The 56,442-nt window shown below is 41.9% G+C and overlaps 4 protein-coding genes across 5 annotated transcripts; 1 reads left to right on the top strand and 3 right to left on the bottom strand.

Moving 5' to 3' along the window:
* The first annotated feature begins 5,281 nt into the window (after positions 1-5,281).
* On the top strand, positions 5,282-10,919 carry syt5a (synaptotagmin Va). Its single transcript, XM_070923821.1, has 9 exons — positions 5,282-5,447; positions 5,863-5,877; positions 6,907-7,088; positions 8,503-8,580; positions 8,770-8,937; positions 9,048-9,215; positions 9,331-9,448; positions 9,560-9,693; positions 10,710-10,919. Exons 1-9 carry the CDS (start codon positions 5,282-5,284, stop codon positions 10,917-10,919), a joined length of 1,239 nt encoding a protein of 412 aa, XP_070779922.1.
* Positions 10,920-14,397: 3,478 nt separating this feature from the next.
* tnnt1 (troponin T type 1 (skeletal, slow)) lies at positions 14,398-27,662 on the bottom strand. Its single transcript, XM_070923822.1, has 15 exons — positions 27,523-27,662; positions 22,403-22,430; positions 22,251-22,264; positions 22,064-22,135; positions 21,238-21,255; positions 19,088-19,108; positions 18,603-18,624; positions 18,411-18,471; positions 17,313-17,429; positions 16,753-16,830; positions 16,334-16,447; positions 16,130-16,239; positions 14,898-14,988; positions 14,767-14,807; positions 14,398-14,649 (listed from the first exon to the last, which is right to left on the bottom strand). The coding sequence occupies exons 2-15, from the start codon at positions 22,426-22,428 to the stop codon at positions 14,604-14,606; spliced, it is 831 nt and encodes a 276-aa protein (XP_070779923.1). The 5' UTR covers positions 22,429-22,430; positions 27,523-27,662; the 3' UTR covers positions 14,398-14,603.
* A 1,500-nt stretch (positions 27,663-29,162) lies between these two features.
* pih1d1 (PIH1 domain containing 1) lies at positions 29,163-36,884 on the bottom strand. The gene is made up of 11 exons (XM_070923442.1): positions 36,826-36,884; positions 34,769-34,851; positions 33,468-33,525; positions 33,189-33,377; positions 32,769-32,830; positions 31,861-31,942; positions 31,667-31,763; positions 31,086-31,112; positions 30,808-30,886; positions 29,438-29,581; positions 29,163-29,277 (listed from the first exon to the last, which is right to left on the bottom strand). Exons 2-11 carry the CDS (start codon positions 34,847-34,849, stop codon positions 29,242-29,244), a joined length of 855 nt encoding a protein of 284 aa, XP_070779543.1. The 5' UTR covers positions 34,850-34,851; positions 36,826-36,884; the 3' UTR covers positions 29,163-29,241.
* Positions 36,885-41,125: 4,241 nt separating this feature from the next.
* Positions 41,126-52,877, bottom strand: LOC139300456 (uncharacterized). 2 transcript variants are annotated; one of them, XM_070923567.1, is made up of 13 exons: positions 52,753-52,877; positions 49,733-49,792; positions 49,416-49,481; positions 48,944-48,994; positions 48,743-48,826; positions 48,507-48,618; positions 48,347-48,358; positions 48,089-48,127; positions 45,988-46,143; positions 45,168-45,197; positions 44,591-44,703; positions 43,349-43,393; positions 41,126-42,137 (listed from the first exon to the last, which is right to left on the bottom strand). In XM_070923567.1, exons 2-13 carry the CDS (start codon positions 49,766-49,768, stop codon positions 42,021-42,023), a joined length of 861 nt encoding a protein of 286 aa, XP_070779668.1. In that variant the 5' UTR covers positions 49,769-49,792; positions 52,753-52,877; the 3' UTR covers positions 41,126-42,020. The 2 variants fall into 2 exon arrangements, with proteins under 2 accessions (XP_070779668.1, XP_070779669.1); XM_070923568.1 differs by lacking the exon at positions 45,988-46,143.
* Between the last annotated feature and the right edge of the window lie 3,565 nt (positions 52,878-56,442).

Below are 56,442 nucleotides of genomic sequence, written 5' to 3'. Positions count from 1 at the left end.
AAGATAAAGAGAAATCACAACTTCCCTGAGCTTAGTTTGCCCAATTAATGTCTTTTTTGTCCAAGGATCTGTCCAAAACCCAGATATCATTCAGATTAATGTCATAAGAGCAGAAAAGCAGCAAATATTCACATCTGAGAACTTTTGGCCTTTTGCTTCAAAAATGACCTACATGATTAATTGATTATCAAAATGGTTGCCAAGTAGTTTTTATGTTGTTGATTGATAGACTCATGGAAGAATAAATTACAATTCAAACATTTCATGTTTTATTAATTGCCATGCCATTAACATACAACTCAGATCATGTTTATTTAGGCACAGACAGTGGTCACAGTAAAGCTTATTTTCCACTATTTGGCTTCTATACAATGTGGGACTCCTTTAGAGCGAGAGTCTACAGCCATGCTAGCGGCTCTGTGAGGCTGTTCTCAGGCACAGCGGTGCTTTGAGCTAAATGCTAATGCTAGTATGGCAATATGCGTAATATTATTACATGCTGATTTTTTAGCAGGTTATAATGTTTATTACGTTCTCCATCTTAGTTTAGCATGTTAGCATGCAAACATTTGCTAATTAGTACTAAACAAAAAGCACAGCTGAGGCAGATGGGAACGCTATGCAGTGTATGCTAACGCTATGTAATGCATTACTTTTGCAGGTATTTGGTCAAAAACTAAAGTATGGGACAAACTGAATTTTTGACCCGAATCTCTGAACCCATCAGCTATTGTCTATTAACATTTTGGTTTTGCACTCTACAGGAGATAAGTGATACACTAGATAAAGACCGTGAGATGCTTTGACCTTTGACCTATCACTCTATTGTAAGTTGTTCCCAAAGGTCAAGTGTGAAGATCCATGCACAGCAGCCATGGGCATAATTTATGGATATGTCCCCACCACTTTTTCTGATTACCTGAAATTGTCCCCACCACTAATTTGATATTGCATAATTGCATGTGCATTCAAACCAAATGGGCCCTTCAAAGGCTTCACCCCGTCATGTTCCCACTGGATGAGAAACAGAGTGTCTGTTGGAGTGCACTTTGAATCAGAAACAGCTCAGTCAGAGGAGAGAGCTCGAGACAGTCCAGGCTGTGCGTGATCATAACGTTATGGGGCTGATACCAGATGAAACGCGTTGATTATTCAGGGATAGGAAAACACACAGCTGCCCTGGGCTGGCCAACTCACTGTAGACCAGAAACTGTAATAGTCCTGCTAAGGTTAGTACTGTGCAAACAGAAGCTAGTATACTTGGCTAACATGAATGTTGTCACAGGGTGCGCTGCAGGCTGATTTTGTGCCGTTGCTTTTGACTTGGCTAACATTAACTGTCCTTGTTCTTCTCATGTCGGCATTACACCAAACAAGAGGAGCATCAGTCATTCTTCCAGGATTGCTAGTTTGCTACTCTGTCTTCCCCAGTTTGAAATCCCATCTGTGTGGCTCCAGGGTTACTGTGTGTTTACATTACATGACATTATTTCCTCTTAATTCAGCAGGCCGTATTAGAAGAAGAAGAAAAAGAGACATAAGGTCTTATTTCCTGGTAAATGTAAGCAGCTATGTAAAACATTAGGAGTGGGCAGGTAAGAATGTTCCCTCAAAGAGCGCATGCTTCTGATTTGAGCGTCGTTTTAAACCAGTTTCAAAGTGCAGGAACAGAGCGGCCTTTTTTCTTTTTAAGTTAAGGTGCGTCGCTCAGCGGTCGTCAGTACAGATATCAGAGTGCCGTATGTTGCCTGATGTAATTGGTAAAAAAAAACAAACAAACAATGTATCCCATGTGAAAGACCAAAGCTAGACAAATGTGTAGGATTACAGGAAATGCAACAAAAGAGCCCACTTTTCTTTGCCAAATTTAAGCCATATATTGTAAAGCACACACACACACAGGTTTCTTAAGCTTTAATCAGTAAAATGCCCCCCCGCTGAATATGTTAATATGTTGCACACCCATGAAGTCTTTGCTTCGGGGTTGGGAGATGACACACTCTGACTGTCTTTCTTTTGTCTATTGACTCCCCCAGATATCGGTGCAGTTTTCACATGATGTGGTCATGTGCAATTTTCATACAGCTTTTTGTGCCATTACAATTGCAAGTGTTGGTGGTTGACTCACATTTTACTATCTGATGTCAGACATTGTTCTTTCCTACAGTACGTTAGTATAAAAGGCTGTTGTCTTTTCTTTTCTTTTTTTTTGGACAAATCATGTTTATTTTGACTTCTATAGACCTTTTTGTCTGTGGCATCAGTTGTTAAACACTTTATATATTTGCTTTTTAGAACCCAAAGATCCTTCTAATTTAGCTTCAAACCAGTACTCTCTTTACCCCAGCGCAGCCTCGCCACATCGTTTTCCAAAGTATGAACCAGGAGGCAAAATAACGTGTTTGTTGGGTGAGTTTCCTCATATCAGCAGCACGTATTCCCGTATCAACCTGACCAAGTTTCGGACTCGCTGATGTAAGTTTTTGGCGGCAGTCCCGCCTAAATCTGCTTGTGACCCAGATAACATCTGTGGTCATCATCCTGATTTTGGGGTGTTCTGATCTTGAGCTAAAATTTCATTACACAACAAACAGAGTCCTGGCAGAAACAGTGGGTGCTTTTATCTGAAGTACTTACAGTACCACCACCAGGCTTAGACTTATATTGGACATTCAGTTTAATTTAACTCTGACTGAGGTCCCATCCTGTAAAACCTGCCACGAAAATATGCAGTTCTTTGTTATTTTCATTCATTTAACTGCTCCTTCGAAAACCTAATATACCTCATGGTTGGTGTGCGTTTCACTTGAGAGTTTTAGTGTCTAAATAAAAAAAACGTTTCAGGGTCTTTTGGACGACAGTGGATACTAATCATTGGCCATGAAAATGATCAGATTGAATACTGAATACTTTTTCACTCGTAACATGGGCATATTTGGCAAAGCACAGAGTGGGATTTGTAGCATCAAAAGTATGTCTGTATTAAATCAGTGCATTTCAGTAATACACATCCATAAAAACCACAGCTGTGAAATGACACACACACACACACACACACACACACACACACACTGAGGTCTCCCTCTCTAATCTTTATTTATGCGATCCAGGGAAATAAAAGGGTTAATGTAACGCCGCTCACCACATAATCAGATCTCATTATGGTGAAATATGATGTGTGTACATCTGCGTGCGTATGTCACCGGGGAGGATGAATGACAGACAGGGGGCGGAGTGACGGAGAGATGAGGGCGGGATGGGCGGAGAAAGGGGAGGAGGCCCAGAGAGCTAAACTGTCCTTAATTTGTTTAAGCCCAGGGATTTTTGGATTACCTTTGGCAATTAATCTTGTTACATCGCCGCGCAGTGACAGAGGGATCTCTACCGTGGGTGGGGCCTGTGCATGTGTGTTTAACTGTCAGTGCGCGTACGAGTGCACAACGGACAGGTTGAACTCTTTACAGGTCACAAAAGTCCTTAATAGAACGGCATGATTACCAGAAACTGATTTTTTTTCTTTTCTTATTTCATTGCTTCTCTCCAGGGCCACAGGCAGGGATTTGGCAGAAGGTAAACCCAGCTTTCTAATATAAGCCTGATATCTTACTGAGGTAAATTTCACAGTATGCCTCGCTGAAGGGTCAGACTGATGTGAACTCTTTGAATATGGCGTTTGGAAATTAAATGAATGTGACTGAATCATTTTAACAATTCTATTCTATTCTAAATGGAAAACAGAATTATTCTTTTGTTTAGATTGTCTATGTAGTCGGAGAATGTGCTGAATAGGCCTTTTTTTCGCGGATGACATTCTGACATGTCGGAGTAGAAAAAGCACAGGTACAAATACTAAAATGACTCCTGGATGTATTCCATTTAGCTGCGTCAGTTTCAGGGTCCTGGTATTGTGCATGCTGGCTCGCTTGACTTTTGAATGGAACACAAGCATCGTTATTTAACACAGGTCTGTGTCTTTTCCTACTATGACAAGTTGTATGTGTGCTGTGAAAATGGTCCATGAGAGCCAAGGAAACATCCTCACATACACATGAGGCTGTGTATGTGTGTGTGGGTGTGTATCCACCAGCCTTGCTGTCCCAAAGTCAGAGGGATTATTATGTGCAAGCGATGAGAGCCGAGTTTGACCCTTTCTTGTTGTCGAGCCAGTGACTGAATGTCGTCAGAATGGAAAGAGCAGGAAAAACACTCCTTTTTCTGACCTGGGAGTGTTGACGAATTATTTCAAGCTGGTCAGCCCGAGTGCTAACCTCGTGGTCACACCAGATAAATAGCCTAAATTGGCTACTTGTGTTACGTATTTGTAGCGGTTCGTCACCAAGTGAAACCAAATACAAACAAACAGTTTATAGCTCCTATGAAATAAGCTAAATGTATTAGTGTTAATATTGGATTCTGGCAACAGTTTGTTGACGTTGCTTTTAATCAGTGAAGATATCGTTAGCGTCTCGATATTCTCGGACTCACAAGTCAGAGGCTGGCGTCAAGCCTCTTCTGGCTCTTTAATGATGCGACATGAACGCAGCATTAGCACAAAAAACATAATGTAGTTATCTTACTAAGTAACTAAATCATGTTTTTAAAACAGTTATAGTCCAAAACATATTGAATCACTTTCTCCTTGCATAAGGAGGCCAGAGTATCTACTCAAGCACTGTATTCAAGCAGTTTTCTAAAGGCCGGACATTATATTTCTACTCCACTACAGCAAAAGTAGTTTTCCAACAAAATATATATGATTAGCTGACCAAATATGATACACTGCAGCAGATTAACCACCTAGTGACAACATTTAAATGCTGCTTACACAGTACATCTTGAATGCAAGTCCTCCATTTAATGGAGTATTTTACATTGTGGTATTGCCGTTTTTTTTACGGTAAAGGAGTATTTCCTTCACCACTGGATTTTTACACCATGATTCTACTTGTTTCTCAGCAAAAGCTCCATAAAATAAAAGCTCTTATCCTTGATGTGGATAGTTTGTTAGCCTCCGTGAGACGCTTGAAACTACGGAGTGAATAACTGGTGAGAGGCAGCAGGGTGAAGCGAGCGAGGGAGGATTAAAGAGATTACAGCCAGGTGAAAGGTCAGGACAGGATGAAGTTTGAAAGGACACATCTGAAGAGACAGCGAACGTGTTGTTATCTCCGGGGGCTCCAGTGTTTTGTGTGTGGCTTCAATGGTCTCCACAAGTTGACTCGGAGATCACAAAGTCGCTGACCGCCTGTCGCCTGCTCTCCTTTGGTTTCACAGAGCAACGATGCGCTTGGTCACCGTGGCGGGGGCCCGGCTCCGCAGGGCGGCCGAGGAGGAGGAGAGGGAGAGGGAGAGGGAGAGGGAGCCTCCCCCACCCCCCTCGCACCACTCGAACCACCAGTTCGCCAGCATGAAGAACAAGTTCTTCAATGAGCTCACGCACCTGCCAAGTGAGCACGCACAATATGCAAAACATATGTTGCACATATGCACACAAAATGCACACATAAAGGAAATGCTCATAGCTGTTGATACAATGTACATGAAATTGGGGCAACCAATCAACCAATTCTACTCGATGAGAATGATTCAGCCTGTAAAACAGCTGTATGAGAGTTTTGTTAAGTCCAAGAAAATAACCCTGATGATCTAACTTTGTGGGTTTTGAACAAAAAGCCTTCAATTGTGACCACCCCATTGGCTAAGCTAATAAGAATCAATCTTGTCTCCTACATTTGTCTTATATCTTCACATCACACCATTACCTAACCGTCTTGTCATCTCATTTTCAATTCTCATGCGTTTCATTCCTTTATTCTGCCCTCCCTCATTTCTTCACGTGACCACTCTGCTCTGCTCGTCAAGATCATAAGCTCAAGTGTAAGTCCATCTCTTGTCTTGTGCCATTCTGTTTTTGCTGTTTTAAAGATTTTAAAATGCGTGTCACGTCTCCTACAGGTGGCTAAAAATGGCTCTGCCTTTAAATGCCTTCTGCAAGACGTTCTTCAGAAGTGTAGAATGTAGTATTAGGAAGTTTTATGGAGAGACAGACACCCTTCACCAGCTTAAAAAAAAAAAAGTGGTGTAGACTCTTTTGCCAAATGTATGGAAAAAGAAAAATATAGATGAAAAGTTAGGAATGATAAAAATAAAAATAACTCTAAGTTACAAGATAATAAGTCATGAATTGAACTTTTTAATTTGCACTGCAATTAACCATGGCCTTCAGGCTGCATCACCTCCATTTTTAAAGGCATACTCTGACACGACAGGTGAAAACCTTCAACCCCCATGTGAACTTTTTCACATCCCCCAGTCGAGGACCAAATGCTAAAGTGGCCATTTTTGGAATAACGATGTATCAAGTGACAGTGTGAAAAATGGTCACTCGTACGGAGAATTATCACCCAAATCTGCAGCTCCCCCTGACTTTACAGAGCTTATCTGGTGTACAACGGCACTGTTTTAGTTCACTCTCACCGCTCTTGTAGCTTTTGGCCGTGGCAGACAGCTGTTTTCAGCTAAAAAGTTCTAAAAAAAAAAAAAACACACTGTACGCTACCTGCTCAGCACCAAACAGCAGACAGACACAGTTAGCGACTAGCTGGTGAAGAGCCAGATATTTCTGTACTCACTGTACTCGTGCTCTCTATGAAGATGCTAAGATGCTGATGTTTAACAGGCATGATGTTTACCATGTTCATATCTTAGTTTAGCATGTTAGGGTGCTAACATTTGCTAATTGCTAATTCCATACTAATCCTCAGTCAATAATTACTGAGATATTTCAGTCAGACCAAAGTGGAGGCCACCCAACAGACAGACTAGCGCTGCCATCCATATAGCCACGATGCTAGCACGGCTAAAAAAAAACTTCCACCAACTTGCCTTTCCCCCTCTTTTCTCCAGTGCCCATGTGGGCCGTGGGAGCCATTGTGGTCGTGGTCCTCGCCCTTATCGCCTGTATGGGGTTCTGCATCTACAAGAAGTGCTTCAACAAGGGCAAGAAGCCCAAGAAGGCCCGTGAGAGGAAGGGAGGACGAGGGCGCAGGAAGAAGGACAAGGACGGAGAGGAAGGAGACGAGAAGAAGGTGAGGAAACATTTCTGTTACATTGGCTTTCTCCGAGATAGCAGAGTTTGTATGGTTTCGCTGGTCTAAAACCCAACATCTGAAGATAGATTTTCACTGGATCCAACAGCTGGTTAGCACAAAATATGTGACCTTTGGACAGAGCCAGTGTTGCTAGTTGCCCTCTGTTTCCAGTGTTTATGCTACGCCAACCAGCTGCTGGCAGTAGCATCATATTTAAGCGTAGAATCAATCTTCTCATCTAACTCTCGGAAAGAAAGCCAAAAGGCACATTTCTCTCAATGCTGAACTATTCCTTTAAGGGCAGGTCAAAAGATGCAACTGTGCGTCGGGAGGAGTACATGGCCGACGACACCCTCCACAGGCCAACAGATGGAGTTAGCACTGTTTTATATCTCCACAGCTGTTTGGCTTTTATCCAGGTTGAGACTAGTAATGGATGAATTGGCAGCTTGTGCACAGCAACCAAATGGGGATGACGGAATCACAGCTGCTGTTCGCGTGTGATTGAACACAGCTGGGAGAAGTTTATGGTAACAAGCATCAAGACTCAAGAATTCAGTTAACCCTGTAACGCCAAGTGTATCGTATTTGATACATGAGTTTTTGAGACCTCTACATCATCAGTGGGAGATTTTTTTCCCTGAAAAACCTGATGCCCCCTGCGAAGGTTTCAAGCTGCTGTTGGCAGAGTGTGGCAGACCCCCCCCCCCCCACAAAAGGCCAACCTCTAGTGTGCCCCCTGATGTGAGAAAGAATGGCATTGAAACTCAAAGTTTAATGGGTTAAAAATGTTGTGTTTTATATGTTTTTGCACAAAAATGATACAAATTAAAACTCTTATATGCAAATTGATATTTAATTTTTTCTATTTCAATAAACACTCCAGTTTCAAAAAAAATAGAATTTTCTGGCAATTATTTCATGGTTCAGGCTTTACAGGGTTAAAACTTTACTGGTTGCAAAACTGAAAGGGGACAATAATCTGTATCTACGCTTAAAGGCCTAGTGCTTGTTTGTGATTACTGATAATGTGATCTTCAAAGGGTGGCGGAAAATCACAGTGGAATCTTGAAGGTACCCTGTGGAACAAACAAAAGCAACGTTCACAGTCAGTGTTACTCACCAAAATGCATTGCGTCTATCCTTGATGACTGGCAAACGTGTTGAATGCATTCTCCTGCTCATAAAACATTTGCAAAGCCGGTTTATTTTGGACAAACATAAAAACATTGCTCCATAGTGCTACTAGTGGTCCACAGGGTACCTTTATAAACCTTCATCCTATCTCATGTCATATTTATATATATTTGCCTTATAGCAGGAATCACAATGTGCATGTCACAGGAGATTGAATCCGAAATGCGCGTGCTTAATGACATGACATATGCTGTGTGTCTTCCAGGAGGGAGAGGAGGGGAAGGAAGAGGAAGAGAAGGAGAACTTTGGCAAACTGGAGTACACACTGGACTACAGCTTCACTGATAACCAGGTACATTATTGTACATTGCGAGCACACTCACCAATATCCAACCTCCCAAACACAGAAAGAATGAATGAGCCCAACAACAGAAGGACTCAGCAAAGATGATGCCCTTTATTCTGAAAAGCTAGCTCCATTTCAGGATTTGGGACCCAAGAACGCTTACATGCTTAAACTTATCTCCCCCTCCTTCTCCAGCTGATAGTTGGCATCCTCCAGGCTCAGGACCTCGCGGCCATGGACTTAGGCGGGACCTCAGATCCCTATGTCAAAGTCTACATGCTGCCAGACAAGAAGAAGAAGTTTGAGACCAAAGTCCAGCGCAAGAACCTCTGTCCCGTCTTCAATGAGACCTTCAACTTTAAGGTCTGTACATCAATACTGGATCATGTTATTGGTAACAACTACACAGCCTGAACACGACATCTTCCCCTTTAGAGTTCACCTTTTTTTTTTAACATATTATCCCTCTCCAGATACCATATAGTGAGTTGGGTGGTCAGACTCTGGTGCTGCAGGTGTTTGACTTTGACCGTTTTGGTAAACACGACGTCATCGGCGAGATCAAGATCCCAATGAACTCTATAGACCTCGGACAGCCAATACACGAATGGAAAGATCTGGTTGGAGGAGAGAAAGAGGAGGTACATGATCCACTGAAACATATAATGAACTTAACAGTCATTACCAACATTGAAAGCAACCAAGTCACTGTGCAAATATGACAACTCGTCCATGCATGTGGTTTGTCCCTGACAGCAAGAGAAGCTGGGTGATATCTGTATTTCCCTTCGCTACGTCCCCACCGCCGGTAAGCTCACGGTTAACATCATGGAAGCCAAGAACCTGAAGAAGATGGATGTCGGAGGACTGTCAGGTGAACACACATGCTTGTACTAAAGACTGAGACTGGCAACGGATGGCCGTTGCGGTTTTCCCGCTGGCTCCTCTGATCCACCGTCTGATATCACGTCCCTCTCTGTCTCAGATCCCTTTGTGAAGGTGGTGCTGCAGCACAACGGGAAGCGACTGAAGAAGAAGAAGACGTCAGTCAAACAGAACACTCTGAATCCTTACTTCAATGAGAGCTTCAGCTTCGAGATCCCCTTCTCCCAGATCCAGGTGTGTAACGCTGCTCAGTTTGACCACTTCCCTTTTCAGACATTTATTTTGACATCTACTTGTTGTAGCTGATCATTAAAGCTGTATTCAGCTCACACTGAGTAAAAAATTTCAAACTCAAGATGCCATTCTTTTATGGCTGCATCGTTAGCCATGCTAGCCGCGCGGCTCTAGGAAGGGCAATCTCGGTCAGTTGGCCCACCGCGTTGGTCCAGAAATATCTCAACAACTGATGGACGCATTACCATGACATTTTACAGACATTCGTAGTCCCCAGAGGATATATCCTACTGACTTTGGTGATCCCCCGACTTTTCCTCAAGCGCCACCACCAGTCTGATCCTTTTGGCTTTTAGTTAAATGTCTGGCATATATGGATTGTCATGAATTTGGTACCTCTCTCAAGATAAAATGTTCCCATAATTTTTCCTCTACTACCATCATCAGGCCTCAGTGGTACTTTGTGTTTAGTGCTTTAGCAAATGTTAGCACGTTAACACAGTAAACTAAGACGGTGAGCATAGTAAACTAAACGTAAACTATACACCTGCTAACCATCAGCATGTTTGCATTGTCATTGTGAGCATGTTATCGTGCTAGCGTTAGCATTTAGCTCATAGCACTGCTGTGTCAAAGTACAGCCTTGTAGTTTTGCTAGCATTGATGTAGGGGTTTTTGAATTTGTCTTTTTGTTTTGAAGTAGCTGCTTAAAATGACGAAGACGAAGTTCCAATGCACACTTTATATATATATATATATTTATGGGTCTATGCTGCTTTAAAACTACATAAAAGCATTAACAAACTCCACAATATTTCACCCATGTATTATGAACAAGCAGAATTATGAACACCTTTATTTGAACCTTGATAGACTCAATACTTGCTGAAGTGCTTGTTCAGCCAGAAACACGAGGAACGCATTCACTTCTACCTATCAGCTTCAATGAAATGTAATAAATCCAGAAGAATTTGTTCTAATTCTAGCTTCTCCTCCTCTGCTGTCTCCACGCACAGAAAGTCCAGGTGCTGATTACCGTGTACGACTACGACAAGCTGGGCAGCAACGACCCCATCGGCAAGTGCTGGATCGGCTACGGCGCCTCGGGCGTCGGCCTGCGCCACTGGTCAGACATGCTGGCCAATCCCAGGCGTCCAGTGGCCCAGTGGCACACGCTGCTAACAGAGGAGGAGGTGGACGCTGCGCTGAAGGCCCCCATCCGCTAAACACACACACACATATATGTACACACTGTCATTTGCATAGGAGGGGCATTCTGTCATTTGAAACCAAACAACTGTGGGTTTCATAAAGTGACCTCTAACTTGAACAGTGATTTTTAATGTGCTTCAGTTTCACACCATCATTCAGTCTGTAATATTTCATCTTTATATGGCTACATGTGTGCTTCACATTGTATTGAATACATACCATAGACAACACACTCAGATTTAAACCTATACACAGTGCAGCTTAATGTGCGTGCACTAGCTCACGCTGCACATCGATGCTCACTGACTTACTAGTTAAATGACTTGCCTATTAGTATATTAAAGGGGAACTCTGGCAATTTAGTATTGAATATCTTGACTTTTAGTCCCTTAAACACCTGGATACTACACCTCCCACAATGCAACGTGATAGTCCTTGATGACATCATGAGGGTTATTTTCCTTGACACCCCCCCCCCTTTGTTTAGCTGAACCACGCCTCCTCTCATGTAATCAGTGTCCTGGTTGTCTCTAGGTTAAAAAGATACATTATTTTCAGCATAGGTATACTGTAGTATTGTCAAATTCATTTTGATACTATGATATGAAAGAATGGAAAAACACATTGCGCCCCCCCCGTTTCCTTCTGTTGTCCTCTTGTTCACCCTGATAACTCTTTTATCTTCCGAACAGTCCAAACTGGATTTATCCTGTGAAATGATGTGTTGTATTAAGTTACATGCTTTTATTGTTTGTTGCGCCGTCTCTTTGTGGCTCCTTCTGTGCTTCGTGTTTGAATGAGTGACTGAGATCCTGCGCGGAGTGTCTGGTGAGTGTGCATATTGATGTTTGTGCGTGTGTGTTGCATGTCACAAAAAAAAAAAATTTAAAAATGGAAAGCAGTTTGTGGTTTCACTTTCGATACAGACGTTGTGATTGTAAATAAATAGCTGAATAAATAAAACGTTTCCAAACAACGGCAGATGGTTTGGCGGATGGAGGGATTTACATGTGCACACACACACACACACACACACACACACACACACACACACACACACACACACACACACTAACGCTATAATACCCTTATGTGTGAACATGATATCCTTTCATTTGCACATAAGCAAAAAGTCACACACCAGCAAAATCAGTTAAAGATAAAGATGCCACAGTCTTTTGAAAAATCCATTTGAACCTATAAAATATTTGCGATAAATCACGCTTCAGAATGGGATTATACTCTCTAATACAATCAGTGGTATTGTTGCACTGGTTTACTGCCATTTTTCTGAGGGTGACACCCTGTGATTATTGCTGCCATTTGTCCCAGTAATCCCATTACAGTGGACGTGGAGGCTTTGCCTGGACAAACTGTGGTCTCCACAGTCCAAAGATTAATTTCCAATGATCTATTTGATTTCATTGAGGTCGGTGGTGTGTGTGTGTGTGTGTGTGTGTGTGTGTGTGTGTGTGTGTGTGTGTGTGTCCTGATTCAATGCAGTGAATGAAAGACTGGATTAACAGTGTGTCCTCTTTAGTCCTTGTCTCACGCTGTGAGCCAAACATGTGAGGCCGGAATTAGAGAGGGGTGGGGGGGTTACAGGAAACATAACTGTCAGGAGAGGAGAAGAAACAGAGGGAAAACACTCCGTGTTCCCCAACGAAACTAAAGCTCAAGTTAATAAACTACTAAAATACTAATACTAAATACTACTAAATAAACTACTAAAGTTCTAGCAAAATAAAAAAAAAGCCATAAGATACTTATGTACCTGAGTAATGTTTCACAGAGAGCTATACTCCTGTCAGTCATTATTTTACAAGGATGATCCCTTCTCTTATTTTTTGTAAACTTTATTTTATATGTTATTAACAAGTAGATCTGACTTTTTTTTTTTTTTTTTTAAGAAACTGTAAATTCTATCTCATACAAAATCTGAAGAGTAAATGTTGTTCTCATTTGAGATAATGTCTCAAAACAAACAAACTGCTGCAGTGGACATTTAAAATAAATTAAATGAGCAGAAATGACACTAAAACTGGGTCCAAAGTAACCAAAGGTTTCGGTGAATAAGGGAAAGGAAAAACATAACACTGGGTCACAAAATGACTTCTTTTTACTATAATTGTTGAGCCCTTAGAAAGACAAAAAATGGAAAAACACTGGATAAAATTAACTACTTTTTTGTAGTTTCATTTTTGACCCAAAAGAAATATAAGATGATTATGTCACTGCGGTTTTGGTGAATAGTTCAAAGGCAAAAAAAAAAAAAAAAGTTGGGGTAAAAAAAAAAATGACTCCCCCAATTTTGACCCCCAGTGATTTTTAGTGTGTGAAATCCTTTTACCCAACTGCTGCGTTTCCAGTTTCATCAGGATGCAATGACGGTGTTTAGCCACCTGCGGGCGCTCCATGCGGCTGACAACGCTGCAAGCATTACTACAAATTACAGCTTTGCGCTATTGGCTGGAGTTGTGTGTTAACACAATCTGCTGAGACTTCTGCACCCATGGCTCCCCCTTTTTTCACCTCTCCTCTGCCTAGATGGTCGTCACATTTGAGTGAATTAAGACCCAATATTTATCCATTACTGTCATCAAATTCCAAAATATATAAAGTAGCTAAGTGGGCTGTAACCGTCCAGTCACCTAAAAGGGAATTACATTCAAATATTAAGATGAATTATAGATATTGCACAACAAAGAGCCATCTGAACTATCATCTCTACACCTCTGTGTGTATATACATGCTCATGTCTCCACTCTCACAAGAGCGTCCGCTCAGCTTGTTGCAGGCGAGACGAACTCTGATGAACCTGAACTCCACCACTGTGCTGCAAGCCCCCCCAAAGTGTGTTACGCAACATTCCAGACAGGCGTCATAGCAGCTACTAACATCTGCGCCCGCGTGAACACCACCAGCACACCGATCAACGCTAGATTTGACGTGCGATGTTGGCCAGTTGCCATGTCAACGCTGTATATTCTGAATCTGTCTGGCCCGGACACACAAGCATCATCTAAAGGCTACGAGAAGAGGTGGCATTAAATGGATTATAAGGTGGTATTAAAGGGTAAACTTCATGTCACGGCCTTTAAAGAAAGACTATGGAGGTTTTTAAAGGAAAAAGAAACCATAATCTTCCTCTGACAAATAAACGAACCCTTGCTCAATAAAGTAAAGGCTTTTTATCAAAACCCCACATGCTCCTTCTGAGGTTTGCTTTTTTTTTGTTGAAGATTTCAACCCCTTTTCTCCAGCGGACATTAGCCTTTGTCGTGAAATTAGCTCATCGCAGTCTGAAATGCAAAGCCGTTGACAACTAACTGCAGTACAGCAGCTAAAAACAGCCCAATGACCGATCTTGGGGTTGTGATCCACACTCATTAGGTTAATAAAAAACAAATCTTGATTTAGTTGACCTTGTTTTGTGTGCTCCACAACTTCAAAATCATAACCAAATAAAAATAGTGCAGCGACCAAACCAACTAAGGACTGAGTGCATGTCATTTTATTATCAATACATCCTATCAAGAAACATTCAACACCTTCCACACACACAGGAAAGGCCTACAGAGCGGCTCTGGCACTACAATACCATGGAGAGGAAATGTGGGATTCCTCCATTCTTACACTGCCTCCCCTTTTCGTTATGAATGAGGTTGTGTTTTCTCTTTTTCTTCTTCTTTCCCTCTTTACTTCCAGCGACCGCCCACCTTCCCTTTGCCGTGGACCTTCTTACTGTAGGAGGAAAGAGGGGGAAGGATGAAACAGGGATTGTAGAAGATGAACAGCAGACATGCAGTTTATCACATTTTGTTAAAAAAAAAAAAAAAAAAAAAAAAAGGAAATACTCACAATTTCTGAGCATGTTGGATTCTGTTCAGCAGCACGATGATCTGCGGGAGGCAAAGCAACAGTCAAAAACCCAAATCCGGCTGGTCACGGTTAACTCCTGTTTTCATTGCTGTTTGCAGTAACAGTAGTACCTCGTATTTCTGGTGCTTCATGTGCTCCATGAAGTCAAACTTCTCCGACTCTAGCTGGTAGATCCAGTTCCACATCTCCTGGGCCCGTTGCCTTGGAAACGCAAAGACAACATTTACAAAGGATTTGGACGGGTTATTTTGCTCATTTCTGTTTTCTAATGTTCAAATATGGGTCTCCACAGCTGGTCACGAGGGCAACTGCTACTAACTCAGTCTGTCTAGATTGTAATCCATGAATATGATTGGCTAGTGCAATTTTAAAGCTGTAATTGACTATCCGCTAAGCCCCGCCCTCTTAATTGTTGTTGCTACACCTGTTAAGCCACCCGTTCACTATGGCACACAGAGGCAGAGTTCAAGATTACAAAGAATTGTGCAGCGTCCTCCGTTTTTGTCTGCTGAAATGACAAATGTGGTTAGCAGATTTTTTTCAGCTGTAGCTAGCTAGCTAATTAAGCTAACATTAGCTTCATGAGCAGGTGGGAAATGCTGTCCCTGGCTGACTTTTTAATGTTTCAAGCTGACTCATCAAGTGAGAACCCTGTAGAGGTGCTCTTAAATGTGCACTGGGTGGCCACATACATGACTTTGTGCTAGAAGACTGAGGCTAAAGCTTACACGTCCCAGGCTAAAGGTCGGCGTCCGCGCCAGCAGGTTATCCATGCAGAAGAAACAGCATTGTAATGAGTGTGGCTGGGGCTTCCGGAGAACAAACTCCTCCAAATTCAATGAATAGCAGATAGCCAGTGCTGCTAACGTTAGCCTACACGCTGATATACATAGTAGCATCCAGAGCCCGCTTCTACACAGTGAATGTGCTATAGTAAACGGGCCTTGGAAGTAACGTTTAGTTTACTATTGTAGGTAGTAAGTTAGTTAGCTGGACATGCTAACGTTTGAAGCTTATGTTAGAGCAGACAAACACACTGCTTGATTCATTCCTTACACTTTTGCTCTTGTATTTTTGATTTTGAAGAGGGTGAAAAAGAAAAAAGAAAACAAAAAAAAGAAACCCCCCTCCATGATTGGACAATCCCTGTTGGGGGGAGGGCTTTAGGGAACGGTCAATTGATAAAGGCCATCTTGAATCCATCATCCCTTTTTGTTAACAAAAATCTACAATACATGAATTGGTTCAATCATCTTTCAGGTTATAAATACCCCGTTTCAAGCTGCTGTAATGGTGAAACATCACTGGTTAGCTGTCTGAAATACGATTGGAGGAGACTCACTTGAGCGCATCCTCCCTCAAAGAGTCGATGGCAAGCGGCTGCCGTCTCTCAACCAGAGTCTTCTTCTTGATCTCTTTGCCCGTTAGACGCTTTCCCCTCCTCGACTCAGCCTGGGAAAGAACACACACACAGTCAGCCTCTGTATCATCATCATCTCATCCTCATCATCATCATCTCTGCTGAGAATAACCGCAGCTGTCTCACCTTGGCCAGGAAGCCTCCAAAGTTCGCTCCCATGCCGGACAGCACTTTCTTCTTCTTGGCCTCATCATCAGCTTTCTTCTTGGCTTCCTCTTCCTCTTTTCTGTGACGCTCCTCCTGAGAGATGAAGAAGGATGGAGTGATGAAGAGCAAGAAAACCATGTTGAATTAAGCACAAGGAGGGGAGACTTTATGCTGTACAGCTTTTTATGCATTTCATAAATTAAAAGTGGTTTATTATTTAGGCAATTCATGTAACACACTAGGCTGGTGTATCCTTGAAATACAACTCAAAAAGCCTCCTTGAGCCTGTTTACAGTCTATAGGTAAAGTACATCAATGTGAAGACTCAGTGATAAATGTGTACATTAGTGTGTGAGTATGAATGTGTGTGTGTGTGTGTGTGTGTGTGTGTGTGTTACCGCAATCCTGTTCTGTCTGTCCTTCTCCTTCTCTGCTCTAACCCTCTGGATCTCAGCTCTCTCTGACCGACGACCCTCCTGATGGAAAGCAAAGCAAAGAAGCCATAAAACGTTTCAATGCAATTTATCAAACATTTGGATAAAAAAAAAAAAAAAAAATTAAATCACATTAAAGAGGAGACTTTTGTGTCCTTATTTTTTTTTGGACTCATCCAAATAAACCTTCAAATGTATAATAAAGGAGAATAAATCTGAGGGGTCGTGAGATGATTGACTTTTCTATAATTTTTGCTTTTTCTGTTGAACATTGGATAGTTTCACCTCTTTGGGAGTTTTTTTAAATGGAAACATCTAAGAAGTCCAGAGGCGAAATGTCTCTTTGGTGGAACTGCTAACAACTCATAGAATTTGTATGTATGTAATGTAACTTTCAACCACCGCTGTGAAGATACGTTCAGAACTGGCAGTAAAACCGTGTTGTCCTGTGGATCAGACCATTCATGTCTCCACACGGATCTTGCGAGAAAGTGTTGTGCATGTGAACTTAGAAGTGAACTTACGATTCGTTCCTTGAGGCCAATAAGTTCTTCCTCGTCCTTCTTCCTCTGCTCGAAGTGGACGTCGATCAGAGTGTGCAGCTCCAGCAAGTCCTTTTCCATACGCTTTCTGTGGATGTCCTGATGGGGCAAGGGAGTGCGTGTTTCAGCAGCCATTTTAATTATTGGCTGCAAATTCATTTAACTGCTTGGATAGAAATAATCAGCAATCATAATGTGCGCCGTAAGACCTACGTTTTTTGATCTATGATCAAACTTCTTTGATCTTGTGAGGACGATGGCAGCTGCTCTTTGGACCAAATGAAGAAAGAAGTTGGATTTTGAGACTTTCTTGATTCGTGGCTCAAAAGTGAGAGAGGGATCAAAAACTATTCCCAATTTCTTGACTGTATGGTTCTGGAGGAAATGGAAACCTCCATGACAACTGACCTTTTCTAAAACTCTACCTCAGACAGTAGGCGTTTTTGGACTGGAGGAACTTTTATTGTGTTCGCACTGCAAGAACTGGGAACGTTGTTCTTAGAACGCCATTATGAGGCACTTTTTAGCTCCTACTTCAGAGTAGGTACCCTCCCAGCGCAAGAGGAACATTGAGTGACGTGTACAGTGATCGGTCCAGATGTAAGTGGTCATTGATGGGTCCAGATGTGAGTGTACTGTGATTGGTCGAACACGAGCCAGTGCAGCACTGGCAGCCACCATCTGTATAAATCCGTGTAACAGCTTGTAACAGTAGCCTTGTCCATGATGCTGAGTGTTGCTTTACCAACCACCAGTCAGCTTACGTCACTTGTGCGTTCCTATTGGCAGGGTGAATGAAAAAAAGCCCTTGAAGGTAGTAATAGTTCTCGAGGGAGCTCCCCAGTGCGCAGTTCCTCTCAGGGAGTCCCCAGAACAGTTTGGTCCCAAAACAACTAATAACAGCTAGCGGAGCAGAAGCTAATCTCGAGTTAACAGTTTTACTCAGGTTTACTGAGTTGACTTTTCTCAAGCTACAAAACTAACAGCCGTGGCTCCCAGACGATTTATGATGCATCTGCAAAGTGAAAAAAAAAAGAGGAAATGAACCTGATCTGGTTTAATCCCATTCTCATGACTTACATCAAAATCCACCCTGTCCCCCTCAGGAATCTTTGGAGGGGCAAGCTGAGGCACCATAGGTCTGGAGAAAAAAGATCAAAATAAGATTAGAACTGAGAATATATATATATATATATATATATATATATATATATATATATATATGTATATATAACTGCTGCAACCAAACACAATACAATGAAGTGAACATACTTTGGTTTGGGGCGCTCCTCCTCTGTTGACAGAAGAGAGAAAGACAAGCACAAAAATGATCACATGAGTGAATAAAAATGTTCCTCGCAAACCTGTGAGAGGACAATTTGAAAATCTGAAAGTTTTTAATAAAGCTGTCAGTGTGAATGAAAGCACGGCAAGCATGGGATTGCGAGAATAAATTAAGCAATTTTTTATTAGTTATGATAAAACAAAAGTGCAAGGATATATTGTTTATATCACCTATGCCTCCTTACCAATCCAGGGTTACACTGAACGTCTGCACTGGTAGATATTGACCACATTTATTAGGCCATTCTTAAATGTTTTCAAAAAAAAATAAGGGTGATTTATAATCTGGAGGGTACAGCTTTTTATTTCCTACATGTGAGCTTGCCATTAAAACAGTGGGATTTACAAGAGTAGATCTAATTTTAGTTTGAAGTTTTAGCCCATTAGGGAACCACACATCTGCTATTTCTCACCTTCCTCCTGGGCGTCTTGATCTGACGGACCAGCCACATAAAGGCAGAATGAAAGGTGGGAGGAGGGTGACAAAAATAACACATGGAGCAACAAAGGAGTCATTAACGATGGGTGGAAAACACGCACGAGGATAGCAAAGGAATTAAAAAGGTATAGTGGGATGGGGGATTAGGGAGTAGGTGAAACAGGTGAAAATGTAGGAAAGAAGGTGGGAAAGATGGAAGGAAGGAAAGACAGTCGAAAGGAGAATGAAATACATACAGAAGTAAGACATGAAGACGTAAAGAACCAAAGGAAGGAGGAAATCAGCTTACCAGATGATCGAGGCAATAATGAAAAGAATGGAAAAACAAAGTGACCAAAGATAGTCAAAAGATAAAACGACACGAGGAGATAAGGAGGGAAGAAGTGTGGAATGATTGAGAGAAGTCCCAAGTTAATATCTGATACTGCACAGGCAGCAAGCTTAAAGAAATAGTTTTGGAAATAGTGATTATTCGTCTTCTTGCAGGGACATAGATGAGAAGATTGATACCACTCTTGCGTCTGTACAGTTGATATGAAGCTACTGCCAGTAGCCGGTTAGCCTAGCTTAGCACAAAGACTGGAAACAAAGGGGGAAACAGCTAGCTAGCTAGCTAGCTAGCTGTTTCCAGCCTTTGTGCTGAGCTACCTGCTAGCTTCATAGATACCATTAAGACTTGAGAGTGGTATCAATCTTCCCTTCTTACTCTCAGCAAGGTCATTAATAAGCATATTTCCCAAAATGTTTAACTATTGCTTTAAAACTATCATTTCCCATCATGCAATGAGAGCCACACCTCTTACTGGCACAAATATGTACCACCCGCCGGGGCTGTAGGGAAATGTAGTTCTGTGGAAAATTCTGCGAACATTCGTTATTACATAATGCACATTATGGATCATTTGTAAATGCGGATTAGAGTTTTACTGATATAAACATGTCATGGGCGTGGCCAAAGAATCTAAATCTCGCCATCTGGAAAGCCTTCTCACCTTCCGAGGCCATACGCTCAAAGGTCGCGACTGCACAGAAAACCATTACCAGTCAACTAGTTGTAGATATCATTTGCTCTAAAGCGAGCTCTAAAACATGGTGGCCCTGCTCACCGCGGTATAAATCCTCAGAGAACTTCTTGTAGGACTAAAACTCCCAACTGGTATGTGCATGTGAATAATTACTCATGTCAGAATGCATACGATGGTTGCAGCTGCAGAAATGAATAAGACATTGTACAACTTTTAAAGGTAAAACGTGCTTCAAAACAGAAGCTGCATAGCGGTGTGATATTTCTATTGTCTTGGACTTGTCACTTCACAACACTTTCATTTTCAAGTCTCTCCAAAAGTTAGTGTGAAGCTAATGGAGACAGAGCCAGGAAACATTCTACAGTCTCACAAATGAAACCTACAACGTATTGTAGCGTGGATCATCTCCACGCTGTGAGAGAAGCCTTATATCTCTGTTTTAAGAGATTTCATTCCTTCATGAAGAAGAATCCGTCTATCACTTGGCGCTCTTAAAGATGCATTCATTGGAGCAGTAGTACAATTGATATATTAATCCCAAAAGGTTGCTATGGCTAAAGTGCTAGCTAACAGTCGTCCATTTTGTCTACTTTGTACTTTGCTCGTCGCTGACTGCAAGTAGCATCCAGTGCTCTTTCCAAGGTCTTTTTGCTGAAAGGTTGATGTGAGTGGAGACTGTCAAAACCCAAACAACAAGCTAAAAGAAGCTAAAACATCCTGGAAAGCTGAGGGGAAGTTGATAAGTCTCTGTGAGTTTGTCACTACAAGCAATCCCTTTCACTTGACACGTGGGCATTTGATCCATTTCTAATCGAAAGTGCAGCTGGAAATGTTAAAATAATTGATTCTGGAGGAAGCCGACAAGATGATAGAAATATCACATTTGATTTCTGTTTTTGGTGGTTTCTACCTTTAAAAACGCTGGCTGTAACAGCAGGTGATGGAAAAAGCAGTACAATGTTGACAACACTAACAGAGGCAAGCAAGTCAATGAAAATATGCTCAGGTATGATTTTATCCTTACATGTGGAAAAGTAATGTATGAGTAATGGCGACTTAGATGGTGTCTGAAAGTGTGACTGACTGGCTGTCACCTTACCTTGGTACTCTTGCTGCTCTGTTTGCCCGAACCAGCACAGTTTCAGCCAATGGGGGAGCAGGATAAAGGGGAAGTCGATAGGTCAGAGTTAGTACAGCGTCACCCATAACTCACACAGTTATGAAGAAGAAGAGACGGAACAACTACTGGGCTCTTTGAGAGCGTCTTCAGACAACAAGAAAAGACATCATGAGAGACATTTCATCATAATCACGGCCCTTTTAGTCTGTCCTACTGTTTTTTTTTTTTGTACCATCTTTTCAACACATTTGACTAGTTTTATCTCCAGACTACAGAGTGCTGCAGAAAGAGTTATTGCAGAAAATAAGCTTTGTGTTTATGATACTAACAACTTTTGTTCAGCAAGATAATCTTCACTAATGGTCACCACTTTTATGATTTTTGAAGCGTAAATGGAATTGCCAGAAGTGACAAGGTAAAAAATCAGATAGATAGATATGGAGTATCAACACTCAAGAGAGTAAAGGCGGACTAGTGAGTAGAGGACTTTCTGTGTTCGGCAACCACTGTAGTCTCATTTAGCAACTGCCTTTTTTTTTTTAAAACCTTCAAAATTTACTAGTGGGGTATCTACCGACGTGTTTCATGTAGTAGAACAAAAAGTGAAAATCTCTTAAGCTCGTGTTAACCACGGACCTTATTTCAGACATCTAACCAAAAACCCCTTCAAGAAACCCGTTGACTTTGAGGGAACCGGAAGCGTAACAATGCTGACTCATTTCCGGCTTTTAGGACTTACAGCGCTCTATAACAGGTGGCTGTCCTGCCCGTCAGCTTTGCACTCTGGGAGTCTCCCAAACCATACCTTCTCCATCCTCCTCCGCCTGCTCCGTCTCCTCCTCCTGCTCAGGCTCGGCCTCCTGCTCCTCTTCAGCCTCTGGGAGAAAGGAGACCAAGAGAAACGAAGCCATGCCTCATCACCGACGTTGCTCATTGTGTTTCGTGAGAGACATAAAGCGTGCGACCCGCTGGAAGTGTTCTACTGAACTTACCCTCTGCCTGCTCCCTGGAGGGGCGAGAGGAAAAGGGACAGAGAAACATATTTATCGGTAGAAATCACCAGTTGATGCATTTACACTGAAATAAACGTGATGACGTGAAGTGATGTCAAAGGATAAACAGTGAGGGACGCTGCTCTACTCACTCGTACTCCTCTTCTACATCTGACATGGCTGCGACGAAGAGAAACAAATGACAAACAAATCAAGGAGATCATGAATGGATCAGTAGAATATAAACCATCTGAAGTACAAGAAACAAATCAGGAGAGCAGAATTGAAGCAATGGAATATACAGATGATTAAAAATAAACATTAAATAGAGGAAGCGGCGCTCTGAAGTAGAGCTGAAACAATTAATTGATCTATTGGTTGGTCGTCAGAAATGAAAATCAGTTACTCTTTTAAAATCAAAGAAAAACCACCAAACTTCCAGCTTTTCGAATGAGATTTTCTTATTTTTAGATGATTGTAAATTGAATGCCATGGGGTTCTAGACTGCTGGTCAGACAAAACAAGCAATTTGAAGGTGTCACTTTGGCTCCTGGGATATTATTACCTGCCTCATTGAAAGACTAATCGAATGATAATGAAAACGTTCTGTTTTGAGAAGTGAATAGTCCTTCTAAGTGATGTTATTTTGAGGTTTTCCGACCAGATCCTTTTTGCCTATATGAAAAATTGATTGAGCATGTCTATGTTTTACTACAAGGATAACTTTAGCCATGCTAGCTCTAGGGATGGCCATGTTGGTTGGTCTGTCTGTCGGTCAGGCGGTCCACCAGGTTGGTCCAGACTGAAATATCTCAACAACTGTCGGATGGGTTCCCAGGAAAACATCCACGGTCCTCAGAGGATGAAGCCACCATGAGGTTAACATATTTGTCTTTGGTGTCTTGATAACTGTTGGATAGATTGCTATGAAATTTGGTCCAGATATTCATGGTGCCCAGAGGATGAATCCTAATGACTTTGGACAAACCCCTGACTTTTCTTCTTCTGCACCAGCAGGTAAATGTCTTCACTTATCCACACGTAGCCAGCTTTCCATCCAAATGTAGCTCTGTAACTTTGTCACGTTTTCCTTCTTAATGATACACCAACTTTTCCACCTCAGCCAAAGGTCATTACAAACTGAGAATATCGACCATCTACATGAAGATTTACAGGACAGAAATATGCATTGCTCCTTGTAATGGTTGCTTGCATACGAAGTTGTCTTGAAGTCTTCACTGACTACAGCTAATGGGTGTGTTTGGTGACATTATAAAAGTATTGTACTGGTGTGTTTGAAATACTGAGTTACAAATGTGATGTAAATGCAGGCTTGAAGGCCCGGCTTGTGCATAAGTACATGAGTGAGTCATCGTCACCAAATCACTTGTGGTCACAGTCCCTACTCTCCTGTGATTAATCACTTTGGAGATAGCAAAACACACACACACACACACACAAGCACTGAGAAACACAATGCACGCTGACATGGTTTTGGCTATAAATTGTCCCTCTGAGCTGCCATTGTTCTGGCATAAAACCAGGCACAGACAGACACAGTGGGGGTGAGCTGACACCTTCCTGGCAGGGGACGCAGGGAGATTGATGGAGCGCCAACAGGTGAGAATGTGACAAGGGTTAAACGCAGAAGGACCAAGAGAGAGATACAGTTTCTATCACTTTCTAGTCCCCCAACCCCACCACCCCACCCCTGTCCTCACTCACCCTTTCTCCCTCTGGCCTGGTGTTCACTGGACAGGTGAGCAACATTAGTGTTGAAAGAGTCTGTAACTTCTCTCGGATGTCCCCATTATCCCTCTACACACCGTCATGCCCTCCCATCTTCTCCACCACTCTCCATCTTTCTGTCAGCAGGAAGAATTTATAGTGGCCCTGTGACTGTGCGGTTGAATTTATAGAGGTGGTAACTGTTGTCGAAAGCTCGGCCTTATCTCTCCCCTGTCTGTTGTCGTGCCCATCGCCATGCCAGACCCAGCAGCTTGGCATAGCCGGGCACCATCAGTCCTTTCAACGACAAACGAGTAAGCCTCCGATCTTCCATTGCACTGTTATCGATCCTCTCTCTGTTTGTGTTTACACAGACAGTGATGCTCGTAGTGATGAACCTACAGGCTTTACAGAGCTTTATAAGCTTGTTGTTCAGCTGTCCGGCCCACAACTTTACTGTTTTGGTTCACTGTCACCCCCCCCCCAAAAAAAAACACTCACTGATGGGTTTATCATCAGCTGTACACTACCTGCTCAGCACCAAACAGCAGACAGACAAAATGAGTGACTAGTGGGTGAACATTGTGGAACATTTGGCGGTTAACAGACAGATATTTCCCTCAGGAGTTGGTAGGGGCCAAAAACAGATATATATAAAATATTGGACTTACATTCGCCAGGTGGACACAAACACGTCTCCAAATGAACGATAATGTTGCTCCGTAACTGCTGGATGTGTAAATGAGCAACTTTTTGCTAACCCTGTTTCCAGCTTTTGCGATAAGCTAGCCGGCTGCAGTTGGCGGCCATTTGTTTAAACTGTACAAAAGTCTGTTTAAAAACTGGCCGATTTTGTTACAGACAGAGCCAGGCTCGCCGTTTCAGTCCATTTCCAGTCTTTGTGCTAAGCTAAGCTACCCGTCTGCTGTGTGATAGCTTTCGTATTTACTGTACAGACATGAGAGTGGTATCAAACTTATTCTATTTCTTTAAAATATGTATGTTATTGTATGTATTTTGCGAACAGCAGAGAATTTTCATGGGACCTTTATCACAAGGATCACCTGGCGTTTAGTGTAATCTTAAATGGAGAGGGGAGGCCTCATTTTACTCAAAAGTTATGCAAAGGTACACAAAGGATGGAGAGAGGGATGGTGGGGAGAAATGGCGGGTGGATGAATGAGAGGTGCACATTTCAACACCCGTCGGGACAGTTGGAAATCGCCTGTTTGGATCTAGATGGTAAGGGGGGGGGGGGGACAAGGGGATTTAGGAGAAGAGTCAAGTTCCAACAGGCTCAGGCCTTAAGGTTAATTTTAGTCAAGGGCAATGTTTGAGAATGGGTGTGCAACAATACCTCATTAGTTTTAAAGAGAGGCTATTGTAGGCTATTAATAGATTCTATAGAGGAGAGGAGACGAAAAGTCAGTGAATCCTTTTGAAAAGGACAAAATGGAAAAGGACACTGCACACAAGTGAGGGTTGTGGGACATTTCTTGTGACAATGTATTTCGGTGTACAGCTAGCTAGCTCGAGGTGAATGAAATTGTTTGTCAGAGTCGGGTTTAAGTTGTGTAATGTCCTTTTTGATCACTTCGAAAAACAATTTGGGAAAATAGCCTGACCTAAAATTCCCATTGGGAATGACTCTGCCTGTTATTAACAGGTGTGGCAGGACGAATATGTCACACTCTCAAAGGCAACAAAAGAGGAAGGTCGCTAACCAGACGACAAACGGGGGAACTTGACACTGACCTGAACTAGCCACTGTCAATGTTCTACACACACACACAAACACACACACACACAACCCACTGCATAGATTACATTTGTGTATGCAGACACCTGTTTAGTACCCTCTACTTTCCTCTGAGTGCTAAAGTTAGCTAGCCTGACCTCAGGCTGTTAGCATTTGAGTATGTGGTTGGCAGTGACCATAGAGGCAAAGGAACAACGCGAAGGGTGGTGGGCTACACACACACACACACACACGCACACACACGCTGTACTCATGAAAGCCTAATTAGCTGTCAGACCTTTGATGGCTAGCTCTAAAGAAGGAAATGCAAGCTAGCTAACAGTGCCGTGGTGTCTATGATTTCGGCCATTTGCTGAGGGCCTTTAGGACTGAGAATATGGACATAGTCTGGCACAAGTGTGGACCTCTTGTTAGGGCAGTCTGAGTGCCTGCTCTGCTAACACAGACACACAGCTACAAAGAAGTGTAGATGTATGCAAGAGGTGACAGTTCGTGTTGAGTATGTTTTTACGTTTTACCCATCCATTCTTTATATATAAAGTCTATTCAGTATTTTAAGAAAGCTGATTTTTTTTTTAGTGACTTATGAAATTGAAATACACACTTAAGTATTAAAGGGTTGGTTCACTCAAATTACAAAAAAAACCCCAACACATTTTGTCACTTACCTCAGGTGATATCTACTCCTTCGGATACACTATTGCTGGCAATATTCATCGCTAAATTTCCGCTGCCACTCGAATACAACGGAGGTGAATGGAATGTTTTGTGCTGCTCACAGTGGGGAAAAATGTGATTTGAAATATCATCAGCAATGTGTCTTTTCAGGCAGATTTGCCTGCTAATAAATACTACACCGAACACGCTTAAAAATAAAAAGTGTCGACAGTGAGCTCTGTGGATTATTCACAGGGACATTGTTTTTCCGGAGAGGAACATTATCTGTTGAACACAAATTAAATTCCTTTCACCTCCATTGTGTTGGTGTAGTGGCATAAGTTTCAGAAGCAGATATCTAAAACCCTGAGAACCTTAAGAAGTCTTGCCATGGCTAGATAACTATAGGGATAAGTAAGAAAATAGGTAATTATTGGGTAACAATTTGGGTGAAAAGACCTTTTAACTTAGGTCGACCATTCTCACACAGCTGTTTATATACAGCTAAATTTCTGACATTCTATTGAAGTGTTTTCAAGAACGGAAATAGCAGGGTACTGATAATCCGAAGCAAGCAGATTTCAGAGACAAAAATGACACGTAAGGACCATTACAGTGGTTAGATTTGTAGATTATGCACAAGGTAGCCATTGATTTCCATTCATTTCACAGCAGTATGAAATTAACTTGTTTAGACTTGAATATTGCTTGAGACGGATAATTCACTTTTTTAAATTACATTATGGTTTCATGGCGATGGTGGTGGGTTTTTTTTTTCTTTTAACAAGACATTTTTCCTTGTTGGTGCATTCAGGCATGCTCAGACACCCAAGATTTGAGACCCATTTGAGATTTTGAGACACTGCTGATTGGCCGATGGGTCTCATGCCAGATCCTTGAACACACCAACGAGTAAGAGTTTTCAAAGCACGGACAAAACTGAATACATGCAACAAAGTGTCCACTGGGACGGATGATACTCTGGTGAAACGACTAGAAAACAGTGGCTGCCTGGAAAAATCATACATTAATCTTTAAAATTGTTGGTTGTATTTCATTCTACTGTCATCCTATGAAAACGAAACCTAGAGAGGACATATTAAAAGGACAGACAGACACACAACATACCTGTATGAAGGTGCGGTACCCCCAGGCACAAGAGACAGAATGGCTATTACAGAGACAGAGGTCGTTTTATACAGAGAAGTGGAGGGGCACTGTGTGTGTGCGTGCTGTCTGAATGACTATGTGTGTATGCATGCTGTGAGAATTACAGAGTGTCCGAGTATACAATACAAGAATAACTGTGAGTCTGTGTGCACAAATGTGCAGATTTGTGTGTGTGTGTGTGTGTGTGTGTGTGTGTGTGTGTGTGTGTGTGTGTGTGTGTGTGGTCAGGGCTGGGGGCCACAGGCGGATTAAGCGGAGGCAGAAAGATGAGCACCTCGCAGGATTAGGAAGAACAGAGGAATGACCTCACTGGACAAATGGAGGGGTGCCACAGGGCAGGTGGAGGGGGGGGGGGATGACAAAATGAAGAGGGAGGGAGTGACAGAGGGACAGAAAGCTGGCAGAGAAGAACTGGCAGGGGGAGAGGAGCGGTAACAGTAAAGTTGGGGTCTACAAAACCAAAACAACTAGCTAAAAGAGGCTAAAAACTCTGCAGAGTCAGGTAAAAATTCTCAGTGGGTTCGCCTCTTCAAGGAAAGCCTTTCACGATAAACTTAATTTGATTAATTGTTAATATAAAAATATTGATTTGTGCAGCTGTTCAAATATCCTGTTTAAGCTCAGTTATTGGATGGTTGTTCCTGCAAAGATTCTAGGAATCACAGTGCGCTTATTTCTTGATTTTCTTTTTTCACTGACCCAGACGAAACAGATGTGGATGCTCAGCAACAGTAGGAAGAGAGAAATAAAAGAGGAGTGGAGGGGGGGGGGGGTGACAGACAGAGGGGTGACCAGAGCACATCCAGAAATAGAAGACTGACTGCTTCACCCGTTGGCTTTTTCCATGAAAGGGGAGGTTTGCGGTTCACAGAAAGCGGCCACACCACATCGTAGTTTTGATCGTAGTTTTGGCTACAATGCATCCTGATTGGGTCTGACTTCATGTGGTGGAGGTCACCCTGCTCGCTACATTACCAAATGAAAAAGTGTTTAAGAGGTCGTGTAACGGAATTCTAATGTTCTTCTATTAATATCATCGGAGATATTTACTGAAGACATTGTTAAAAGTCTAATTAGGGCAAGCGGCTACATTTAAAAAAGGTACAGTAATGTAACAAGAAAGAGAATACAAAGGCTTTTGCCAAAATGCGGCCATCCAGTATTAAAGAGTATGTATTTCACTGAGGACTGAAGACAGAGGTGGAGTTTTCTGTCTTGGTTGCTTCTGCTATTGACCGCTGACTCAGTAGAGCACCACTCAAGGATCTCGTGGCCTCCGTCAGTGAAATGAAGCTGATGAAGGCCACGAGGTGTGGTTGAAAATACTGTCCCCAACTCTCACACTTGTGGCACCTTACTTTTTTTTTTTCTTTCCCCCAGTGAGTGTGACTTTTTTACTACTTGCTTATGAAGCACGAGACGCACTCCACGTTTGATTTTTTTTTTTTCCACAATAATGTATATTCATTACAGTTAACATAATTCATTTTGGGATATCAAGTCTTTGATTTGCACCACTCAGATGTCCGTTCCTGCACCAAGAAAAACATTTTACACACTGTTTGAACTGGGATTTCGGTCATGAATCAAATAACACATTTGACTTCATAAAAAACACTTTTATTATCACAGCATCATTTTTCAACAAAAAATAAAATGGACATTACTTGTGCGGTTTCATGAAGACACCACAGGCATGGTGACTGTAAGGATCTGGGAAAAAGACAACAGGAACAAAGTGTACACTATGTTAAGAGACGTGATGCACTTTTTTTGTTCGGTGGTGGTGTTTGCGGTGTGTTGGTGCTACAGTACACGAGTGCTGTGTGCAGTATAAACTATATGTATGTGTGCACGCGTGTGTGTTTTGTACCTGAGTGCTGTTGTTGTACTGCGCCACACTGTTCTCCTGGTCGACGAGGAGGGGATGGAAGACGTCGAGATGGAAGAGCGAGGGCCGAGCCGTCAACACCAGTCGGTCCTCTCCGACGTCCAGAACCAGAGAGCGAGACGACGGCTGCAAGTTCAAGTTCAGTTTGACATACAACTTGACATGAAGCAGCTTGTCTGACTGTATTTTTTTATGCTGATCCCCTTAGTTACTGTTGCTAAGCCTGTCAAGCTTTCCGTTCTCACACAGTACATATACAGTAAATGGCGGCAGATTTAACATTGAAATTATTAGCCATTTTTTAAACAGTAGGACAAAAGCAGGCTTCTGATTTCCATACAACCGTGGATTTTGTCAGCTGAAATGACAACTGTGGCTAACAGATTTTTTTTCCAGCCGTCGCAAGCCAGCTTAAGCTAATGCTAAAGCTAAAACACTGTGAGTTGGTTGAAAACTGAACTTGAAAAACTTAAAAAGGAGAACCCTGCAAAAGGCTGACGGTGGCTTTGTACTATACATGATATCATGCTAAAAAGACTGAGGCTACAGCTACGTCCCGGGCCAAAAAAAGAAAAAAAGAAAATCAACATCCACATGGAAATAAAAGCGCAGAATTGTTTGGGTATTGCAGTGTGGAGCCAGTCAGTCCTTGTATTATCGTACAGTATTATAAATAAACATGCAGTTCGTTGTAACATAACCCTTGGATGGTTTGGAGATTTACTGTAGAAAAACATTCGGGCGTGTAATGTTTGTATTTTCAGTACGGCGGTTTGACAAAAAGGTCAATTGAACGCTTCGCTTCACACGAGTGCTCTCCGCTTTGTCATGAAGTTCATCTCCCCCTTTGCACTGTTCCAAACTGAACCTCCAAAAGAAAGTGCAGAAAGATATATAAGATATATGTATAAATCTACATTTAGACCAATGATTATTTAGCATTTAGCCTTGGTGGCTCCCGGCTAACTCTGCTGTTCATTATATGTCATGTGCTTGCAGCTGCTCCACAGTTAAATCCTTCCTGCACAGCCATTCGTGAGTATTAACTGGGTATGACACGTAGAGTTTTATGCAAATGCGGTGCCCGATGGTGTAAGCGCTCTGAGATTGTCATCTGTCATCTATCAATGGAAAAAACAAAGCTTGTACTTTGTACGTCAAGAGAAAGTAATACAATTATCATCATTACAAAATATCCCTAAATCACTGATGCACTTGGTTTTAAGCCTAACAGGACAGTAAGGTTTAAATGGCTGTATTTGGGGCAGATGATGGGAGAGAAACAGGGTTGAAGAGAGGAAAGGGGGAGAGACAAGAGTGTGTTTGTGTATGTTACGCATTGTGTGTCTCACCACCCCAGGTAGCTTTATTTCTGCAATGAGGTACTCCGGGTCACCAGCAAAGGGCTCCACAAGCAAGGTGAACTCTGGTCTGGAGACAGAGGCAAGCGAGTGAGGAGCGAATGATGAGACAAGGGAGAGAAGAAAAACAAAAAGAGGAATATGAGAGGTGATATAAAGAAAATATGGTAAAGATTAAACAGACAGAAAAAGAAGGTATGACACACAAAGGGAAAAAGCGAGAAAGAAACGTGTGGGGCAAGTAGCTCTGGCTTTAAGAGGAGGGTTACCTTTTAGCCGTAACAGTGGAGCTCTTGCTGTAAAAGGGACAGAGTGGGAGACATTAGCATGTGAGACAAATCATAAACTCACACATCTTAAACTCACTGGAAAACTTTTTTTTTTCTTAAGTCCAAAAATTAGAGAAATGTACACATCTCATTGGCTTTAATGAACACACTTGATGAAATCCCCACACCAATAATGGTCTAAATAGTCTTCATATTGTTGTAGCTGGTTTAGATCTGCACTGGAGACCTGCAGGAACAACAACTACATCAATGAAAAAGTCTTTAGTGGAGTTATGCTGGCAGCAGCAGGCTTAGTTATTTTATTAGCTGTAGACAATCGTTTATTTACAAGCTGTGAGAAACTCAGTGTGAGGTCAACTTAGCTGGTGTGTGTGTGAAAATAGTTTCCCCTCAGACAGTTACCAAGAGACACACTCTGTATTGTTCTAGAAGTTCTTTTTATGTGCCCTTGTGTTCTCTGCTCTTGTTTTCTCCGGGTGGCTCGAAAGGAAAAAAATGTTTTCAGTTAACCCGTCCATTCGGACAGACAGAGGCAGACAGAGACAGCCAGAGGGACATACTGAGGCTGCAGCTCTTGAATCACCGGCCTGCTCTTTGTCCGGATGTTCTGCTCGCTAACGGAACCCAAGAACTTTCTGTTCTTCAGAACCTTCCAGTCTGCAGGAACACACACACAAAAAAAAAAGAGTCTCGACAACTGCTACAAACATGAAGGAAAGGTTACACACACGCACACAAATAAACACACGCTTACCTCTACTTAGCTCCAGATTGTATTTGTTCTCCAAACCCTCCAAAGACACCAGAATAACAAACTGCTGGAACAAGGGATCCTTCTACAAGACGCAAACATACACACACGTAAAATAGACAACTGATCTAATTTCCTAAATTTCTATTTTTTCCATTCAGCGCGGTTTTTCAGGAACTGCTGAGGAAATCAATCAGAACATTTCCTTTAAATGGAAGTTCAATTTAACGTCATATTCTATAAGAATATAATAGAAATATTTCAGATAACGTCAGAGCGGCTAACGTTAGCCTACACCCTTAGCATCCAGGACCAGCTCCAACTCAGTGGGGAAATACTACACAGTGGTTGTGCTATCGTGAACAGGGCTTTTATTGGAACAGAACTTGTAACACCACAAAATGTAGACTCGCTACAGCAATGCTCCTTGGCCTTAGAAGTAGCGCTGTGTTAGCTTTTTACTGTAGGCAGTAAGCTAGTAGCCAAACACACTGTTTAATCCAATCCTTAAACTCCTCACTAGAACTCGTACCCCGTGAACTCCGCTTCAACGTGTGGAGAAATCCCAAGCTCGAAAGGCCTGGCGTGCCCAGTTACAGTTGCTAAGCTATGACTGGACAATCGCTATTCAGGAGAGGGGTTTAGCAAACAGTCAATTCATTAGTCTTATTTGTTTGTGTTTGTCAGATTAAACAAGAAATCCTGGCTTTCTAACACATCCGATGCAGATGTGATACATTTGAAATACATAATCACACGATGTGAGCCAACTCTGAAATTATACAGACATGATCTTAAATATGAAACCTAAGCACTGTAACACATCTCAAGCAATTATAACATCTCTTGCCTTTAATAATAATTACAAAATGAGATTGTTGTACTGATGAAAAGCAAGACTGCACACACACCTGGCACATCTGGAAAAACTCCTGGTTGATGACCACATCATACGCTGTGCAACCCTGAGAGTCTGAAAAAGTGTGAAAGACACCAATACAGTCTATTATCAACATTTTATTTTTTTTTAAAGAAGGCTGAATTCAATTTGATAAACAGCCTGTTATTGTTGTGAGAGTTTTAAAATTGAAAAATGTAGCTTTTAAAAAGGGCTGGAAAAATGGAGACCCAGGTCAAACAACTTTGTGTTACAAAATCACAACTACAAACACTGTGAAGTTCCAGCTGTCTGAAATACATTGTGTGAATTCAAACAGATTAAGGCAATGCATCAACAACAGTTAGTATAAGTTAGTATAAACCTGGAAACCACTGGGGACAAAAAGATCTTATGGGGGGAAAAAAAAGCATCTCAGGCTTCAGCCACGTACTGTTGTCCATTTCTGTGTGCGGCTCGCCGAGGCTCATGGGAACTCTGTAGCCGCTGGGATCGTCCGATTGGAGCAGCTCCTCGAGCTCCTCTCTGGACAGCTCTGGTGGAGGCGGGACTGAGTTTGACTGACAGATGTTGACGAAGACCTTCTGCTTGCCTGGCTGTGTTAGAGTCTTCACACACATGCCTGGAAGAGAAACAATGAGACAAACACAAAAAATACGCAAAGCGCATATCCATGAAGATTTGACTTAACTTGTATTGTGGAGACACTTACCAGGTTGTGGCCGGATTACTTTGGAGTCTGGATTTTCAGTCTGCATCGTTCCCATTGTCTAAATAGATAACCGGCAGTGTATTTACTGTTCAGTAATGGTTTGCAGACCCAGTTGGAAGTTTTCCACATACTGAACTACACCGAAAGAAATACTGTCATACAGTTTTTATGAAACATGAAGTATTGAAAAATTTAAAAAGAATCTGGCAGGACAAACTAGAGAAAATGTTATCTGTGTTTGAAAGGTTTTTTTTTTCTTTTATCTCCCAGGTCCTGCTTCCTCCTGATGGATTTGGAAAAGCCACAGAGCGGTCCAAACAAAACTCAGACCTGTCCAGACATTGCTCACAGTAGGGAAAGGAAGGAAATACTTTTTTTTCTTCTTTTTTTTTTACACTAACTAGCCTGTACAGACCTTCCTTCACAGCCTTCAACTGGTTATGTCAATAATCTTACCAAAGCTGACAGACAAATCTGCTTCCAAACACCGGAAAGATGATTTTCATCTTGTGCACCACCATTTAAACAAACCTGTAATGGGGTGTTTTTTTAATTGAAAGCACTCTTTTTTTACATTAAACATGAATCTACTGCCAGCAGCTGGTTAGCTTAGCTTAGCTTAGCTTAGCAAGACTGGAAACAGTGGGAAACCACAAGCCTGGCTCTGTCCAGGTAACAAAATCTGCCTTGTAGAAGTGTAAAAATGGCATTTTACAGGGGTTATGTGCGGTACTATTTCTTGGCTGGGACCAGTACGTCAGTGTCAATAAGTGAGCTTTAGAGGAGATAGTACACAGATTTTGTTACCTGTGGACAGAGCCAGGCTAACCGTTTCCTCCAGTCTTTGTGCTAAGCTAAGCTACAGATACAAATGGGTATCAATCTTATCATCAAGCTCTCTGCAAGAAAGCAAATAAGCGTAATCCCAACATGTCGAACTGTTCTTTTAAAGCACGACTAAGAAACTTTTGAAAGAAGAAATAACACATTGTTCCTCTTTAAAAAGTTGAATTCATCAGAAATAAAACGAGCCCTTTCTCATTTCTATACCCCACAGGGCTTCACTGCTACAGCCTTGCTTGGTCAGTAGCTTATGGTAGCTAATGTTAGCAAACGTTCTGAAGGGTAATGCTATGTAACTGACATTACTGCGTCGTTTGCTTTACGGCTATTCTCCACTTCTGCAACACTATATTTAACCATTTACCATCCTGTAACTGTCACTTGTTATCACGGCGGTCGCTGTTAAGCTAAAGTTTCGTAGTCTCGCTTTAACCCAGTTAGCGTTAAAGCAACATTACCTGTAACAGCAGCTGTTGATACAGCTCCTCCTGCTGCTGTAGCTCCAGCTCGGAGTTGAGGAGCGAGGAGTCTGTCGCCATGGCTACGGGCAGAAATCAGTCAATGAATCCAACTTTCACATACAAACACAATGAACAATTAATTAGTTATTTCTGATGATGACAAATAACTCTCTGTAATGTGAAAAGGCTGCTCGTTATTACATAAACATAAAATAAAAAAGAAACAATAACAAAATATCTGATGTAAAGTAATTGATGTCCTAAAATTACTTTGCATGACTTGTGGCATGGAACAACTTTCAGATGTGCACACATTATAATTTGTAGTATTTACTTTTCAATGTAATTTCCCACTCCTTCCTGTATAAAATGGGGACAAGTGGACGGGCTGTCTTTCCAACCATTTTCAAGGTTTTAATGGTAAAAAGGAAAATCACCATCCAAAACTAGTTTGGACGATGGGTGTTATATGATTTCATTGCAGTACTGAACCAGAGCTGCTCCCTGTTCAGGTTTTAACTGGTGAACAGCTTGACAATTATTTCTTAAAGTGACTTTTTCTGTCTGTAAGCGTGTCACATTCACAGTCTTCTTTTTGTCCAGCTCTCAGTACTTTCAGTCACACATTCAATCAGACAAGTCACGCCCACAATTAAAGACAAAGCCTCCAAACTCATTAGAGCTGATAAGGCCTGTCCCAGTACAAAGGCTCCTCTGCATTAGGGCCAAGAAGTGCAGCCTTCTTTTGCTTGAATTTGGAGAACACAACCAGTATACCATAATCCACTGCATGCCGGCAGAATATCTGATGGTGTGTTTAGGCTCATCGTACACATTACCGCTAAAAAAAAGACACAGGCGGGAGTAATGAAAGCATCAACTCCACTGTTTCATTAAGAGAAGAGGTGAGGTGCAGGTTAAGGCTGGCTTTTAAGGTTCTCCAAATTACCAACCTATAAGCCACATCCTTCAGAATCAAGGTCACACTGAGTTGTCAGGATAACTGTGCTGAGTAAAAACATGGAACCCTCTGTGGAGGAATATGAACCAGTTCAGGGGCTGGTTCCTGTGAAGGGCTACAGCAACGCAAGAATCAGTTCAACTTGATATTTGCTGATGACACATGGACACCTTCCATCAATGTGTGACAGTGTAATCCATTTAGCATTGCACGTTTACAGTTAGGGGACTACAACAACAACAACAGATTAATAGATTAAAATAGATTAAGATCCAAAAACACTGGTTCCTACATTTTCCATAAAGCAACTCAAAGGCGTCTTTCATTAGAGCCTTACTGCCTCCTAAATGCCCCCTTCTTTCAAACTCCACACCTTTAACACAGCTCATATTCACACTTTATCACCTGCTGGCGGTGCTGAATGCAACATAAAGCCTCGTGATAAACAGCAAAGACAGTGACTTCTACACCCCATTCGTTTTCCTGTGTGTGTTGTCATACTCATAACAAATCAACAACAACAACACACTTTTAATTGACTCGTTCTCATAAACTTGGGACTCAGGATCGACAGTGAACGTGACACAACAAATAGATAAATGTCATCATTTAACGCTCATGTTTACAGGACTTAAATAAAGTTTCGCTAAATTTAAGAGGTCTCCTTACATTATAATAATAGCATGAACAGCTGGGTGAGACATTGTGCTTTGATACGTTTCTATCACCTATATCGGACACCTGTGGGGACTGAGACATTAGCTAGCTACATAGCTACGTCTGGGTATTTGGATTACGGAAACAGGCGTACTCTTGCTTTACTATCTGAGCTCATTGATACTGGCAAGGGGTAGCTAGCTACCAGTTAAAGTTCGGGCGGGCTCGTCGTCTTGGCAACATATCTCATGAGGTGTTTGTCCATGTTCCCCTATGGTCTTGATACGTTAGCATAGCTTTAGCCTCCTAGCAGCGCATACTAGCCGACTGGCTTCGCTCTTTGTTTTCTCCACCAAATAATTTCACTCTCCGCTGTAAGTTACGGTGTGTTTACTGGGTCCCTCCTCTCGACACACGTAAGTAAAAGCGTGTTTACCTTGTCCACCCGTACCGGTTACTGCGGTGAGATGTCACGCAGGTGTTCGGCTGAGCAACAACACTTCCGGTACGGAGCCTTCAGAATAAAAGCAGCAGCTGTAAGGTCGGCAGCCCTGGCCTTGAGCTGGGTCCTTCTTTTATTACCCGATCGTGAGGCCCAGAGGCCCTGTCAGTGGAGGCAAACGCACTCAAATCCTTTACAAATACAACAATGTAAAAATACTCAAATGCAAGTAAAGATCCTGCACTCAGAATGTATTTAAGTAAAAGTGAAAATACTATCAGCAATATGTATTAAAAGTGAAAGTCCTACTAATACTGTATTCCAGCACAGAAAACAACACATTGCAGTCTCTGTGAGGGGGCATCGAGTGAACTAAAGCTAAATGGCCTGTTGTGTATCATGTAGTGATGCTCTCTGCTGATCAGGCCGTGCCAGTCCTTCATGGGCCCCTTTGACATGTGGCTTGTGTAGCTGCAGTGTTTGCTTGTTTGTGACTTGGCATTGTGTGTGTGTGGTCTCACACACAGAAAAAAACATGGGGGTCATGTAAAGTCAACTGTCATTAGCAACCCATTTTGCCAGACTGCATGCCAAAATGTGGGACAGCGTCAGAGCATATTGGCAGTAGAACAGTAGGAGTTTTGGACTTAGCTGTGTTGCGTCCATAACTGCGAATGAGGAAACAGCAACTTCCTTTGCCAACCTGGAGCAGCAGACACCCAGCTTTTGTTTGTTTGCTTGCTCGAGGCATTTGACTGTTGCCACGTCTAATATCACCCCAATTGGCGCATTATAATGCATCCTGCAAAATGTGACAAAATAGGACTTTTGTGTCTGTCTTTTTATTCAGGCAGAACAATCAATTCCTCAGTAAGAAGGCCCTGTTGTGAGCCTGATAAATACCCCTGGGTTTATAATCCCTCTGCGTGCAATGCACACACAGAGTTACGTAATCTTGGCAGGAGTTACATATGTGTCTTTGTATTCGGCTGTAAGAGGTGAAAGTCAATCTTTGAGACATTCAGATGCAGAGAATTCATGAAATTGTCGCCGTGCTCCCAGATGGAAGCAGTTACTTTGGTGAGTATAATGTTATCATAACAAATAAGACTTGAAAATAAAATTCAAGTGGTAATAAACCACAATTATCCTTTGAGCAAGTACCTGCAGGAGCTCCGTTCACTTTGACGCGGGCATGAGAAAATCATTTATTGATTAATGGATCAATGGATTTACGTGCGTCAAGATGAACTGAGAAGGAAAAAAACGTGCTGATATGGAACACTGGTGAATGATTATCGCTGTTTGCAGGGGGGAGTCCCTTAGCAATCCTTCTAAAACAAACGTCTTACTAGGAGCTTCTATTAGGTTCCTACTGTTTGCGCAACGCCCATTTCTTCAATTTTCTAGCATTTCTGGTTTTGGCCTTCTGAAATTTTATAAATCTAAAGGAATCTGCGTGACTTAAATGTCAATAATGCTAGTGTCGAAGGTGTTTTCTTTAAACTCACTGATAATTATTATGATTATGGATAACTCTGAACTTTACCAGCAAATCCTAACTGTTGGATGATTTACTCCACGCCTTGCCATGGAACAAAACCTTATGGAATTCATTCCTTCATATCATCACCGACCTTTTGAGTAAACTGTTGTATGGTACTTTAGCCATTGCCATGTTTACACCCTGATCGCACATTGTACAACAAAAGAAAACAAAACGTAGAATTACAATGTGTAGTAGACATTAAGGCATCAAAATGAGTTTCAGTATGCTGTGGTCAAACATGTTGGGATTTTCCCAGCAGCACTGGCCATTCATTCAAGTCAGTGTTATTTGACCTTCAGTTGAAAGTGGTCACTGTCTGTGTGTGATGGCTTTCGGGAAAACAATAATGACCTTAGGGCGGCAGAAAACATCTTGAGGGCTGGACCTGGCTCAAAGCCTGGAAGGCATTCATGGACTGTTTTGCAGATCACTAGGCTTATCTGCCCTTTCTCATCTGCTGGGCGCCCTGTATGTCTGATGTGTTAAGACAAAGTTTACAGGACAAACAAGTTAGCAGGACTGTGCAGAAATGTGTGCTTTAACTGCAAAATCAACATGCCTGCAAATATCATAGATGCATATCGTTTCGGGGGAAACATCATCTCTGCAAGCTCTCGTCTCTCCTTGTTCCAGAGCCATATTTGGTGCTGATGCCCAGAGAACAGGACTCAGAGAGAGTGGCTAGCGTTGCACAGCAGGGGGAGTTTCACAAGCTGATAACTGAGCTGCAGAATTGTGTCATAATCACATTACTACACACAACACTGCATGTAGCCTCAGGTAAACATTGTTTCACTGCATGTGCATGACTCTCGTACAGCTACAGTGTGTATGTTCATGAAGAGTTCGCACCGCTTGAACTCTTCATTTAAAAAAGTGTTAAACCAAACACATTAGACTAAATGTGAAGTAAAGTTTATTTTGTCATGTTTTTCATTCTTTTTGTACAGGTGCAGGACACTCAAAGATACATTTAACATCACTTGGTGTAAACTGTGTTTAGGGAAGTCCCTTAAAAGTGCTCTAAATGAACATTTTTATATTCACAATTGATCAAATGACTACGTGTAATGTGAAAGCAGTCGCTTGTGGTCGGCAGTTTTACTGTTTTGATTCAGTCCCTTGGCTCTCATCAGTGTAGTTTCTGGACGCAGACAGCTGATGAACCCACTGTCAACTACCTGCCCAGCACCAATCAGTAAACAGACAAAGTTAGCAATTAGCAGGTCAACATGGCGGAGCATTTAGCCACTAAAGAGACAAGATATTTCCCTCAGGAGACCAGACCGGAGCGAAAAGGAGACTGAACATCGAACATTCACAGTTTGACCCCAAACTATGTTAATGGAAAGCGTGTTTCCAGCTTGAATCAACTGCTCCCAAGTGGCCAAAAAAGTAAAGCTCATTTTGAATAACGGTTCATGAAATATAGATGTATGTAATTGTTCAACTGTATTGTAAAACTTCCCCCCCAGGGGATCAATAAAGTGTTTCTGATTCTGATTCTACTATCTTTTCAGCATAGGTGGCTGTGGCAGTTAATATAGTATAAGTCTGTAGAAGTCTCCTGAAGTATTTGTTGTATTAAGGACAACAGCACTGTAGTTATCCTAATAAAGGAAGTTATGAAGTACTGTTAAAACTGAATGACTTTATTTGTTAAGCAGTGTAATGCGTTATGCCCAATTTAAAGCTATTACGTATAGAATTTTAAAATTTCAGACTTTGGTGCCCCCCAGTGGAAGTATCAAAAAAGGCAGAACAACAGCAGTGACCCGGGTACACTGACGTGAAAGGCCCCGAAGCACCACATACTGTAAGCTACGAGGACTGGAGTACATTTTTCCATAAATGGGTGCTATCAGGATAGTTTGAAAGTAGCTATAATCACATAATTCTACACATAGTAGGATTCAGTAAGTATACATTTCTTCACATTTTTACAAATTACATACATTACAAAAATACCACAGGTGTTAAATAGTACAAACAGACCAGGCATAGCTTAAATGCTCTGGTTACTATTCACAACATCATAGAGCACAATCCATTTTTTTTTAATCTCTGAAATATGCCAAAATGATAAATGCGCAACACCATAAATAAACATTTTTATTTTTAATCAAAAAAAAATATATATATAAAAACACTGTAAAAAGCACAAGACATGGAGGGCAGGACATTATTCCGGATACAATGAGAGGGAGCACAGAATGAAATGCTGTTACTTTATGACCATTAAATGGATTTTTTTACGTCCTCAACTGTCATTGTAAAGTGTCAACGGGCTGATAAGATGCACCTGGAAGGCAGAAAAGACAGTTGTGTACATCATTTGTATAAGATTGTATGTGTTGCATTCACATTTGTAACATGTGCAAAGAATATATATATATAATATAATAATAATTTATACATATGATATTCATTAGCGGATCCTCTATTTTTACAATATTGGAATTAAATACTTTTATTTGTGACGCTTGTGTGGGGGGAGGGGGTCCTTTTTAAAATATCTTTTGACATTTTAGTACTAGAGATGGCTTTGTATATCGAGCTAGCTTACTCCCTGGGGCTCATAGGCGTTCTGTTACCGTCAAAGATATAATGTCTCTAGATGCATTTCCATTTTGATGTCTTTTGTGCATAACTAGAATTTCACCTGCATCTTCCTCACATTCAAAGTAAACTGAGCTGCCAATACAATATACGCCATATTTTTTTTTGTTTGACGGGGGGGGGGGGGGGGGGGGGGGGTATAAGAGAACTTCACCTGCCACTCTGCCAGACTTTAACAGAAAGGAAACCGGACGTCCTACAGCCAGCATTTTTTCTAACCCACATTAAAAAGGCACAAACTTCCACGTGGCTCGCTGAGGAGAAATTTGATCAGCAGAAAAAAAACAACAGCGATTTAAAAAGCCAAAGAAGCCATGGGCATTTTCTTTTCCTTCCAAAAGATGTGCAGTTTTCTTTCCAGGCACACTTCTTTTTAAATTAAAATACTAAAGTTGTTTTCCTTTTTTTTATTACTAATGTGTGTACAGTGGAGTATTAAAACACACACACACCGCATGCACATTCACTCCTTCCATATTGTGAAATATGGAAGCCCCAGTCAGGACTTAACCTGTCCTAGTTGGAGATATCAGCTGTATGCCACATATGTCACATAATACACAATACAACAACACAGCTCCAGTAGTATTAGGCTTAACAGCTGGCTTATTTTACAAATGTATCCACAAACACACAGCCACACACACACACGCCTGTGTTATTCTTACTACCTGAAGCTCATGATGAGGCCTGTAGCAGTTTCAGTCTTGTGATTATAACAGCAATTAGACCATTTGGGTTCGACATTAAATGTTTCATGCAAGTATTTTACCCTATTGACCTCTCTGTCGTCTCTGAGCCAACATCTGGGCTTCAGCGGTCCCAGTGTGTCACTGTTTGTCCCCGTCCAGCTCCGGGTCAGTGAAAACCAGCATGGGAGAGAGACAAACTCGTCACAGGAGAAACCGGAGCAGCTCAGTCCCATCGCTCGTCAAACCGCCAATCCTCCTCCTCCTCCTCCTCTGTCTGCAGCGGAACTTCACCTTAGAGTCAAAATCCTCCCTAATGTGGGCTTGCAAAGTTAATTCAGTCCTGCGTCGTGAGTGGGGTCCCTCCGTTGGAGCGTTCCGTCTCCAGCAGCGCAGTCGTTCCCAATTACATCGTCTGAACACGTCACGACGGAGAGAGGCTCGGGGGGCTGTGTGACAAAGAGGCAGAGATGAGTGTCCATCATTCAAGACTAATGCTGAGCCTCGATTCGCGTTCTTCTGTACTTGCAAACGTGCTATTTTGAGTGCATAAGTGCGTTCACGCTGACAATTATGGCAATATGCAGCGCACTGCAAGTACTACGAGAATGGTGTGTGGAGTGTGGAATACTGGACACTTCTCACCCTCAATTGCCGCCATCTTGACTAAGTAGCAGAAGGGGAGGGAGCAAAAGAAAAAGCATGTTCATTCACGCGGATTTGTTTTTTTTAGCAGGTGGAAGAAGAAGAAGAAGAGGTCAAATGTTGCGATCGTCATTTCCGCCAAGTGCACAGTGGCCATGGTTGAGACAACACTACCATGTTGAAATTCACGCACTGCGCAAGTAAGTACATGGTGTACACAGTGTACTACCTGGAAGTGTACTTACGGGAGTATCCTAATTGTGACACAGTATAAGAGTCTACAGCCAGCCCTGTTAGGCTGTACTTGGGCACAGCGGTGATTTGAGCTAAATGCTAACATCAGCACGCTAACATTGACGTAACAATGACAATGTCGCAAAGTAATGTTTTCACCATCTTTGTCGTCGCAGCGTCGCGTGTTAGCATGCTGACCTATGCTAATTAGCACTGAACGGTTGCCACCAGAAACTTGCTGGTCGCACGTCGCTCGTACATCGAAACCCACGGGAGCTCGCTTGGCTCGTCCGGGAAGCGGCAAAGTTTGTACCACGTCTTGTTCCAGTCCATCCAGCAGGTATAAAAACATCGACAGTAACTGGGAGGGAATTTTATTTTTTGGGGGGGGGGGGTATCCGTGAGCTTCACTTTAATGCAGTTAGCAGGACATGCAAACAGCAATGCATCATTATTATTATTATTAGATTCTTAACACTAAATGACGCAATGTAATGTGAAAGGGCCACTCTTGGTGTCAAACCCACTGAGATTCAGATCCAACGGTAGCCTATTTTTACTCCTGGATTTCTAGCTGCAAATATACTGCACTGCACAATCGGCGCTCTCATCAAACCCTGCGTTTAAACAAAGCAAACAAGCTCATAAAAGATAACAGAGATATGTGGCCCCTAGCAGCTACAGACCCACACATCTTTCTTCTGGAATTATTGGACCAAAAGCCTTGTTTGAAAGTCCTCACACAGGATTTTACATATTACGCACTCATACTCATATTTACCTTCATTAAATTCAAGGTCTCTGCGTCTTTCCCATTTGCAGATGCCTGAAAGAGAGATCAGTGTTGAACGTACACATCAAGTCAAGTTCCTTGAACCTTAAAGGAAGGAATATAAAGGCTTTGACAGATTGCTTTCTATGTTCTTATCAGTAAAAATAAATGTGACCATTCAGTCTCAGAGTTACTTAGTGTGTTACTTCAACATCTTGGACCACTTCAGCCCGACACACACAGTTGACAGATGTACTTTTCTGCTCCAGTAAACAAACACAACATTAACTCCATGTCTAGCCACAGTTTGTGTGTATTACCATCTTGCCTACCACAATGTTTGGCTGAATTTCCCTCCTTCAAGACAGCCATTGCAAGATGGGTACAAAAATCTATTTGTCTTTTTTAATCTTTGCTTAAATGATGGTGCTCAGATTTTTTTTTCTCTTCCTTCCCTGTCTGTTAATAATCCATCACAATTAATGTGAGTTCAACATGGTTTTGACCTGGCCTGGCGACAGAGCTGGTTATAATAGTTAACCAGATAGTTTCACCCCCCCCCACACATTTAGATATATCATCCTGAATGTTCCAGGATCCGTCCTTCAGAGTGGCTCAATTAGAATAGCATGGCTAAAGTAGCACAATTGTAGGAAGTCCTGGACTATAAATAACAGGAGCGCGTTCGGCACATAGACTACATTCTGAAAACGAAATGACACCTACAATTGTTTTGATGCTGCTCTGTGTAGACCGCCATTTGTTCCTAGCCTGGGAACCAGATGAATCTGCGAGTTTTATTTGCTCTGCCCTGCCGCTGATGTGGAATGGTCTGAATCCGCTACCGTTATCAGCATTCAACAATGTGGACGGTAGTTCACGTCACATACATGTGAATTGCATGTTGGAACTAGCTGGCTGAAAAGCAGCATTCTACTGTTTTGTGCTCAGACTTTCTTAAAAAAGGTGGTTGCTAACAAGTCTGTTACTACTACTACTACTACCACAGAGGTTATTTTCTGCAATAATCCAAAATCCAATCCCACTGGCTTTTAGTCGAGGGAACCAGGGCAATGCTAACTTCCGGGTTGGCCTACAAAAATACTTCATCCCTGCAGCGCTCTATGTCCTTGATTATGCTGATAACACTCGCTGCCGACATGCTCTTGGGCCTGCACCTCTTAAGCGACAGGCTGTTAAACTGGTAGTCGTCTACACGAGCAGTTACAACCAAACCACAAACACGCTCACCTGTGGTCTCCACTCCCGCCTCCTCTGGTGGCGCATCCACAGGTAAACAGCCAGCGGCAAGAGCACGTTGAGGATCACAGACACCTTAAATAATGTCGTCAGGGTAAAGGTGTCTGGTTAAGGAGAGATCAGAGACAACTTGCATTAATGTTACCCCACAACAAAGCCACCACTACACTACTACTACTACTAGGCGAGCTGAATCCAAAACAGTGAGCACAGTAAATGTCGGGAGAAGGAACTAGACAGGTAAAAATAATATTTCCATTTCCAGAGTATAGGCAGTATAGGAAAATGTTGGTGGAAGTAAATTAAAAAGAATGTATGCAAATAAATATACAACATGTGCAAAGTAACGTACGTTAGTTTTAGCCCGGCTGATTTCACAAGTACAACCTAGATACTTGTCTGAAGCTATCAAGGCAAACAAGGTTAGCTAGCTTAGCCTGCTGACCTTCGAAAGAATATAAGATTGAATCTATCTTCATTGCATGCTTTTCACATTTAGCAAACAGCGCCACGAGAAAACAAATGAGGGGCCCAAATATCCAAATTTTAGTTAAGGGGAAAAGCTTACTTGTTTCATCCTTGATGTTCAATATTTGCCCTTTGGAAAGATGGAAAAAAAAAGAAAAAGAAAGAAGTTATATCAGTACAATTGCAAACTTACAACGTAAGACAAGCACATTACTGTTCACGTATTTCTTCCAGTGTTAAAAACACTGCCAACATGTTACATAACTTCATTCTGGCCTATATAAAAATCATGTCAACCTTGTTTGAGATCTCCTCAGTATTATTTCAGAATGCTCACAGCAGGACATGCACATACAATAGTGCGCAAATGAATGTAATTGTTATCCATCTTATTCAAGGTCTGATTGACATCAGTTTACCATGGTTAGTGTTTGTTTTACCAGCGTATTAACTATTAATGTAGCATTAAGCATATTCTTGTACAGCCTCGTTTCACAGAGCAGCTTTAGGGAAGTGACTGATCTTTCTTTATTGGTGGTGGGAAAGTTAACCAGGCGTGTATTTTGCCAAACCAGCCAGTTAGTCCTCATCCTTCACGCCTTTTCTCTTGTAAAAACCAAAACGTTAGACAGAGCTGCACGGACGTAAGATTCATGCCTTATCTGGAGTGTTTTCCATCACGTTTCTCTCGTCAAGCAGAAACATGCTTTATCAGACGGTCCCAAATGCTGGTAAAACTATTATCATGGTCCCCTGCAACTTAATGTCCTTTAAGCGCCGATTTAGAATGTTAGTTAAACCGTTGACCGAAACTATGTTTGATAGTATGTGATTTTAATTTAAAAAAAACAAACATAAATAAGCATTTTGAATGGCATGAGCAGCGATCATCTTAGTCAAGTGCCATTCACGTAGCTTACCATTGCCTCCGCTAACTGTGCTCTGTATGACTGTTGCTGCTGTTGTTGCTGTTGTTGTCTCTGGCAGTGTTGTTGTCTCTGGCAGTGTTGTTGTCTCTGACAGTGTTGTTGTCTCTGGCAGTGTTGTTGATGTTGGTGGTAATTTTGCTGTTTGATCTATAACGGCAGGCAGTCAGTCAGTCAGTACTAAAATATCTATATATAAGAGTAATACAAGTTTTGGCACATCACTAAGAGGAAGAAGCAGAAATACTGATGGAATTAGTAACATTAGTAGACTTGGTCAAATTAAAAGCAGTATTTAAAAAAAAAAAAGGTACAGGAAACTCAAAAATCGTACATATGTTTTAATGCCATCAGCTTTTGGACATTTTTGGAAAAGTTATCTTACTTCAAATAAAATCTTCATTTCCTGGTTTCTACACTCACTTTGCGATCAGTTAGGCGGCGTTTCATCACCTGGGTGGCTCCTCTGATGTCTGACTGACAGCCATTAGGCTAATGAAGAGTGTTGAATGCTGACATGCTAACTTTTGTCAAATGCTGGAAAATGCCAGGACTGTTATGTTATAAACATGAACATTTAGCTGCTCTGTCGTGGGAGTATATGATAGCAGGCTACGCTACGTGGCTTTGTTGTTTCTACCCAATTTGTTTTGCGTGTAATTGAAACCGCCCTGGCGCCTGGATGCTAGCGGCGTGGCTCTAGGCCATTCAATTTCGTACAGATATTCGTACAGATGTTCTTGGTCCCAGAAGCCCGATGACTTTGGTGAGCTCCTGGCCTTTCCTCTTGTGATAACACAAGGGTGACATTTGTGGTTTTAAGTGAACTATCTCAACAGCTACTGAATGGATTGCTATAGATGTGGTGCTGCCATTCGTGCCTCCTCTTGGATTGAATTGTAATCAGTTTGCCGATCCCTTAACTTTTCCTAGAGCGCCGTTATTAGGTGAAAATTTCAATTTGGCAAATATTTTGGTTTATACCCGCAAACATAATGACATTCCCATCAGCCTCAGCTGTACTTTGTGCTTAATTAGCAAATAAGAGCATGCTAGCACGCTAAACTGAGATGGTGAACATGGCAAACATCATACCTGTTCAACATCAGCGTGATAGCATTGTCATGGTGAGCATGTTAGCACTTGGCTTAGAGCAACTCTCTGCCTAAGTACAGCCTCACAGAGTTGCTAGCATGGCTGTAGACTCTTAGTTATTATTTTAGAGTTTAAGTTTGAATTGTTGGCACTATTCCTCACATGAATACCTACATACAGATATGGACGAAGTACAATTCTAAATAAAGTTTCCTAGCCTGCAATCTGCAAGCTCATGTTTTATTTGTCGGGCCAACCACAACAGTTTATCTAATCTGGCGCGGGTTTAAGCGCTGAGGCGTTTTTGTAAACAACCAAGATGGCTGCCGCTGGTGTGAAACGCTCTGAATCTGCTATCGCGTTGGTATTAAACGAACTCGACTGGGTAGTTCACGTCACGTACAGATGGAGAGTGTTGCCTTCTAAATCATGACATGCCAAACGCCTGTGTATCATGTTGAACTAGACGCCATGTGAACTGGATGTTGGAACTAGCTACCTAGGCTAGCAGCCTACCGCAACGTTACATGCGTCCTTGCTCTGATTGGTTGTAGCGTCCAGAGGCATTTTGGTCTGCGCCTCCTGATAACGCCCGCTGGAAATCGAAATTGAACTAAGCTTCCAGACCAATTTGCAGGTCTGGCGGTGCCAGGCTACAATTTTCCTGTACCTTCAAGTGCAACATTTAAAGTCGCACTAAAAACAGTATACATTCCCCCAAATAATTAAGAATTAATAGTTAATTAAACATTCAAAACAAAGACTAAGCAGGCAACAATGACGATGGTCAAAATGTATGGAAACCAAAGAAGATAATGTGGTCCGAAGCAATAATAACCACAGGTCACATATGTATCCATGGTTCTCTGAGTTCTCTGTACATTAGGAACATGTAACTGGGTGGGGAGGTGCACTGCAGTCAGCAGCATTGCTGGGACTTCAAATGCGCAGCATGAACATGCGCCAGTTAAGCACTTGTAAATAAAAAGTTGTGACCTACTAGTAGATGGCTTTTCTGAATAGAGCTCGCACACGGTCTCTAAAGAAAAAGAGCAGATCAATGTGAAGGCACTGAATTGTAAAGTCAAACAACAAAAACTGAATGTGTGTTTCGGCGGAAGACACAACAACCGCATGTACAGACACTCGTACCACCCCCGCACACACCCCCACGCACTTTTCCAACATGTGCATCACACACACACACACACACACACACACACACACACACACACACACCACCCATGCCGATACTCACCGTATTCACAGCCTGTGATGCAAGAAAAGGAAGACAAGAAAATAATGATTTTTAAAAAAAAATTTAACAGGCAGATTTAGTATTCAGCTTTGGCAATGTAAGCCCCACCCAGATAAACCGGCCACCACTGATTGTGGTAGACCGTCTGTATGAGTGATACCTTCGGGGGTGTGGCTGAACGCTTTGGCCGTCAAGCACAGGAAATGATAGAAATGGACTTTCTGAGAAGTTTCCCCTTCGCACTTTTCGCTCTTCGTGACTCGTTTTACTTTCTGCGATGGAAAAAAAAAACGGTTCATCAGATGCAACAATTCACTGGTTCGGCGAGAAATACAAAAGCAAACACCAACTTAGAAGAAAATGAAGAAAGAAACGAAGTTGGTACGGTTCACTCACTGGTCTGTCGAAGCACTGAGGGAGCCAGTGGCATATTTCTCTTCCCTGGAGGCACTCTCGCTCTACAGTGCATTCCATTACATCCTGCATTGGGAAGAGCACACGTGTCCGCTTCAACGTCAAATGCAATTCCACAATATTCACATTCACATACATTTACATCTCAACGCATCATTTCTGCTCACGGCCTCGATAGCTTACCTTGGAATCCTTCGTTCTTACGAGGGAGATGGTCTCCGTCAGGTTCCTTGCCTTGAAAGCGGAACAGAGACAACAGAAGGTATTATTACTCGTTAATCTCTAATGTTTTAATAGTTAATGATTGTTCTGATCACATAATAGTGGTCTTAGTTTTAGGGGTCCTCGTAACTGTTTCAGGAAGTGAAATTTAAGACTTTATACGACCCTGGAATAATAATTCTACATGGCTCTGGGCTACGGAGAAACCTGTAGGCATACACGCCTACATATAATACAAAAAATATATATTATGACCTACTCTCATACATGTTGACAATAAAGCCGCTTTTCAGACTTTTTAAAGCCACTATGTCTAGAAAAAAAAACATGCGATGTTGGCGCAGAGGCCCCCGATGAAACCCCTGAGGACACTTAACTGCCAGAAACACATGAATTAAGGGACCACAGAATAAAAGACAGGATGAACATATACCCATTTCTCCATCTTGAAGTAGTCCTTACAGCCCTCCTCTGACAGGTCAATCATGCTCAGGAACATCTAGCAGACAAACAGCAGCATTAGAGGTCCGTGTTTAAATAGTTTGGGAGAAAGCATGTCAAATATACACAACAATAATATTGTACTGTGTCAAGTAATGCAAGCACTGAAAACTAAGCGCTGCAGTCTACCAGCTCATGGTGTTTCAAATGAATTAAGTGCATTGTTGCTCCGGATCTCATCATTTTGGATTATAACTCCAAGCGCTCACGTCAGAGCCGGAGTGGAAGGCATGCGTGTGCGACACTTACCAAGAGAATCAGGGGGGTCTCGTATCTCCATGTCATTCTGCCTCCGTGACCATCCAGACACTGGGGAGGAAGAAGCAGAGTGCGGGGGTTGAAACCAAGCCTTTCAACAAATGGCAAAGGCCTTTGATTCACATCATTTTCACACTGGTCAAACGCCCTGTGCAATGGGGCAAGAGGCCACTCTCATCAGCATAGAAATGATTTATCGTTGGACCTAAATGGACAAGTGGACCCAGACAATGACAGGAAATCCATTTAGTTTCTCATCTTTGGAGTTTGTCTGTATGTACACTGTAAATACACATCATCTAGTGCTTTGAGAGAGAGGGAACTCGTGTAACATTGCTAGATGTCGATAAAATGATCAGTCGGCATTTGTACGCAAAATGAGTCGCAGCTCATTTGCTTCCAAATCTCCGGTGGTCAAACCAAACGCCAACATCCGGGTTGGACAAGTGAAACCAATGGGGCAGTGCCTTCAATCTTTCTAATGGTCAGCAGGGGGCGACTCCACTGGTTGCAAAAAGAAGTCCGATTGTGTAGAAGTCTATGAGAAAATGGCCCTACTTCTCACTTGATTTATTACCTCAGTGAACATTTTCCTCATGAGTTCATGGTCTCAATCGCTAGTTTGAAGACCGAGAGAGAGCTGAGGAAAAGTCTTGCTGCATGTTGGACACATACAGTATGTTTTCATTTGGCATGTATCACACCAACATTAACCTTAACTTGTTGCCTGATAAACAGAGGCCCTTCCTGTTCATCAAACAGCTGCACTTACCATTTGAATTATTCACTGCCAAAAACAACGGCACACAGAAGACAAACAAGGGAGGGTGCACGCACTCTTTTCACAAAGTGAAAGTAACATTCCAGCACATTGTCCCCGCAACTCTGAGGCCGCTTCACAGCCCGCTACTGTGTCTGTGCCGCGCCGTCGTGTTGTTACATGACAGGACACACTCCACCTCTGCTCACCTCAGCAGGGATACCACACACACACACACACACACACACACACACACACACACACACACATGGTGTATGTTGCACATACAAAATGGCTGCAAAACACAGCTCACGATAAAAAAAAAAAAATTAAAAAAACTTCATCCAACATTTGTTTGCTTCTGAGATAGCTGACATATTCAGAATCTCTTTAGTTTTATTTTTGTTGCCAGCAAAGTTTAAGTGTGTGGAATGGAATGGAAATGGAAAATTATACTTGAAAAACGGGGGTGTCTTATTTTTTTTTAGAGGAGTAAAGTAATTTCAATCAGAAAACAGTGGAAAAAGGCCCATCACAATATCGCAGAGCACAATCAGACATCTTGTTTTGTCCGACCAACAGTCCGAAACCCAACAGATATTCAATTTACTATGACGTAAGACCGTACTATGACTGGAGCGCTCTGCTCAGGACCACTCTTCAAGTTTTTGGAGGTTGTTCAGTTTGTCAGACAGACGGTGAACTGAGGGGCTGCATGAATGGCCAACATAAGATAAATACGGACTTTTATGAACTGTGAATCATGCAAAGCTACTCCAGCAGAATCCCAGAATAAAAACAGAGCTGAAATGAGCATAATGCGGGACCTTTAAAGTAAAACTATAAAGAGCATTTCAATTCAGATGAATTCACTGACTGTACACCGTCACCAGGCTGTTTCAAGGGTCACACTTTGGACAGCTCCTGGTGCTGAAATCAATAGGCTATAGCCTATAGTTTGTCAGGTCGACTTTTACTTAGATGGCAATAAATCAGTGGTTCCCAAACCCCGGCAGGCAGACTGATGGTGTAGCTAGAGCTGTGGACACGTTATATTTCATGGACACGACTCCTCAACGTTGCTCATAAAAAAAAAAAAATAAATAAATTTAAATTTTAAATATTACATTTTTTTAAAGTCAAAATATTGCAACTCCATTCTCATACTCTTGTCTTCAAATTACAACAAACAAAATGCAGCTTTATTCTGGAAAATCTGTGACTTAGCAACTCACCAAAGGGAAAAAGGTTTAAATAATGAGTGGAATTCATTGTTTGAGAGTTAAATTGAATTAATCTCAATCTAAAAAAACAAAAAAAAATTGAATCTCTTACCTTACCGATTATTACCATTTGGCGATTATAGTCTCGATTAATCGTTTTACACTGATATAAACAGAGAAAAGCAGCAAATCCTCACTTTTTTTTTTTTTTGCATGAAAACGAACTCAAAAAAAAAAGATTAATCGACGGCGATTTGATTTGAAATTGCAGAGGATTGCTGTAGCCATCAGGGAAACTGCTGGAAGAGGGAACTTGGCGGCATACACAAGTGTACGGCTTCAAAGTAAAACACACACATTTACAACTGAAATTCATTAGAGAGAGAAAAAGAAATGAAGATTGGAGGATTCTTTCAACACGAAGATCACCCAGACTAGTGTCAAAGATATTTCCATTCAACCTGTGTTGGAGTGAGCTGTTCTCGTGCTCACACATTTCTGAGAGGAACTCGGTGCAAAATGTCAAATTTCAAAAGTAAAAATTTTTGAAGTGGAAACTTACCACAGAGCATCCATCACATGGGTCGTGTTCGATTTTTAGGAGGGGTGGAAGTAAAGGAAATATATATATATATATATATATATATATATATATATATATATATATATATTAAAAAAAACAATAAAACATAAGCAGCAGACAGAGCCGCGATCAGGCGGCTGGCTGGGCCTGACGGTGAGACCCGGACCGAGTCACAACGCGAGCTGCCCCCCCCCCCCTCCTCCCTCCCTCCCTCTCCATGCGCGCAACGTCCTCTCTCGCGGACTACTTTTTTCTTGTTTTCCCCCAAGGTTTCTGTCACCCAGGTACTCATGCAGTCCAGTCCAGTACAGCCTACGCCCCCCTTTTACAACACTACCGACCCCCCCACCCCCCCCCCCCCTCCCCAATACGCAGCTGGCTACCAGGCCAATGGCAGATGACTGCAGCCCTGAAGCAGCAGCAGTATTCAGAAGCGTGGCGTTACCTCAGTCTCCTCAGTGTCAACAGGCTGCTGTTACATCTGTCTCACAGGAGAGAAGGCGCTGCTGGGCCTGCCGTGCTGTGGTGTCGGGGGCGCTGGTCCACACTGATCCGGTGCTGCATTCATTCTTCTACTGGCGATATTTACTTTCACTTTCCAGCTTTTAACGAGAAATGCCTGCCCCCCCCCCCTCCCTCCCCCCTCATCACCCCGCTCACTCCTCATGTGTGATATCATCACCGGAGTTTCCAAACGAGGGGCTGGGTCCCGATAAGCGCCTGAATAAATCGGCAGAAGAGGTAAAGTCACTCCCCCCGCAGCAGGAAAGTTGCTGCCTGACTCTCTGTGCACTCTCTGTGTGTTCACGCAGCGCTCAATGATTAACCAAACACCAATCAGGCTCCGGCGTGTGGCGGATATGGCTGCCGGTGTCCACCCCAGATATGTAAGATAGCCACGTGAGCATTGTAAAGCTTGACCTAGTGGTTAGGGTCAATGTTTTCCTGGACTAGAACATATAACTGGGCCTATTTCAAGGTACAAGCCTGAGACTTTTATTTTGGAAATTCCCTAAAGCAATACCCTCCGTTTCCTCTACAGGGTTTTAGGGACAGAGGGTTTTATGCTTCCCGTGCATTAAATCCAATTCATCTCATTGCCATGTGTGTATTTTGTATATAGCGACCCTGTGTTAAAACCTTTATTTTGAAAACCGGATGTCGAGCCCGACGCAATTTGATATATTGCTCGGGTGGAATTAAGATTTCAAGATTTAATTCTTCAAGTCAGGCTTTCATGGGCAACTTTTGTTGTGGAAAGTGAATCTCACTCTGCCAGCTTGACCACATTGCCCACACTCTGATCTACCTATTCTATAATATGGAATACTTTAAAGTCTCCTGTCACTGAGTTGTGGTGGTTCGAAGACTTAAAATGTTTCAAGCAATATATATATATATATCAAAAAAGCGTGTTTACCTTGTCCACCTGTCATCCTGTGCTGGCCTGAAAGGTGGCTACCAAAAGTTAGAAGTTATCTGCTGTCGTGAGGCACAGCTGTTGTTGAAATTAGGTAAATCAGCAAGAGGTTCTCCACTGTCCATCTGTATTACCAAAATTATGGCTAATGTCATGGCTAAATACACTAATGAATGCAGACATAATAAGTCTAAAAAAGCTCATAAGTCTAAATGTGGACATACGAAGATGAAAAGTCTAAACGATCCGACAGCAAGTCAAAATTAAAAGAAAAATGTACAACATAATACACCAAAATTATGACATCAAAAGTTAAAATTATGATAGTAATTCAAAATGATGACACTTTGACTTGTCAAAATTTGACTTAGTATGTGCATTTCTTATTTTTACAATGGCTAACTTTTCATCAGTTTAATTGTGTCTTTCCTGGCTGAGATGGTCTTCCATGCAGCAGGGACGAACAAAAGTACTTTTTAAAACTCTCACATGACTCTCCTGTGTGTCCAATGAATACAACTGACTCCGGCCTGACTCAAGTGATAGCTTAAAACAAATCCATCTTAAGCACCATTGGGGTTTTGTTTTAACTGACAGTTTCCTGCAGCGAGCCATGTTCTCACATGACAACAACCGTTTTTTGTTATGTGACCAATTCACAAATTCACTGATAAAGAACAGACCAGATGCAGATGCACTGTAGGGTCAGTAAGTATTTTATTTCACATAGCACACCATCACCATCTGTAAAAAAAAAAGAAAAAGAAAAAAAAAAGGCCTTCTTCACAAAGTCTGAGTGACATTTAAATATATTTCAGAATGAAAACACAAAACACAGCAATAATAAGCATCGTTTGGAGTGTAAAATCAGTAAATATGGGATATCATACGTAAAACTACAATACCCAACGAATTTGTCAGAAACGAGTAAAAACAGTAGAAGTTACACAGAAAGAAACAATGAGAATGCATCCCAAAATCAAATGAGACTGTTAATCTTAAATCAAAGCAAATTGTAAACCTGCTGCTAAATGCTAGCTTTGCTGCTGTTTTGTGAGAGGCTCATTGTTCAAAGTGTTGAAAGCCCAGGGACACTGACTGCATCACATATTTATAATGTATGACGGAGGCACAGAGTCGGTTTGACTGGCTTTATGTTTTTCAGGCAGGCTGAGGCATGAAGTGAAGAACAACAGACAGTAATGAGAATTAAATCATGCGTTTAACTCTTTAAACCTGCCAACATTATGAGAAGAAGAGATAACAGTATTCCCTACACAGACTCACAAAAACATATATCAAGTATAGAAGGCAGGAGAGGACAAAATTGATTTTAAAATGTTTGATTTCATGTGATTGTGACATGAACACAATAAGCTTTAGGATTGTGACAAACTGGTTATGTTCTGGTTTTGTTTTGTTTTTGTCAAGACAGCAAACGTGTGAAAACCATCTTGTGATCATGAATTGATCCGTTTGTGATCAGTGGAAAACAAATCCAGTGGTAATACTGTTATTCAAAAGGAAAGGAAAAGCAAGAAACAACACCAAGCAGCATCTTTTGAGCCGTCCACACGTAGAAACTGTTAAAAAGAAAAAGCCTTGTGTGGAAAGATGTAGAGAAGTTGTTGGTGTACATTGCTGCAGCTGTAGAAATCGCCTTTTACAAAAAACTGAGACGCGTGCCTTGTGGCTGAGGGATCATACAAAACAAATGGCTGCTCTGGCAGTCAACAGTCGGGAAAATGAGCCGCTAAATGCTGAACCTGAGACAGAAACAGAAGCCACTGTGGTCTGAAGTTATTAAAAAGTTAATCTCTCTCTAAAAAAAAAAGAAAAAAGAAAAAAAGAGACAGATATCATAAAAGTTATATATAGTGTAGAAAACATGAGCGGAGATGTAGTGCAAAGTTAACGCCACCTCGACAAAACCAGACACTTTTTAGCCAATGTGTCTATTCGTGTTAGTTTGTGAATATTTGATCACTTTAGGGGCTGAAAACAGGAATGACTCTACACAGCTCTTGTACATTCTGTGTGTTACAGCGATGAGAGTTAATAGCTGACTTTCTGTTTTTGTTTTGCCACTACATCACTGCACAAGACACACTCATCCTGGCCATATTAACAGTAACTAACAGAGCGACTGTGGTACATTCTTATTCACACACACACACACACACACACACACACACACACACACACACACACACACACACACACACACACACACACACACACACACACACACACACACACACACACACACACACACACACAGAAGACAGTTGAACAAGAAATGTTACAAGGGTTCCCTTAGGAATTGCATTGATTTAAAAAACAAAAATTGCATTGAAACCGTTTCACTGAAGGAATACTTGAATTCAGGCACTCGTGTGTTTGTTAAATGCCATAGCTTTAAAACCAGAGGCTGGTGAGTCATTGTGTGAGCATCAGGAAGTGAGGGAGGGCGGGGGGAGGGAACCTTATTGATCTCCTAAGAGGAAAGTGAAAGGAGCCTTGTATCCCTTTCACTTTCCCAAATGTTTGACAAATAACTGCTTCACAGACAGTAAGAATGATAAGGCAATGCACTTCTGAAAGCGCGATTTCATCCAGCAGCGCATCCTTACAATTATCGAAAACATCTCCTCCTAAAACATCTACACCTTTATTAAATCAATCCACTGAGCTGACAATGACAAGTACAAATAA

This window comes from Enoplosus armatus, chromosome 17 (genome assembly GCF_043641665.1).
Source record: "Enoplosus armatus isolate fEnoArm2 chromosome 17, fEnoArm2.hap1, whole genome shotgun sequence".
In the NCBI taxonomy this organism is placed as follows: Eukaryota; Metazoa; Chordata; class Actinopteri; order Centrarchiformes; family Enoplosidae; genus Enoplosus; species Enoplosus armatus.
This window is presented reverse-complemented; position numbering and strand designations above follow the sequence as displayed.

Bases quoted from the DNA above. Each gene is read 5' to 3' on its own strand.
- syt5a (XM_070923821.1), top strand. From the start codon at position 5,282: ATGCGCTTGGTCACCGTGGCGGGGGCCCGGCTCCGCAGGGCGGCCGAG. The intron at 7,089-8,502 runs GTGAGGAAACAT...CAGGAGGGAGAG, and splicing joins AGGAAGGAGACGAGAAGAAG to GAGGGGAAGGAAGAGGAAGA. The intron at 8,581-8,769 runs GTACATTATTGT...CTCCTTCTCCAG, and splicing joins ACAGCTTCACTGATAACCAG to CTGATAGTTGGCATCCTCCA.
- tnnt1 (XM_070923822.1), bottom strand. From the start codon at position 22,428: ATGTCAGATGTAGAAGAGGAGTACGA. The intron at 16,831-17,312 runs GTAAGTTCACTT...GCTTTCCATCAG, and splicing joins TTGGCCTCAAGGAACGAATC to GAGGGTCGTCGGTCAGAGAG. The intron at 16,240-16,333 runs GTGAGACAGCTG...GTTCTTTCCCAG, and splicing joins TTGGAGGCTTCCTGGCCAAG to GCTGAGTCGAGGAGGGGAAA.
- pih1d1 (XM_070923442.1), bottom strand. From the start codon at position 34,849: ATGGCGACAGACTCCTCGCTCCTCAACTCCGAGCTGGAGCTACAGCAG. The intron at 33,378-33,467 runs GTAAGTGTCTCC...TTTCTCTTCCAG, and splicing joins AGTAATCCGGCCACAACCTG to GCATGTGTGTGAAGACTCTA. The intron at 31,764-31,860 runs GTAAGCGTGTGT...GTGTTCCTGCAG, and splicing joins CAATCTGGAGCTAAGTAGAG to ACTGGAAGGTTCTGAAGAAC.
- LOC139300456 (XM_070923567.1), bottom strand. From the start codon at position 49,768: ATGACATGGAGATACGAGACCCCCCTGATTCTCTTG. The intron at 46,144-48,088 runs GTAGGTCACAAC...CTGCCGTTATAG, and splicing joins TTCAGAAAAGCCATCTACTA to ATCAAACAGCAAAATTACCA. The intron at 45,198-45,987 runs GTAAGCTACGTG...ATCTTTCCAAAG, and splicing joins CACAGTTAGCGGAGGCAATG to GGCAAATATTGAACATCAAG.